General features: G+C 43.7%; 1 protein-coding gene and 1 pseudogene across 1 annotated transcript; both read left to right on the forward strand.

Moving 5' to 3' along the window:
* Positions 1-33,663: 33,663 nt before the first annotated feature.
* On the forward strand, positions 33,664-33,770 carry LOC137836280 (small nucleolar RNA R71; annotated as a pseudogene).
* Positions 33,771-33,961: 191 nt separating this feature from the next.
* LOC150027540 (uncharacterized) lies at positions 33,962-53,236 on the forward strand. Its single transcript, XM_090302905.1, has 5 exons — positions 33,962-33,995; positions 36,833-37,773; positions 52,059-52,165; positions 52,463-52,562; positions 53,216-53,236. Exons 1-5 carry the CDS (start codon positions 33,962-33,964, stop codon positions 53,234-53,236), a joined length of 1,203 nt encoding a protein of 400 aa, XP_090159031.1.
* Positions 53,237-72,089: the final 18,853 nt, after the last annotated feature.

The raw sequence follows: 72,089 nt of genomic DNA on the forward strand, positions 1-72,089 counted from the left end.
AATCACATGGTCTTCACATGTGATCTTTGACTAGTCATAAAAGCTCTTAAATTTTCAAGATTGTGGAATATATTCCTTTGTGATTGTTGTAACTTCCTTTTGAGCGTGATCAACTTTCAACATAGGTTCAATGACCAAGGATTCTTTCTTTTATTTGATCTACAACGGATAAAAATTCAAAAAAGAAATTAAATTGATTTCTTCACAGTGCTGTCAGACTCAAAACAATCGGTTGTTTCGAGGAAACAGTCGGTTGTTTTTCTGCAGCAATTAAAACTGATTTTGAATTTTTAACTATGAGCAGAAAGAGTTCAAAGCAAATGAAATTAAACATTTTAAAGAAGATATTTAATCATGAAAAAGAACTTAAAAACTGGAATTAAGAACAGAGATAGGGAAGGTCTTATCCTTTATGTTGTTCTTTCAATGAGCCATGTGCTTTGTGATCAAGAAGCCTCTTTTAACTGTTGAGGACCTTTGGACAAATGCAGAACATTGATTTAGCTTCAATGTTGGTCTTTTTCTTCCAAGAACTTGATCAGATAACTCAGTCTGATGGGCTTCTTGGAACATGTAGAGATATGTTTCCCTTCCATCCGTAGCCTTGTTCCAATCTTCATAAAATCTCTTGGTCATGGACCTTGTGGTTGGCCCTAGACTTCCGTGTGGTTGACCTTCATTTAGGGTGGTGCTTGACCCTCTTCCATCATCCCCTCCCCCTTGGAAAGGATTTGCCCTCAAATCCAAATCGTCCTCGTCTTCATTGGTACCTACAAATGGACATAAATCAATTACATTAAAAGTATCATGAACTCCATATTCAATAGGTAAATCTAATTTGTAAGCATTATTGTTGACTTTCTTGAGGACTTGGAAGGGTCCATCACCACGGGGACTAAGTTTGGACTTTCTCTTAGTAGGAAATCTATCTTTTCTAAGATGAAGCCAAACTAAGTCTCCCTCCTCAAAAATTATTTCTCTCTTCCCTTTATTGTTGTATTTTGCATACTTTTCATTTTGTTGTTGTATTTGGAGTTTAACCTTCTCATGTAGTTTCTTAACAAAATCGGCTTTGGCAACTCCTTCCTTATGCTCAAATTCTTGTGGATTAGGAAGAGGTAACAAATCCAAGGGTGTAATAGGGTTAAATCCATATACAACTTCAAAAGGATAAGCATTAGTAGTTTTGTGAACTACTCTATTGTAAGCAAATTCAATGTGGGGAAGGTACTCATCCCAAGATTTGTGGTTACCCTTCATGATTGCCCTAAGCATAGTACCAAGAGATGTATTGACTACTTCGGTTTGGCCATACGTTTGAGGATGACAAGATGTTGAAAATTGTAGTCTTGTGCCAAGTTTGCCCCAAAGGGTTTTCCAAAAATGGCTTATGAACTTGGGATCTCTATCGGATACTATACTTCTTGGTAAACCATGAAGTCTTACCACTTCTCTAAAGAAGAGTCTAGAAATATTTTGAGCATCATCTACTCTGTGGCAAGGAATAAAATGGGACATTTTACTAAAACGATCCACTACCACAAAGATAGAGTCATGACCTCTTGCAGTCCTAGGAAGTCCTAAAATGAAATCCATGCTAATATCTTCCCAAGGAGCATTTGCAATCGGTAAAGGGGTATATAGTCCATGAGGAATTATTCTAGATTTTGTTTTTAAACATGAAATGCATCTAGAACAATGTCTTTGGACATCCTTTCTCATGTGTGGCCAATAAAATTTTCCTTTTAAAAGATCAAGAGTCTTGTCAACTCCAAAATGGCCCATGAGACCCCCCTCATGTGATTCTTTTACAATAAACTTTCTATGTGTACCTTGGGGAATACAAAGTTTGCCTTCTTTAAAAAGATATCCCTCGGTCACATAGTAACCTTCTTGTGCTCTATGTGCACATTTAGCATAGATGGATGCAAAGTCTTGATCTTCTTGATAAAGTTCTTTTATGTTGTCAAATCCAAGAATTTGAGCACCAAGTTTTGAAAAGAGCACATGTCTCCTTGATAGAGCATTCGCCACTATGTTTGTGCTTCCTTTCTTGTATTTGATGACATAAGGGAATTGTTCAAGAAATTCCATCCATTTTGCATGTCTTTTATTGAGCTTGTGTTGGCCTTTCAAATATTTTAAAGACTCATGATCACTATGAATGACAAATTCTTTTGAAACAAGATAGTCTTCCCAAGTCTTGAAGGCCCTCACAAGTGCATAAAGCTCTTTGTCATAGGTGGGGTAGTTAAGGGTGGCTCCATGAAGTTTTTCACTAAAATAAGCAATTGGATGCCCACCTTGTAACAAGACCGCACCTATGCCAACCCCCAATGCATCACATTCTATCTCAAAAGTTTTAGCAAAATTTGGGAGAGCTAGAATGGGTGCATTGGTAAGTTGAGCCTTTAGCCTTTGAAAGGCTTGATCATGCTTTTCATTCCAACAAAATGCAATATCTTTCTTTACAAGCTCATTGAGAGGTGTCTATAAAAGGCTTGATCATGAAAAATTTGGCACAAAGCGTCTATAAAAGCTAGTTAAACCATGCAAGCTTCTCACATCACTTACATTTTGCGGAGTTGGCCACTCTTGGATGGCTTTGATTTTCTCGGGGTCAACATGTACCCCCTTTTTGTTAACTATAAAGCCTAGAAAAACTATACTATCCACACAAAAAGTACACTTATCCCTATTGGCGAACAAACTATTATTCCTAAGCACTAGAAGAACTTCCCTAAGGTGAATTAGATGGTTTTCTAGGTTTTTGCTATATACTAAGATATCATCAAAGTAAACTACTACATATTTACCTATACAATCTCTCAAAGCATGATTCATTAGCCTCATGAATGTACTAGGTGCGTTAGTGAGACCAAAAGGCATCACCAACCACTCATATAGTCCAAACTTGGTCTTAAAAGAGGTTTTCCATTCATCACCCTCTTTGATTCGAATTTGGTGATACCCACTTTTAAGATCAATTTTGGAAAATATAATTGACCCATGTACCTCATCAAGCATGTCATCAAGCCTTGGGATTGGATGCCTATACTTGATGGTGATGTTGTTGATTGCTCAACAATCACAACACATTCTCCATTTTCCATCTTTTTTTGGCACCAACAAGACAGGTACATCATAAGGGCTTAGGCTCTTTTGAACCCAACCCTTCTCCAACAAGTCTTGAACTTGAGACTCTATCTCCTTTGTTTCCTCGGGGTTTGTTCTATATGCTGGCCTATTTGGTAGGCTTGCCCCCGGAATCAAGTCAATTTGATGTTCTATACCTCTAATGGGAGGAGGTCCATTTGGTCCCTCATTAGAGAATACATCTTCAAATTCACTTAAAAGATTTTTAACTTGAGGAGGTAGACTCTTGGGTTCAAGATTTGTGGCAGTGCATGTAAGTGTTCCTTTACAAAATATTAGGCTAGGTTTTTCAACAAGAAGCATATTTTCCAAGGTGTTTTCAAAAGGTTTGTCTTGTTGAATAACCTTGTGGGAAGGAACACTCTTCTCCCACGCCTTTCTATCCCTAAGGATTTTCTCTTTTTCTATCTTTTTTTTTTCCTCATCCCTCTTTTGTTTCATTTGTATTTGATCTCTCACCACTTGGGAGTGTGGTAAAGGATTAAGTACAAACTTTTTATGCTTATGGGTGAAGGAAATCTCGTTAGTTAGACCATCATGCAAGGTTTTCTTATGAAATTGTCATGGTCTACCTAATAAGATATGGAAAGCTTCCATAGGTACTACATCACATAAAACTTTGTCTTTGTAGTTACCTATAGAGAACATGATTTCCACTTGCTTATCTACACTTAGTTCCCCATTCTCATTGATCCATTGTAATTTGTAAGGTTTAGGATGAGGAACTACTTGTAGATTGAGCTTCTCAACCATCCCAGCGCTACAACAATTGCAGCTTGATCCACTATCCACAATGAGATAGCATATATTTTCTAAAACATTGCATCTTGTGTGAAAGATGTTTTCTCTTTGTGTTTCTATGGATGCACTAGGTTTATTGTTGAGGGTTCTCCTAATCATTAAAAGCTCCCCCTCTAAAGGATTTACCCTCTCATCATCTCCCCCTTCCTCTTCTTTTTCACTAGGCTCATCCTCACCACTAGTGTACTCATCTACACCCTTTAAGAACAAAGATCTTTGGTTTGGACATTGTGGTTGCACATGTCCTCTTCCAAAGCACTTAAAGCATTTGGTGTCCCTAGATCGGATGGGTGGGGTGGAGGTATCCTTTGCTAAAGGTTTGGTAGTTTCTTTTGGTTTTTCTCTAGATGAACTACCTTCCCTCTTGTTCTGGCCGGTTGACCTGGGTCGTCTTTATGCGTGGCTTGTTCTAACGAGCTAGAGCACCTTTGTTCTACCTTGTATATGAGTACCTGAAAAAGAAGAACAAATGGCTGCCCTCGCGGCCGTTTGAACTCCGACGCTCAAGTCAGCTAGCGAGAAACACCAAAGTGACTAGAAACTGTATAATAATCTCAATAACTGGAACTGTGTGGCCCTAATTGCCTTGTGCTCACAGCTGGGTGTGCCGTCAAGAACAACTAGGGACTACTGATCTGAGTAACTTTATGAGAACTAGGCTAAAACTCGTGTAACTGTGAAAGCGTACCTTACTAGGGCTTCTTCGTGCCCTTTATATAGGTGGAAACTAGGGTTTACCTTTGTACTGCTGCTATTATCTAGGGTTCCTTGGAGAAGGTCCTTGCGCCGCTACTCCTAGGATCTGAGCGTATCTGGCACATGAACTTCCCTTATCTAGAGTGCAACGAATAACCTTGTGGCGCTTGGGTTCTTACTTGAGCGCCGTATCTCTCGAGCCATCATACTACTTAGGTGCCCTAATTAATCACGTGTCATGCATGCAGCCTTCCTTGAAGATCTTTAATGAGCACGTGGGCATTGTCACGTGCCCTTTTGACTTGATCGTTTATTCTGTGCGGAGGGACCCACAGTGCCGCCACCCAACTTAGGGTTATCCCATCGTGTGGGCCCCCCTTTCTGTGAAATGCTTATGTCATGCGGGTTGACTCTTCGGGCGATATCTTACTTAGGCGATGTCCACTTAGGCGATGTCTTACTTAGGCGATGTCTTACTTAGGCGATGTCTGCTTAGGCGATGTCTTTCTCTCGGATAGTGACACGTCTCGGCGAGAACCGATTACGTACATTGCAGAACGCCTTTCTACATGCGGCGACTACGTTGACTTCTTGACCACCTACTCTTCTCTTGTCCACGTCATCATACCTGATGACCCGACCGGTACACAAGCCCCCCAGTCTTGAGCTGATAACTTGTTTTCAGCAAACAGACTAAAGCTTGCCCCCTGCTGCCCTTGCGGCGTTTTGATGACGTGTCATCCTTCGACCGATTGACGTGACATTTCTGCATCGTCGGCGCAACGTACCTTCAAGGACTCTGACGATGTGATATTCTCTTAGTGAGACGAGTGGCACTTTAATTCGTACCTTTACCTCGCGACACGTGGCCCAATCATAAGGCGCTTGCTTTAACGTCCTTTACCGCTTCAATCATGATACTTGAATCTTGAAAACCCCGCATCTCAACTCACTGACCCTACTTCTTTCGCATCTTTCTTACACTATTCATCTTCTTCCCAAGAACTCCTTGTTCCACGTTCTTTCTTTGCGACCTTTCCTTCTATTGCGTTGCTGAACCCTTGACCTCCAGTTTCCTCACTGCCAGCACATACTAAAATGTCCACCAACCCTTCTTCCTCCCGAGTCAGTCACAAAGATCTTTATCCCTGGGCTTCAAGTGAACTCCTTGACGAGTATTCTTGCTTACTTTCTACCAGGGCCCTGAGGGAACACGTGGGGGAAGCGTGTTCCTATGACCATCGTGCCTTCGCAAAGAGGCACGATGATGACATCGTCGTGCTCCCTTGTTCCATGGGGGAGTCGGTGTGCGGGGATGAACGATCCAATGACGGGGTCCCCTTTTTCTATTTTTACCAAGTAGTCTTTAAGTGCGTCGGCATACGCCTTCCCTTTTCCAGGTTCGAGAGGGAGCTGTTAACGGAGATGAACATCGCTCCAGCCCAACTGTACCCTAACAGTTGGGCCTTCGTGAAGGCCTTTGACATTTTGTTTGGCTTCCTTGGATGTGCGCCTTCCGTGGACATTTTTATTCACTTCTTTGAGGTGAAGAGGTAGAGAAACAATCTTTGGGTAACTCTTAGCAATGTCCCTGGTAGGATTCTTTTGACTCCTTTTCAGCAAGCCTTCACAGGGTGGAAAGGCAGGTTCTTTAAGGTATGCTGTTCCAGCTTGGTGCCTTCTGCTCTGGACGGCTTTCCTTTGTATTGGACAAAGGACGCCAGAGCCTTGAAATCTAAACCCCTTAAGAAACTGTCTTCAAGGGATCAGGAAGCTTGCAAGATACTGGCGAGTGTTGGAGGATTTGATGCGGCTGCTTTAATAAGCTTGGAGTATAATGCCGAGCTTCTGGAAAGATATATATGTACATGAGGCTTTTCTCATGACCTTCCCACTTCTTGTTGGATTTCTTGTATGATTTTGCTTAGGAATGCTTTGTTTCACGTAGGTTCGAAGATAAACGATCATCAGAGGACGCTTCTGACTCGGGCTTTGCGGTTCGGAGACGGGGTCTTTTCGTCGTACTGCTCGAGGCCCGGGAGCCACTGATGAGTGATGAGCTCTCACTTTTGTGCAGATATTAGGATGTGTATAGGGCCATGATTCCATTTTGCAAATGTTACAAATTTCGTCTGTAACCCTAATATTGGCTCAAGATGTTCTTCTTTATGTTGAATGCTGTTCAATTTATTCTGCATGCTTGCGTTCTTTGCCCTGCGCTTTACTCTTGATATTGCCTTTATGCTTGGCGCGAATTCCTTAGATAGCCTTTGCTTGTTTCCCATCCCTTAAACGTCCTGCTTCTGATTGTCTCGTTTATGGTTCTGTCCGACCTTCGCCTTTGTGATTTGAATCTTCAGCATTATCGCCCCGAGCTTGTTGGGATGGTTGGCGATGTTGGCGATGTGCTGCTTGCAGCGATGCCAGACCGCCTGGTCTTTCGTTCGGCGACGACCCCGTCGGCGGTCGCGTACTTTGCAGACCGCCCCTTCACACCACCTGATCACGTCATCGCCCTTGATGACTCGAGGAGGATAAATTAAACTTCGGCGATCTACGTGGCTTCGCGCGCTAATGCCCACGCTGGTTACTGATTTGACACTTCACCAACCCCCCGCCCATTAACTGACACGTGGACTCATCGACGGTCATTACTTCGTGTCGTTTGCGCTTCTTGTAACATTCAAAACTCTAAAAATTCTCGCGCTACTCCACTGTTCCATCATCTTTCTTCTTCGAACTTTGATACGCTCTGGTGAACGTTTTGACTCCCCAATCACTGTTCCTCTGCGCACTCCTTCGATCATCAAAAGGTAACTCTTTTGTCATTCACACTAGCGTTTACCGCATTTTAATCGGTTTTCATCATCCATTGACTGCCTGGAGCATACGTTGTGGGCTGTTTGTTCTCTGTTTTGCTTCTTCCTGCGTTTTAGGTTTTCCTTTTCCTCTCTGCGACCTCCTATGTTGTTTTCCTTTTCTGTCTTTCAATCGAGTCATTCTGTTTATCAACCCTCTATTTTTCCCTTTTTCATTTTTTTTTTGTCGTCTTCCCTGCAGTTTCTCGATGGCTCGTACGGGGGCTACACCAAACAACCCTGCCCCCTCTCGAAACCCTCCTCCAAAGTCACGTAAACAACTTTCTTCAGGAAACCCCTCCATGTCTCGCAACCCACCTAGGGATCCCGCTGTCCTTTCAAACCGGGCTCAGAGGCCTGCGCCCTCTCAACCTAACCAACTGCAATCAACCTCCCCACAAATCAATGCCACTGTACGCCCCATTCCTGACTATAAACTGTTGTACCCATGGGCTCCTCCAGCCTTGCTGAATGAGACTTCCTCGATCAATACTGAGGCCGCTATTCACCGTTTGAGAGATAAGACCCATCTTACCTTTCATAAGGAGCATGACGACAAGGTTGCTATTCGTCCTTGTCCTCCTGGGGAACCTGTCTGTACTGACAACGATGGCAACGACGGCCACCCTTTCTGCTTCATCTATGCAACCGTATTCAAGAAGGTTAGGCTCAGGTTCCCTTTCACTCGTTTCGAGAGGGAGCTCCTGACCGAGCTTGATATTGCCCCTGCCCAGCTGCACCCCAACGGCTGGGCGTTCATCAAAGCATACCAAATTGTCTGTGCCCACCTAGGCCATCCAGCCTCCGTAGATGTATTCTTATTTCTGTTCGAGGCTAAAAACCCAGGGGATCGCCTATGGGTAAGCCTCAATGGGATTGCTGGGAGATCCATCCTTTCCATTTTCCAGCAATCTTATAAGGATTGGAAAGGTAAGCTTGTTCGTGTTTGCTGTAATGATCAGGATCCTACGCTTCTCGATGGGTTCCCCTTGTACTGGGTTAACAAGGGAAAGAAGGACCCCAAGGATAACTTTCGGAAAGCTAGGAGTCCGGAGAAGATGGGGGAGCTTGACAGAGACTTGTGCAACTTCTGGAAAGAAGTTGCCTCCACCAATACCACCTTGTCCACCCCCTCAATCATCAAGTTCGAATTCTATGAGGGTCAGCTAGACTTTTACATAGGTCTGCCCTTCTACCCTATTTGGATTTCTCTTCCCGTGTCAAGTCTGCTTTACACTTTATCGAACTTATTTATACTGCCCTGTGTTTATTCTTGGCCGCTTGATTCCTATATTACCCTTTTACCTGAAACTGAACTGATGTGCAAACATTGATCTCCTTGTGCAGATACAATGTTGGGGAAAGATCATATGGCCAGACTGCGTTCTATAGCCAAACGCCACAAACTCGCCGCGGGTTCTCAAACCGTCCCGAATTCTGTAGCGGAAGCCGCCGTTGCTCGAGGCGAGCTTCCTCCCGTGGGCTCATCTTCCCTCGTAGCCCCTCCTGCCCCTGCGAGAAAGAAACTGCCACCAAAGAGGGCCAAGAGGAAGAATCCCACAATGGTGTCGGATGAGGAGGATGACGAGAATACTGAAGATGGACTCATATGTAAAAGGAACAGGGCAACCGTCGAGAGTACAGGCCCAGATTACGCAGAGAATCCCCCCAGTGTCTCCACACCCTTTGAGAGTGCTGGGGACGCTTTGCCATCTTCAGCTGCTGAAGGCGTTCTGGAGCAGGCTGTGGATATTCAGTGGTCTCCCCAGCCTGTAGTGGAGCCAAACGTATCGCCGCCGCACCCTGACGCCTCCCTGGTCGTTCCCACTTGTGAGGGTGGTGGTGAGAACCAACCCTCAATCCCTCTCCTAATCTCTGCTCTTCCAGCCCCTGTCGAGGAGGTCTTGAAAGCCCACGCCGTTCATCTTAACGCTATGACTACTGAATGCGTAGAGAAACGCCTTTACCAGATGATGGGCGAGGCTCTAAGGGACTCCTTGAACCAGTATGAATCCGAAGCCGGTGCTGCGAAGGACCAAGTCCAACAACTTAAGCGCGATCTTACGATGCGGGGATTGGAGTTTTCGCGGTTAGAGAATGCTCTGAAGGACGAGTTGCGGGATGAACGTAAAAACAGCGCTGAGCTAGACAAAAAGTTCAACGTCAAGCTCTTAGAGGTCACTGAACTCGAGGGCAGACTCGTGCATCAGCAGGAGAAGATAGCGGACCTGGAGGAGATCCTTAAGGCTAAAAAGGCCTACGTGGCCGAGCTCGAGGCCAAATCAATTGAGAGGGAGGACCTGCTGGGCAAAAGCGAAACCGCCAAGGATCAAAAACCCAAGGAACTGAGCAAGACTGCAGCAAAGCTTACCCAGGCACTTGAGGAGAACGGAAAACTGAAGAAACAAATTGAAGAACTCGACCTCAGTGCTGCAAATGTTCTGACTTCCGGGTTTGGCGCGGCCTTGGAGAAGTTTGCTTGTGCTTACCTCGACTTGGACCTTTCTTAGTTCTCGATTTGCCATGAAGTGGTAGATGGAAAAATTGTACCTTCAGATTAACATTTCCATTTGCCGCTTTGTTTTGAAACCTTCTGAAAGACCTATATATTTAACCCCTGTTTATGTGCAACGAAACTGTTTGTAATGACTCCCTTTTTATTCAAACCGCTTTAACATATGCACATGGTTTCTCTTTTATCTGATGTGCGATCACTGGATAACTTGGTGGGCTTTCACTTAATCCAATTAACTTAGCATAAACTGATGCTTAATTTTCTGGCAATCAACTTATCTTAAACAAACGGTTAGTCTATAGCAATAACATTTGACACGAAATTACTTACTGAGCAGTAGGCGGGAGTCATTTTTAGTATCTGAAATCTCGCTTGCCTGATCTGCCAAGTGACATGTGTATTTCTAGGTCATCGCCTAAAACTAGGCTGGCCTGATTCTGCACTGAGGACTTTCGAACTTGCCTCAATTTGCTTAAGCAAAGAGGTCTTGTATTCTGTTCTTGCCTGAACTCACTCTGAGGTGAGAAGGACTTTATCTGGCCTGAACTCGCTCGACGGCGAGAAGGACTTTATCTGGCCTGAACTCGCTCGACGGCGAGAAGGACTTTATCTGGCCTGAACTCGCTCAACGACGAGAAGGACTTTATCTGGCCTGAACTCGCTCGACGGCGAGAAGGACTTTATCTGGTGCCTCAACTTGCCCAGGGGCTACCTTTTCCCTGGATGCACTGAGGACTTTTAATCTCATCTTGCCTGAACTCACTCGAGGGTGAGGAGGACTTTCTCTGGTGCCTCAACTTGCACAGGGGCTACCTTTTCCCTGGATGCACTGAGGACTTTTAATCTCATCTTGCCTGAACTCACTCGAGGGTGAGGAGGACTTTCTCTGGTACCGGGGCTAGCTATTCATACTTGAGGAGGGGGCGTCCCGAAGGAATCCCTTAGCCCCTGCTCAAGGACTAGGCGCCCAGATTTTAACTGTTATCTGGTACCGGGGCTAGCTATTCATACTTGTGGAGGGGGCGTCCCGAAGGAATCCCTTAACCCCTGCTTAAGGACTAGGCACCCGAGTTTTAACTGTTATCTGGTACCGGGGCTAGCTATTCATACTTGTGGAGGGGGCGTCCCGAAGGAATCCCTTAACCCCTGCTTAAGGACTAGGCGCCCGAGTTTTAACTGTTATCTGGTACCGGGGCTAGCTATTCATACTTGAGGAGGGGGCGTCCCGAAGGAATCCTTTAACCCCTGCTCAAGGACTAGGCGCCCGGATTTTAACTCATACTGGACATATTTGTCATCTTGCTCTGAACTCTCGCCTATACTCGTTCTTGGCGAGTAGGACTTCTTAATCTGTTCTCGCCTAAACTCGTTCGTGGCGAGTAGGACCTTTAATCTGTTCTCGCCTAAACTCGTTCTTGACGAGCATGACTTAAAACTTGACTTTCACCTCCGATTGCCGGGTGGTGACAAGGATTTAAAAACTTTATACTTGTGCTTCTGATCGCCAGGTGGCGACGAGGACTTTAAAACGTTATACCTGTGCCTCCGATCACCAGGTGGCGATGAGGTCTTAAAATCTTAGACTAGTGCCTCTGATCGCCTCTCGGTGATGAGGACTTAAAGCTTATATTTCACCTCCGATCGCCAACTGGCGATAAGGGTTTACGACTTAACTTGTGCCTCCAATCGCTAAGCAGCGATGAGGACTTAAACCTTATCTTTCACCTCCGATCGCCAACTGGCGATGAGGGTTTACAACTTAACTTGTGCCTCCGATCGCCAGGTGGCGACGAGGAGTTAAAATCTTTATACTAATGCCTCTGATCGCCGGTCGGCGATGAGGACTTAAAGCTTATATTTCACCTCCGATCGCCAACTGGCGATGAGGATTTACAACTTGACTCGTTTGTCCCCGATCGCCAAGTGGCGATGAGGCTTTAATTTTGCGCTAAATTTGGAAAACTTAAAAGGGGTGAGCATGCTTATTTAAACAACTTGGGAAACTTGATAGACTCGAACTTTCTTTATTGGGTGACCTCATTAAAAAACCCTCCTTAGGAAAAAAGAGCGCCACCTTGAAAAACTGTTTTCACTTAACTTGTTTGAGTTAACTGCTACTTACAATGTTTTAACTGTAATAAAACTTGAGATGGGTAGCGTTCCAAGTGTGAGGAATCGCCCCTCCTTCCAGCGTTTCCAAACGGTAGGCGCCGTTCCCGAGTGCTTCAGTTATTCTAAACGGTCCTGTCCATTTGGGTGACAATTTGTTCTACATCTCGTACAGGTGGGCCTTCCTCATCACCAGGTCGCCATCTCTGAATTGCCTTGGCCTCGCCCTAGAATTGTACTTGCGCTCAACTCTTCTCTTTATTGCTTCTGCCTTCAGCCTTGCTTCCTCCCTGACCTCATCCAGCAAATCTAAGTTCATTCTCCTTTCTGCATTCGAGTCTTCCGCCACGAAGTTCTGGAATCTCGGCGAGCTTTCCTGGATTTCAACTGGGATCATCGCATCGCACCCGTACACCAAGCTAAACGGGGTTTCGTGGGTTCCTGATTGCTCAGTGGTATGATATGCCCATATTATACGGGGAACTTCCTCAACCCAAGATCCTTTGGCCTTCTCCAATCTCCTCTTCAAACCTCTCAGTAAAACCCGATTAGCTGACTCCACCTGCCCATTCGTTTGTGGGTGCTCCACAGAAGCGAACACCTGTTGTGTTCCAATATCCTCGCACAGCTTCTTCAACAGGTGACTCGCGAACTGAGTCCCGTTATCTGATACCAAACGCTTGGGCACACCGAAACGACACACAATATTCTTCCATACGAAATTCTAAATCTTGTGCGCGGTGATCTGGGCCACTGGTTCTGCTTCAATCCACTTTGTGAAGTATTCGATTGCCACAACCAAATACTTCATCTGCCTAATCGCCAACGGGAAGGGTCCCAGAATATCGATTCCCCATGTGTGGAAAGGCCAGGGACTGTAGATTGACTTTAGCTCTTCCGGGGGCGCCTTGTGCCAATCGGCGTGCTGCTGGCACTGCTTGCAACGCTGGGCATATCTCTTGCAGTCTTCCCTCATTGTCGGCCAATAATAACCTGCACGGATAGTTCTCGTCGCCAAGGCCCGACCTCCGATGTGACTCCCACAAATCCCTTCATGGAGCTCGGTCATAATTCTCGTGTACTTCTCTCCATGCACACATACTAAAAGGGGGTGTGTGAACCCAAACCTGTACAACTCGCCATCGACGAGGGTGAACTTGTTGGAGTTCTTTTTTACCTTCCTAGCTTCCGTCGGGTCCATTGGGAGTACGCCATCTGCCATGTAGCGCTGGTATGGCGTTATCCATGTGTCTGGCTCGTGGACAGCGCAAACTTGTGTCATCTTTGTCTCTCCCACTGGATGCGCTCTAACCCTTGGTGTCCTCAAGGTCTCCTGAGTTAAAGACTTATGACCCCTTGCCATCCCTTCCATTGACTTGCAAACTTGGAGAACTTGGTGGTCCGTCACGAACGCTCGAGGTGTCTTCAGGGTTTCTTGTATGACAGTCCTCTGCCTGCCCCCCTTGCCCGAACTGGCGAGCTTGGCTAGCAAGTCAGCTCGGGCGTTCTGCTCTCTTGGCACATGCACGACTTCGAACAAAACAAAAGACCTCCTCAACTCCTGCACATAGTCCAGATAAGCTGCCATCTGCGGATCCTTAGCCTGGAACTCGCCAGTTACTTGGCCCGTGATCAACAATGAATCGCTCTTGGCCATCAGCACCCTTGCTCCCATCTCCTTTGCCAACAAGATACCAGCGATCAAAGCCTCATATTCCGCTTGATTATTGCTGGCTTTAAAGGCAAACCTTAGGGGCTGCTCTATCAACACGCCGTTGGGTCCTTCCAAAATAATCCCGGCTCCACTACCCAACTGGTTAGAGGACCCATCCACCGAGAGCACCCAACGAAAACCAACTCCGGCGTTCTGCACTGTTTCAGAAGATAGCTCGACCACGAAGTCAGCGAAGATTTGCCCCTTGATCGGTCCCCGGGGCTCATACTTGATGTCGAACTCTGACAACTCTACCGCCCATTTTACCATTCTCCCGACCACATCTGGTTTCTTCAGAACCTTCTGGATGGGTAAGTCGGTCATCACCAACACTGTAAAGCTCTGGAAGTAATGGCGCAACCTCCTTGCCGAAAACACCACTGCCAGCGCTGCTTTCTCCAAAGCCAGATATCTCACTTCCGGGCCCTGCAACACCTTGCTAACAAAATAAACGGGTTTCTGAACTTGATCTTGATCCTGGACGAGCACCGCACTCAGTGCCTTCTCGGTTACGACGAAGTATAACCTGAGGGGCGCTCCCATTTGAGGTTTGCACAGAACCGGCGGGCTCGCCAAGTACTCCTTGAGCTTCACGAAAGCCTTTTCACACTCCTTCGTCCAGACAAACCTATTATTCCTTTTCAAGCACTGGAAATACGGGTGGCCCCTCTCTCCACTAGCAGACACGAATCGCGACAGGGCGGCCATCCGACCTGTAAGCTGCTGCACCTCCTTAACAGTAGCAGGGCTCCTCATCACCAAGATGGCCGCACACTTGTCAGGATTTGCTTCGATTCCTCTTTCGGTCAAGAGAAAACCTAAGAACTTTCCTGCTTCCACGCCGAAAATGCACTTCTCAGGGTTCAACTTCAGTTTATATTTGGCTATCGTAACGAACAGCTCCTCCAAATCAGCAATATGCTGGTTTTTTTCCAGGGATGTGACGACCATATCATCAACGTAAGCTTGTACGTTCCTCCCAAGCATAGGTGCAAGCACTTTATCCATCAGCCTCTGGTACGTGGCCCCTGCATTCTTCAGCCCAAAAGGCATCACCTTGTAGCAATAACACGACTTCTCCGTCATGAAGGCAGTTTTTTCTTCATCCATGGGTGCATCTTAATTTGGTTGTACCCTGAGAATGCGTGCAAGAAACTTAACAACTTACACCCTGCTGCACTGTCCACCAAGGCGTCTATACTTGGCAAAGGATAGGAATCCTTTGGACAGGTTTTGTTCACATCTCTGAAATCGACACACATTCGCCATTTCCCATTGCTCTTCTTTACCAATACAACATTGGCGAGCCATTCCGGATACTGTATCTCCTTGATGTGGCCTGCCTCGAGGAGTTTTTGCGTTTCATCTCTGATCGCCTGTCTCCTTTCTTCATTGAATTTCCTTCTTCTTTGTCGGACTGGCTTGACTTGAGGGTCCATTGCTAAACGATGACACAAGAAATCGGGGTCAATTCCCGGCATATCCGAGGCAGACCACGCGAATGCGTCCAGATGCCTGCCTATCACCTTGGCGATCTGATCCTGCGTCTCGCCATCTAACGTCTTTCCCAACTTAAAAGTTTTGCCGCTGATCTCCCTTTCGAGCCATTCTCCAACTGGCCGAGGCCTCTTCTCGCTAGCGAGCAATGCTCTCACAATGCTTGACTCCCTGGCGGTTTCCGGGCAGTTTTCCTCCTCCTATACTCGAGCGTCGCTCTCAGACCTTGCCTCGACATCTTCCATGGTCACGTCGCTCTTGGTGGCTGCCTCTAACGCCACATCCATAACTACGTCGCCCTCGGTGGCCCCCTCTGACGCTGCATCCACAACTCGTCGGTTTTTATGCTCAGTCCCCGCACCAAGAGGTGGTGTTGTGGTCACATGGCACACTGATCGCCTGTTCTTGAGGCTATTTTCGTAGCATTTCTTCGCCTCCTCTTGGTCAGATCGGATAGTGACGATCACCCCTTCCATTGAAGGTAATTTGACCTTCATGTGCCTCGTGGAGGGTACAGCTCCTATCCTATTGAGTGTTGGCCTTCCCAATAGGATATTATATGCTGAGGGGGCGTTCACGACAAGGTATTTGATTTTCTCTATGCGCGAAGCAGCCCCATCTGTGAACGTTGTTCTTAACTCTATGTATCCCCTGACTTCGACTTGATCACCCGCAAAACCGTATAAGTAGCCCCCATATGGCCTCAGCTGGTCTGTAGGTAACTGTAGCCTTTCGAAGGTCGGCCAGAACATCACATCTGCCGAGCTTCCTTGATCGACCAAGACCCGATGAACCGTCCTCCCCGCCGTAACAAGCGAGATAACAATGGGATCGTTGTCGTGCGGCACAACATCCCTGAGGTCTTCCTTAGTGAACGTGATGTCCACATCGGGCGAATGGTCCTCAAAAACTTCCACTGACATCACGGACCTCGCATACCTTTTACGTTGTGACGCAGTACACCCGCCACCAGAGAATCCACCAGCTATGGTGTGGATTTCGCCGACAACGGGCGCCTTGTGCTGCTGTCCCTCACTGCCCTCCGGTTGCGAGCCTGACGATCGTCCCGCCTGCTTCTCTATCAAGTAATCCTTCCATGTGCCCGAATGCTTCGTGGAATTCGCACCATGACTCCTTGCGAGGTCCCAGCACCCTGTCAGCTTTAACCGGTGGCCTCAACCTGTCGGCTATGCTGGGCACCGCAATCAGATCTTTGAGTTCCATCACAAAGTTGTGCCTCGGTGGCTTGCTTGCTTCTCTTCCTTCCTCTACTCGACCCTTAGGTTGGGTCCTCCGTGGCTCGTAAGCGCGCTTCCTGTCTAAGTGTTTTCTCTCCGTGACGGCTTGGTGGACCCGAACGGGTTGCGTGCGTATCTGTGCCTTGGGACGTGCTGGCGTAGCGGTCGCGTATTTCTCGTACGTTTCACCTTCCGAGGCAATATGCTCTACTGCCTGTCGCCTTATCTCGGCGAAGGTTTTGGGGCGACTGCGATTAAGCGTTTTACTGAAAGATCCGAGACGCACCCCCTTCCTGAACGCGTACACAATCATGGGTTCCTCCTTGGTGCCTACTTTCACTACCTGTGCCCGAAGCGACTTATGTATTCTTTTAGGGTTTCGCCTTGGAACTGCTTGACGTCGAAAAGATCGTACGAGACTGGGGCGGGAGTTCTGTTGGCCAGATACTGTTCTCTAAATAGTTGTGAAAGTTGGGCGAAGGACGTGATGTGGCCCTCTGGGAGGCTGATAAACCAATCCATAGCCATCCCCGTTAAGGTGCTCATAAAAAGCTTGCAACTAACGGCGTCTGAATCGCCTACCAGCAACATCTGTGTGTGGAATGCCGTGAGGTGTGCTTCAGGATCCTCCACTCCCGTGAAGGTCGCTTTGGGTCCTGTGAACGTATTGGGAATTGCTGTCTCCAAGATTACCTGTGAAAATGGCGTTGTGAATTCCCTGGGTGGGGATGTAGCCTCTGGCTCGTCTCTGCCACACCATCTATGGCGTAACTCCTCGTTGGTGCGGTGGAGTTTGTCGCTTCTTGCTTGAGAGGCTGTCAGGTCCGCCTGCATGCGCTCCTGTTCTACTTTCGAGGCTGCCACTGCGTCTTGCAACCCGTGCACCATGCCCATGAGTTGTTGTAGGGTCATCTCTTCACTCCTAGCGCGTGCTGGTCGGGTGGTCATGGCTCTCTGGGGATCCTCTCGACTTATCTGAGTGTTGGAAACTGGAACTGAAAGCTTGTGTGGTGGAACCGATGTTTATATCGGCCCTACGGTGGGCGCCAGATGTTCCGGCCGGTTGACCTGGGTCGTCTTTATGCGTGACTTGTTCTAACGAGCTAGAGTACCTTTGTTCTACCTTGTATATGAGTACCTGAAAAAGAAGAACAAATGGGCGCCCTCGCGGCCGTTTGCACTCCGACGCTCAAGTCAGCTAGCGAGAAACACCAAAGTGACTAGAAACTGTATAATAATCTCAATAACTGGAACTGTGTGGCTAAACTGTGTGGCCCTAATTGCCTTGTGCTCACAGCTGGGTGCGCTGTCAAGAACAACTAGGGACTACTGATCTGAGTAACTTTATGAGAACTAGGCTAAAACTCGTGTAACTGTGAAAGCGTACCTTACTAGGGCTTCTTCGTGCCCTTTATATAGGTGGAAACTAGGGTTTACCTTTGTACTGCTGCTATTATCTAGGGTTCCTTGGAGAAGGTCCTTGCGCCGCTACTCCTAGGATCTGAGCGTATCTGGCACATGAACTTCCCTTATCTAGAGTGCAACGAATAACCTTGTGGCCGCTTGGGTTCTTACTTGAGTGTCATATCTCTCCTGCCATCATACTACTTAGGTGCCCTAATTAATCACGTGTCATGCATGCAGCCTTCCTTGAAGATCTTTAATGAGCACGTGGGCATTGTCACGTGCCCTTTTGACTTGATCGTTTATTCTGTGCGGAGGGACCCAAAGTGCCGCCACCCAACTTAGGGTTATCCCATCGTGTGGGCCCCCCTTTCTGTGAAATGCTTATGTCATGCAGGTTGACTCTTCGGGCGATATCTTACTTAGGCGATGTCCACTTAGGCGATGTCTTACTTAGGCGATGTCTGCTTAGGCGATGTCTTACTTAGGCGATGTCTACTTAGGCGATGTCTTTCTCTCGGATAGTGACACGTCTCGGCGAGAATCGATTACGTACACTGCAGAACGCCGCTTCTACATGCGGCGACTACGTTGACTCCTTGACCACCTACCCTTCTCTTGTCCACGTCATCATACCTGATGACCCGGTCGGTACACCTCTTAAAATCTCTCTTGGGATAAAAGTTAGAATATGAACCTACCCTTTGACTTGAAGTTTTGCGCAAATTTTGTTGTTCAACTTTAATGCAAAGTTGAACCAAATCATTCAAGTCTTCATAGGGGAGAAGTTCAACCCTATCTCTTATCTCAAGAGTGAGCCCACTTAGGAATCTTGCTATGGTGGTGTCCTCTTCCTCTCTAATAGATGCTCTCATCATGTAAAGCTCCATTTTCTGCCTATACTTTTCTACACTCATATTTTTTTGTTGGAGTCTTTGGAGCTTGTCCATTAACTCCATATGGTAGTAGGAGGTTATGTGGTGACGTCTTAGGGCTCCCCTAAGGTCATTCCAATATTCAATGGGAGGCTCCCTATGAAGACGTCTATCTCTCTCTAAAGAGGTCCACCAATACATGGCATTTTCTTGAAAGCTAAGGGTGGCTAAGGGCACTTTCCTTTCTTCACTCACCCTATGGCAAGCAAAGAGTTGCTCTACCTTCATCTCCCAATCTAGGTATACTTCTACATTTTCTTTACCATGGAAATGAGGTAGGTCTACCCTAACCTCTCTTGGGCTTTCTTGCTCGTTTCATCTACTTCTCCTAGGGGGTGGTTGATAGTAATCATTGATTCTAAGACTTTCTTCCCCTAGAGAATTATGATCTTTGGAGTTAGATGCATGAGTATGTGATTTTTTTGACTTTTGAGAATTCTCATCCTTTGCTTTAGTCAATTCATTAATTTTGGACTCATTCTCCAATTGTCTATATGAAATTAATTGAACGTCCTTTGCAAGTTGTTTCAAAAGAGATTTTAAGGACTTCACATCACTTTCAATAGATTTAGAGGAGTGAGAAGATATGACTAAAACTTTGTGTGTAGAAATGCTTTACTTTAAGAAAGAAGAGGAAAGTTAATGAAGGTAGGTTTCCAGGTAAGAGAGGTGAGTCACAAAGGACTACTTAAATACCAAGTCTTGCCTTAGCCAAAAACTATCCCTCAAGATCTTCACACAATTCTTTCTTTAGGTAAATCACTTAGAACACAATGAGGATGGAGAAATCAAATTTTATGCAAGAAAACAATGTAAGCTATCTAACAACTAAAGCAATTTATCAAAGCTTTAAACAAAGATAAGCATAAGCAAATTAAGCAAGACTAAGCAAATATTGACGTAAGGAAAAACAATTAACAAAAGCTAAACTAGAAAGCTTAAACTAGTCGTTCCTAGGTGAGGCTTCTTAGACACTTTGAGCCTTTGAATACACACTCACCGTCTAATTCGTGATTAAACTACTAATTGACAAGAGTGAATTGCAAAGAAGTTACATTGCACAAATTAAATTGCACTCCCTTGGCTTGTTGTTGCTCTCTTTGTTGTGCCCTTCAAAGTGTATGGTGTATTTTGGTATTTATATTTGTGGCTGCCCCTTGCCTTGATCCTCTTTGATTTAAGCAATTAAATTCTTCAAAACAGTACCTACCAAGTAGAGCTAGACTCTCAAGTCAAATCCCACTCAACAAGCACCAATTGATATTTATCCACCAACAATTTTAGAGGTCAAGAAAAGAAAGCAAGAAGCAATTAAAATTTTAAAAACAGCACCACTGCAATTGGATTTAATAATGTGACACAACTAGAAAGAGTTCAGAATGAAATTGGACAAGCAAATAAAATAGGCACTCAATAAAGGATGGCACACAAAAGGAACCTAAAGATTGACACTAGAATTGATTTGAAAAACCAAAACAGCACTACTGAAAATATTGTGATCCAGAAAGCGTGACTTTAAAGATTTATGCTGAGCTGGCTACTTTGTATTTGCTTCTGAACATTTAAACACAAACAATTCAGTGTCTTAAAAAACTTTTGGCGTTGGTTTCACCTCAAGCACATGCACCAATTAATTGTGATAAGTTTTTCAAAAACAATGCCCAATTACCGCTAGTCCCAGCACCAAAATGCACACTTTTTTTGTGTGATTTATCTTTTTTTTTCTATTTTGTTTTTTCAACTGATTCTTTTTGTCTTCTTTTGCTAACACTTCAAACCACTGAAATCCAGAATCTTATAATTTTCTTTTGACGTATTTAATTTTCAGAAAACAAAACAGCCAGAACAGGATTTGTTAAAAACAGAGGATTCTTAATCTGGAATTAAAAAACAGATTGAGATACTTCAAAAACACAATGGAATGAATGTGATGGAACTTGTATGGATCTAGCATACAAATATGAACTCAAACTAAAAGGAAAAATGCACCAAAGGATCAAATCAAAACAAAATTCAGATTAAGCACTCAAATTAAAATAAGAAACAAATGAATCAAGAAAAGTACAACTAAGATTTGTTGACAATTTTGGAATTACATGACTTGACAAAACTTATAGATCCAGAAAATAAAATGACTCAAACACATCATATGAACCAAATAGAAATTCAAGCAAGACTCAAATATCCTAAAATAAAACCAGCAAAACAATTCACAATAGAATCCTACACAAAATTGCAAAGAAGATGCTCAAGCACAAACTGAACAATTCTACCGATTGAAATGCTTAGAATAGCATCCAAATCAAATTAAAAACGTAAAACAACAAGACAACTTGAACAAAAGATGAACAACATGAATATAAGAAGAAATCAAGCAGAAAAATGAAAAGAGATACTTATCTCTTGAAGACCATAGCTCTAGATACCAAATGATGACATTGAGCTTTTCTCTTTTACGGTTTTTGGGTGGTTTGCGGAAGCTTAATTAGTTGTAGGTGGATCAAGGCCCTCCTAGGAGGTGTGGTAGCCTTGTAGGTGCATGATAGGTAGGGAATTAGGAGAGGTTCGGCCAGCTCCTTTTGGTTGGTGAAAGAGTTGAAGATTAAAGCCCTAATTCTAGAGAGATTTAGGCAATGAGTATGTATGGCACAAATTTGGCAGCATATCAATACTCAAAATAATCTTTGATTTACATGAGATAGGCTCCTCCTTAAATAGCCTAGGAGGACCGTAAATGCATAGGTAAATGAAAGGAAAATGCTATCCAAATTACATGCAAATGTGAGCACATGGAAGCACATGGGAGCTCATGGCACATGGGAGCACATGGGACACCTAGCCTTCTCATGGCCGGCCTAGGTTAGTTTAGTACATTCTAGAAACCTAATAAACTAACTTAGGTAATCCTAGTTTAATCCTAATTACAATTTAAACGAATGCACAATAGTAAATTCTATGTTATTTGGACCACAAATAAAGCTATGCTACGCTTGATGGGCTTCTTGGAACATGTAGAGATATGTTTCCCTTCCATCCGTAGCCTTGTTCCAATCTTCATCAACTCTCTTGGTCATGGACCTTGTGGTTGGCCCTAGACGTCCTTGTGGTTGACCTTCATTTAGGGTGGTGCTTGGCCCTCTTCCATCACAGTCCTTCACACTTCTTTTAGATTTCCTACAAAAGCATGAGTTCAAGCAACAAGATTTGGCCCCTTCACAAATGTGGGTCCAATTGATTTCTTTATCTCATTTGGAACCTCACATCCTTTAGGAATCCATTTCATGAAGCCCCTGGGAAGATAAAACTTTCTTATTTTGCATAATCTAACCGAATGACCCTTTTTCATGCAGTAAAAGCATGTAACAACCGGTTGTTTCGACTTAACAATCGGTTGTTTTACTGGCTTTTTTAATTTTTTTTTAAACTTATCTTGTCTGTTTTGTGGATTAAAGCCTAAACCAGCCTTTCCAAAAACACAACTTTGAGATGGCAAGACATTCTCAAAGTTAGATTTCCCTTTTGAAAGCTTGTCCATAGTATCCACAAGATAATGCACTTTCTTCTCAAGGTTTTCACAATTTTCGCAAATGAGAGTGTCACTTGCAAGAAGAATTTTTGAAATGTGTTTCCAGATTTTTGAAATCATTTTTAGATTTTTCAATCTCATCTTCAAGTGATTTCACTCTCTTTTCCAGCCAGTTGTTAAGTTCTTTCAATCGGTTGTTTGAAAGCACCAATCGATTAGCTTCATCGTGAGTTTCTTGAAAAGCTTCAAGCAGTTCACTATAATTCTATTCATTTAAAGAAGCACAAAAACTTACTTCACTTGAGCTGCAAGATTCATCATCATCTTCAACAATCAAACAGATGTTTGCTTTCTCATCTTCACTTGATGAAGAACTTGATGATGATACCTCATTCTCATCCCAAGCTATGTAGGCTCTCTTTGTCTTGCTCTTCTTTTCCTTGTAACTAGGCTTTTTCTCCTTGCTTTTGTTTGGGCACTCTGCCTTTATGTGACCTTGCTCACCACAACCAAAACAAGTATAGTTATTGGAATTAAAATCATTAGATTTCTTGTTTCCATACCTATCTTTGTTGTTGTCCTTGTTGCAGTTCCTCTTCAAGAATTTGCTAAACTTTCTGGATAGCAAGCTAAGGTTTTCTTCATCACTATCATCGCTGGATTCTTGTTTGCCTTTGTTCTTGGAAGCTTTTAAGGCTATACTCCTTACGTGCTTGTCTTCGCTTTCTTGAACATTGAGTCGATTCATCTCTAACTCATGTTCACTAAGCTTGTCAAACAAAGAAGCCATACTCAAGGATGTTAGATCTTTAGATTCGGATATAGTAGTTACCTTAGGTTGCCATGATCTATCAAGACATTTCAAAATCTTGATGTTTAGCTCTTCCTTTTCAAAGGTCTTGTCAAGGCTCATGAGATGATTCATGATGTGCGTGAATCTTTTCTGCACTTCAACAATTGTTTCACCTTTGAGCATTCTGAACATCTCATACTCTTGGATTAAAGTATGCTTCCTAGCTCTCTTCACCTCATTTGTACCTTCATGATTTATGATAGAGATCACATAGGAGAGGCTTTTATTAATGAAGGAAGAAGTTATTCACCCACACATTTGAAGTTCTTCCTTCTAGTCTTCTCAAAATTTAAAGAAGACATAAAATAAAGAGAGGACCAAGCCTAAAGGCAAAGAAGTCTACAAGCTTTCAAGAATAGACTACAATTAATGTCTCTCTTTATAGCTTCTTTTGTATAAAAAGTAGAATGTTTAAATATATAGTTTTTAGGAAGGTGCTTAGAGGGAAACCTTAGATACCTCTTTTGTAAAGCATCTTTAGGCTTTACTTTAGAATTTTCTAGAAGGTGACTCTTCATGACTCACTAGGCGTTAGCTTAAGGGACTTTTGGTTAGCTTGTGGTGCAAGCTTTGTAAGCTTCATGACCGGCCCTTGCTCCTATAAAAGGAGGGCTTAGGTCCTTCAAAGAATAGAATTGATTTTTGAAGTAATGAAACTCTCCCAAATTGGTGATTGAGTGAGTGAGAACTTGCCTTCTCCTCTTCCTAGTCTCATCTTGAGTGCCTTGGTTCCTCAAGTGGCAGCAATTCACACTTATCTTGGAGCAATCACACTTCAAGTGGCGTGTTCATCAACCAAGAACTACAACCACATAAGTTTTCTTTCTTCTCCTTCTATTTCTTCCATTTCCATGTCCATATGAACTCCTTAAACATGTCTTAGGACTTTTCTTGCAATTCTATTCGGTGTTTTAGCTTCTTTTGGTTGTTTTGTTCGGTTCATCTTCTTCTTTGCTGAATATAATCGGTTCATCTTCCTTTTCTAAGACTTTGTTCGGTTCATTTCATTTCTAAGGCAATTTAATCGGTTCATTTCATTTCTTATACCTTTTAATCGGTTCAATTGACAAGAAATGGGCTTTCATACGAGTTTTGGTGTATTGGTGCAAGTTTTAGTGAGTTCTTGAAACATAGAACATTGATCCATTTCTATAAAAGTGCCTATTCAATCTCCAACTCAAGTTGATTCCATAAAATGTCAAAGAATCATCCATATTTTGCTATTGGAATCATATCAAGTTAACTCCAAGGTGTCCCACATTTTTTTGAAGATTTGCATTGAGAGACCCTGAAAAACTCATCTCAATTCAAAGTAGAGGTTATTATGTTTTTAACAATGCAATCAAATTTGGCCTTCTTGCTTTCAGAATCAGTCCATTGAGACCAAGGCTTTTCAATGGAAGATCCATCTTTTTCAAACTTTGGGACAAAAGGACCATTTTCAATTGCATCCCAAATTCCTTTGTCAAGTGATTCTACAAAGGTTTTCATTCTCACTTTCCAAAATTGGTAGTTCAAACCACAAAACAGAGGTGGTCTTTAGATTGAAGCACCTTCCCCAAAAGGTAGTCTATCAACCATTTAAAAAACAGTTTTAGGATCAACTTTTATAACTTTCAAGAACCAAGCGCTTGATGCCAATTGTTAGAATGGATGGCTTTAAACTAGAGGGGGGGTGAATTGTTTAAAAAGGTTTTCGCAAACTTTTAAGCCAAGAATGAAATTACTTCGAGAAACAAATGATAAGAAATTCAGTTTGCAAAAACACAAAGCAAAAACAACAGCACCAGAAAAACAATCGGTTGTTTCCGGTTTGAAAATATTAAAACTGAATTTAAAGAGATTAAGGATAGAGAGAATGCACACAGATGTTTATACTGGTTCACTCTAAACCCAGAGCTACATCCAGTCTTCTCAGAAACCACTGAGGAATTCCACTAAGCAATCAAACCTATATCACTTACACCACAACCAAAGAAGTGAACTTGATCCCCTCAAGACACACACTCCTCTTGGTCAACACACCAACACTAAGAATGTTGATCTTGATCCCCTCAAGAACACACAACACTTCTCAGCAAACACACAAGATTTCTTTCAACAGATACAAGGATTACACTTGTTACAGAATGAAATCTGAAATCAGTACAAGAGAAAATTTTATCTCACACACTTTGATCAAACTCAATCTCTTAGCAATCTCAACACTTTCAAAATCTGTTCAATCTCAAAATCTATGAAAAACTCAAATCTTTTTTTCTATTTGTAACACAAAGTTGTTGTTTGTTAAAAAATCTTAACAAACTATAAATTGCATTTAAAGATTGGTCAAAGCATTAAAAACTGGAGCGTAAACAGTTAGAAAATCATTTAAAGCTCAGTCAAAGCACAAAACAGTTTTTCTGTTATGGTACCAAAACAAACAATCGGTTCTTTCCACGAATCAATCGGTTGTTTTGGTTTTGACAGCTCAACCATTTGAAAAACAGTTTTCAGCCTTTTCTAAAAACACCTAAGTAAAAAACAATCGGTTGTTTCGACAGAACAACAGGTTATTTTTCACTTAGCTTGAAAAAATACTTTTTCCTTTAAAAGGATTGAGAGTGCTTATGCTTTGGATTTAATCAAGAGTGGATTACATATCAAATCTACCCCATATCCTATCTAGAGGACAACTCAGCAACAGCAAGCACAACCAGCCTTCATCATCCTTCAAAGGATTTGGATTCTTCAAAGCTTGAACACCACTTGGTTCAACAGTGCTTGCTGTTGCTGAGGTGCTTTAGAATAGGATTTGGGGTAGATTATATTTGTAATCCACTATTTGTTGAATCTAAAGCTTAAGTGTTTTCAAATCTTTTAAGATTAAAGTGTTTTTCAAACTAAATGAAAAATCGATTGTTTTATACTTAGTTGTTTTTTGAAAAATTTTGAAAACTGTTTTGGATGGTTGACTTGTTGTCAAACCCAAACAACCGATTCATTCGCTATTTCAACCGATTGTTTGTTTGGAATCCTAATAGAAAATAGTTTTGTTTGTTAAAAGAGCTTTAATTGATTTCATATCTGAATACGCTCCTGCTTTAAATGCTTTGACCAAGATTTGAATACAATAAATAGTTTGTAAATATTTTATAACAAACAACAAGACAGAAAAACATATGAGTTTTTCAAAGAGTTTTGAAGCATTTGAGTGTGAACTTGAGCTTTGGTTATTCAAGAGAGAAGTGGAATAGGATTACTTTGTATTGATTTCAGTTGATTCTGTAAAAGTGTAATTCGTTATGTAATTTGTGAACATTGTGGTGTTGTAAAGCCAAGAAGGGTTGTGTGCTCTTGAGGTTGTCAAGATCAACATTCTTGGTGGTGTATGTGCTGAGCCAAAGGAAGTGTGTGTCTTGAGGGGATCAAGGTCACTTCTTTGGTGGTGTGTATGTAATCTGGATTTGAGTGTGAACTTGAGCTTTGGTTATTCAAGAGAGAAGTGGAATAGGATTACTCTGTATTGATTTCAGTTGATTCTGTAACAGTGTAATTCGTTATGTGATTTGTGAACATTGTGGTGTTGTAAAGCCAAGAAGGGTTGTGTGCTCTTGAGGTTGTCAAGATCAACATTCTTGGTGGTGTATGTGTTGAGCCAAAGGAAGTGTGTGTCTTGAGGGGATCAAGGTCACTTCTTTGGTGGTGTGTATGTAATCTGGATTTGAGTGTGAACTTGAGCTTTGGTTATTCAAGAGAGAAGTGGAATAGGATTACTCTGTATTGATTTCAGTTGATTCTGTAACAGTGTAATTCGTCATGTGATTTGTGAACATTGTGGTGTTGTAAAAGCCAAGAAGGGTTGTGTGCTCTTGAGGTTGTCAAGATCAACATTCTTGGTGGTGTATGTGCTGAGCCAAAGGAAGTGTGTGTCTTGAGGGGATCAAGGTCACTTCTTTGGTGGTGTGTATGTAATCTGGATTTGAGTGTGAACTTGAGCTTTGGTTATTCAAGAGAGAAGTGGAATAGGATTACTCTGTATTGATTTCAGTTGATTCTGTAACAGTGTAATTCGTCATGTGATTTGTGAACATTGTGGTGTTGTAAAGCCAAGAAGGGTTGTGTGCTCTTGAGGTTGTCAAGATCAACATTCTTGGTGGTGTATGTGCTGAGCCAAAGGAAGTGTGTGTCTTGAGGGGATCAAGGTCACTTCTTTGGTGGTGTGTATGTAATCTGGATTTGAGTGTGAACTTGAGCTTTGGTTATTCAAGAGAGAAGTGGAATAGGATTACTCTGTATTGATTTCAGTTGATTCTGTAACAGTGTAATTCGTTATGTGATTTGTGAACATTGTGGTGTTGTAAAGCCAAGAAAGGTTGTGTGCTTTTGAGGTTGTCAAGATGAACATTCTTGGTGGTGTATGTGCTGAGCCAAAGGAAGTGTGTGTCTTGAGGGGATCAAGGTCACTTCTTTGGTGGTGTGTATGTAATATGGATTTGAGTGTGAACTTGAGCTTTGGTTATTCAAGAGAGAAGTGGAATAGGATTACTTTGTATTGATTTCAGTTGATTCTGTAACAGTGTAATTCGTTATGTGATTTGTGAACATTGTGGTGTTGTAAAGCCAAGAAGGGTTGTGTGCTCTTGAGGTTGTCAAGATCAACATTCTTGGTGGTGTATGTGCTGAGCCAAAGGAAGTGTGTGTCTTGAGAGGATCAAGGTCACTTCTTTGGTGGTGTGTATGTAATCTGGATTTGATTACCTAGTGGATTCCCCAGTGGTTTTTGGGAAACTGGATGTAGCTCTTGGGTTAAGAGTGAACCGGTATAAACTGTTTGTGCAATTCTCTCTTCCTTAAACTCTTTAATTTCAGTTGCTGTTATATTATTGGTATAAACAACCGATTGTTTCTGCGAAACAACCGATTGTTTTTCTGTTGTTTTTTTGTTTTGAGCTTTGTTCTTGGCAAACTGAATTCCTAAATCTGGTTTCTTGCAAAGAATTTCATTCTATCTTAAAAAGTTGCGAAAACCCTCTTTAAACCATTCACCCCCTCTAGTTTAAAGTCATTAAAGCCATACATTCTAACAATTGGCATCAAGAGCTTGGTACTTGAAAAATACTCAAGTTTGATCCTAAAATCTTTTTTCAATGGCTGAAAAACTACCTTTTGGAGAGGGTGCATCAATCAACAGACCACCTCTTTTTTTTGGTTTGAATTACCAATTCTGGAAAGTTAGGATGAAAATCTTTGTTGAATCTCTTGATAAGGGAATTTGGGATGCAATTGAAAATGGTCCTTTGATTCCAGAAATTGAAAAAGATGGATCTTCCATTGAAAAACCTTGGTCTCAATGGACTGATTCTGAAAACAAGAAGGCCAAATTTGATTGTATCGCTAAGAACATCATAACATCTGCCTTGAATTTGGATGAATTTTTCAGGATTTCTCAATGCTCTTCGGCCAAGGGGATGTGGGACACTTTGGAGGTGACTCATGAAGGAACCAATGATGTGAAGAGAGCTAGAAAGCATACTCTAATTCAGGAATATGAAATGTTTATAATGCTTAAAGGTGAGTCGTTGAAGTACAAAAAAGGTTCACCCACATCATCAACCACCTTATGAGCCTTGGGAAAACCTTTGATAAGGAAGAGCTAAACATCAAGATCCTCAAGTGTCTTGATAGATCATGGCAACCAAAGGTGACAACAATTTTTGAGTCAAAAGATTTGACATCCTTGACAACGGCTTCTTTATTTGGTAAGCTTAGAGAACATGAGTTAGAAATGAATAGACTCAATGTTCAAGAGAGTGAAGACAAGCATGTGAGAAGCATTGCCTTGAAAGTTGTCAAGCACAAAAGCAAGCAAGAATCAAGTGATGAAAGTGAAGAAGAAAACCTTAGTTTGTTGTCCAAGAAGTTTAGTAGATTTTTGAAGAGAAATCGCAACAAAGAAGCCAAGAGGTATGGCAAGAAGAAAACTAGTGATTTCAATTCTAAGAACTATACTTGTTTTGGTTGTGGTGAACAAGGGCACATTAATGCAGATTTCAAAACAAAGAAAGCAATGAAAAGAAATCAAGCCACAAGGAGAAAAAGGGAAAGTCAAGAAGAGCATACATAACTTGGGATGAGAATGAAGTCTCCTCATCAAGCTCATCATCAAGTGAAGAAGAAAACACAAACATATGCTTGATTGCAGAAGGAGATGATGAGTCATGTAGCTTAATGACTTTTTACGGCAAGTGCACCACGTTTGTCAGAAGTAATAATTGTCCCTAAGGACGGATATCGATCCCACAAGGAACAGTGAATTATCGAGTACAATATTCGCTAAATATATCAATAAAAAGAGTTTGAAGTGATGATGTTGGCACTGATCAATAAGAAAACAAACAAAGAATTAGTTGCTTCAATTGAAAAAATAGGATTAGCTTTCATCTCTTCCACTCTCATGTATTTTGATTAGCATGTTAATATTAAGTTCTTTGATTGAAATTGATGCCCGTAGAAAATTCATTTATATCGATCTCTCGCATATAAAATCCTTAAGAATGTTTCCTAAATATCGATCCCTCGCATATTTATAAAAACAACTTAGAATCACACTCAGACGTTAATGGCAATTAACATTTCAAGTCTATCCCTACCACTCAAATATGCTAAGTATTGATGTTTAGGTCCAAACCCTTAAAATACCTCTTGGTCAGATTTAAGATTCTCAATTTGTCACGGAAAGTTAAAAGTAAAACAACAATACCAATAATCAATCAAGAACTGAATATTAATATATAAGATATCACCTCAATACATAAGAGTTTGAGCAGATTACTCCCAATCCCAAAGGGTAGAATTATCCACGCATACTTCTAGCACCTTCCATTCTCCCAATTGGGTTACAATTCACTCTATGGTGTTTTCCTATCAATCAAGGTTGAGCCTCTAGCCCTCTATTTATCCTAGTTTTCTAGGGTTAGGTTGTTTATTGTGTCGTGCTAATGGGCTAAATGATAAAACATAAAAAAGGTCCAATCTTTCTTTGCATCTTTTTCCATTCTGGGACCTTCTATCTTTATCTTTTTAGCTCAAATCATTCATCTTTAATCCAAATCTCCAATCTTCCTTAGAAATTTGCAATTAACACCAAATTTGGGAATAAAATACTCTTATTCAAATAAAGATCATAAAAAATGTAAAAATGTATAAATTCATAAATTAGGGATTATTTTATATGTAAATTAGCAATAAATCCTCATAAATGCCTATATTTTAATATGAAATATTACTGAAATTAGACACTTATCACTCTCCCCACCTTAGAATCTTGCTTGTCCTCAAGCAAAGTAAATGAATATATTTGAATTTAAATATCAAACAGCTTAATTAACTAAACAACAGATCAAATTAGAAACTTATGATGCTTCCAAATTCAAATATAGAAAATTATAGACACAATCAACTTCCAAGATCAAATCAAAACAAAAAAATGACAATTCATCAAGGAATATCTTCTCATATGCTCACAGGTAAGTGTTTCTCTCTATTTTCACTAAATCATAACAAATCACAGTTGTTTTTCATTTCATCTTCAAATCACAAACATATTAGAAACATGAATCTTGAGGTCTTTTCCAGGGTTGTAATGAGGTTGGGCTTCCAAAAAATATTGGTTTTTCTTAGATAACAAAAGGCACATCTTAAAGAAGAAGAACATACCTACAATTCAATTATAGAGAACATATATGTTATCTAATTACCACTTTCTTTCGATATCACCTTTTTCCTCATTTTCTTTCTTTTCATGATTTTCATGAAATTTTTTCTATCTTTCTTTTCTATTTCTTTTTCTTCTTTTGTTTCTTTTTTTTTCTTTTTTTTTGTTTTCAATAAAAGGAAAAAATTCTTCCTATTTTCAACTTTTTGAACTTTCACAATCAGAACCAACCATTCCCTTTTCTATATGTATTGCATCTATTTTCTCCTTCCTTAGACATGCTAAAGGGTAGGAAATTATATCAATAAAGGTTAAGGTGCAATATTAACAAAAAAATTCTTGGCCCAAAGGGGATATATAAAAAAAAAGGAATTCTAATATAAAGGTTGACTTTTTGGCCCTGGCTCCTTATTAACACAAACAAATGCCTCAATCATCTTCATGCTCTTTTATGATGCAACAAAAATAAAAATTAAGCAACCACAACTATCAATTCATCAGTAAAACTCTCAAAAATTGTTTCAGGTTCACACACTCACTTGGTTTAAATGGTCTCATTCCTTTTTGTCTTGTCATTATCTGTCCTAATCAATCATCTTGTTAAATTTTCATGTATCATAATTTTAACTACATTTGAATAGGGATTCAATCATATTTTCTTTTCTAACTTGTGTCTAATTCATCTCACTATTTAATATTTAAACACAGATTCTTTTTTCCACAATTCAAAATTAATATTCTAGTTCTTTTTTATTTGAAAAAAAAATAAACTAGAAAACAATTGAATTAAAATTGAAATTTAGTCAAGAAAGATAATTCAAGACTTAAAATTACCAAACTAACAAAACAGGAAATTTATTCAAAATAAGCAATAAAAACAAACTAAACAAATAAGCAAATAAATAGAAAACAAAATAATCGAAAAATAAAATAAATAAAATAAGAAAAAATTCAAATAACTGAAAAGAAAAGAGAATTAGAGAGATAAAACCATATTTTTGTTCAATCCTCTCTTCTTAAGAAGTCATCCAGCATTTTGTTAAAATCTTTATCTACAGTCTTGCTTCATTTGCTGGATCTGCCCCCTGAATAATAGAACCGGTCCCCAGGTCAAAAATACATAACCTGCAAAATGATTAGGAGGCATATAGGATTTTTTTTTTTTATATTATTTACTTTTTTATTTTTTTATTTTAAATAAAATCAGCAAAGGTAATAAAACAACATAAAACTAAAATGTGGACTTGGTTGCCTCCTAGTAAACGCTCGTATAACGTCATCTAGCTTGACGCCTGTTTATTTCAAGGTGGAATATCTCTTTGATCCATCCTTCTGTACACATTCTTCCCCTGCATTAAACTTTTGAAGACCATAAAAAAGATTTAAAGTTACCTCCTCATCTTGAGTTCTAACTTGAAGTTCTCCTTTGTCGACATCAACTATGATTCTGGCAGTCTTCATAAAGGGTCTTCCAAGTATCAAGGGAACCTCCTCATCTTCTTTCATGTCCATCACAACAAAATCCACAGGAAATGTGAATTTATCCACCTTGACAAGAACATCTTCAACCACACCATATGGATACTTGGTTACTTGATCAGCTAACTTTAAAGTCATCTTGGTGGATTTAATCTCCAAATCACCTATTTTCTTCAGCATTGCCAAAGGAATTATATTTACGCTTGCTCCCAAATCCAATAAAGCATTGGCTACTAATAAAGCACCTATAGACACGGGAAGGTTAAAACTCCCTGGGTCCTTGAATTTTTTAGGCAAGCCTTTTTGAATAATGACATTGTATCTATCCTCCAGCTCTATATTTCTTTCTTCAATATAGCTCCTATTCTTTCGAAATCTTTCAAATGTTGAATCTTGCTTCAAATTTCCTGCAAAATAATTTTTAGGGAGCAATTTATCAAAGAATTTTCTTTCCTTCTCTTTTTTGGAAGGAGAACGAGGATATGATAAATCTTTTTCAAGAACTCCTCTCTCCTTATTTTCACTTTTCCTCTTTATTTTTTCCTCCTCACTTCTCTCTTTCTCATCTCTTTTCCCCTTTGTCTCATATTTTTCTTCTTTTGCAGCCACTACATTATCGCAATGCTCTTTTGAATTGGTTTCGCTATTGACTGAAAACTAGTCATTTTGTTCCTCTGCAATTTGTGCAATTTGTTTGGTCAGTTGTCCCATCTGGATCTCTATACTCCTAATCATGGCCATGCTATTGTCCTGCGCTCTCACAATATTGTCCTGCGCGCTCACAATCTTTGTCAGGGCGTCTTCAACTTTACTCATTGTTTCAAGCATGGATGGATCATCAGCTTCAGGTGAATTGTGCTGATAAAAACAGTGACCATTAGGATGAACACCTCCACAAAAATCACACCTGATTGACTGACTCTGGCTTTGAGATGAATGAACAACATATAATTGTTGGGGCAATTTAACCATTTGTGTAGTTAGTTGCTCAATTTGTTGTGTCAGAATCTTATTTTTAGCCAAGAGTGCATCTTTTAACAACCCTTTATTATGAAGATCTTGTCCATCATGTTGGGCTTTATAATCAGTTGATGCCAATGCATCAATAATTATTGTCGCTTGTTCTACATCAAGGGCCATCATTGTACCACCAGCTGCAGCATCTAGGAGCATCTTTATGTCAGATCAGGTGTGATTTGGGCATTTTCTCAATATCATCTTAAATCTTTCCCATGTATCACAGAAGACTTCATTTGCTCCTTGTCTGAACATAGAGATTTCAGACTTTGCTTTGATGTAGCGAGAAATTGGAAAAAATCTTTGTAAAAAATTTTCCTCTACATCCTTCCAGCTAGTGAGGCTCTGATTTGGAAGTGATTTGAGTCATTCCTTAGCCTTTCCTGCCAATGAAAAAGAAAACAAGCGCATATAAACATTTTCAAGATCACCTGATTGAAAACCCATTGTTCCTACCAATTCATAAAATGTATCCAAATGTGAATATGGATCCTCATTGCTGTAAATTGATAGGCACTGATGAGAGTGAGAAAATCGGGATTTATTTCCAAGGCCTTGGCAGTAGTAGGTATTGCAATACTAGAAAAATGTTGTTTTGGTCCTAGGTACATGACATAATCTCCAAGTGTCTTCTTAGTAGGTGGTGCTTGTTGTTCTGTCATGTTGCTTTCCTAAAATATTAGTGGAAAAAAAAGAATAGAGTATATATATATATATATATATATATATATATATATATATATTTATAAACAGGAATTTAAATTGCTAACTAAAATAAAATCAATAACTGCCTAAACTACAAATTAAAACTTAAAAATAAAATAAAAGAAACAAAACACTAAAATGACACTAAGAAAATAAAACAAAAATAAAATAAAATAAAATAAAAACTAAAAACAGAATAAAAGAAAACAATAAAAAAAATTAACGTACTTAAAAATAACAAATAAATACTAGAAATAAAAAACAAAATAAAACTAAAACAAATAAACCAGAAAATTATAATCTCGTAAACAACTAACTAACTTATTTTAAAGATACTACGTAAAGTAACGTAAAAATAAAAGCTAAAACTAGTAATAGATAAATAATTAAAACAAATAAATAAAAACTACCTAAACCTAAATAAAACTACCTAAATAAAACTACGTAACTAATCCTAAAAAAAACTAAAATAAAATATAATAAAAAAAACAAAATCAAAACAAAGTAAAATAAAAATAAAAATAAACTAAAATAAATAACGTAAAGAAAAGAAAATAATATAAAATCAACAACTTTCTTTTTTTAAAAGAGCAAATCTATAATAAAATCAAATCAAATCTAATTTTAATAAAATAAACAAAATCAAAACAAATAAAAAAAATTAAAATATTTACAATATTTAGGAATTTATACTCAACAAATCAAATATGTTCCCCAGCAACGGCGTCAAAAACTTGATGACTTTTTACGGCAAGTGCACCACATTTGTCAGAAGTAATAATTTACGGATATCGATCCCACAAGGAACCGTGAATTATCGAGTACAATATTCGCGAAATATAACAATAAAAAGAGTTTGAAGTGATGATGTTGGCACTGATCAATAAGAAAACAAACAAAGAATTAGTTGCTTCAATTGGAAAAATAGAATTAGGTTTCATCTCTTCCACTCTCATGTATTTGTTGAAGATGGTTGCTGCCCTTTCAAGACATGTGTTTGATGAAGACTTCTATGTACAATTCATGTATATTTCCTTTTGCTTTAAGTGTGTCTTAGGTAGTGTTTTGAGGTTGTTTAAGAGTGGGTTTTTGCTGAGTAACTCACCTCCTAACCACTGGCCATGTGATAAGAACAAGCATAAGGTTTCTTAAACTGTTTTTCACATGTTTTACAAAAAACACGTTTACTGCATAAAAATAAAGCTGTTCTTTTCTAAATAAACAGATTCATTTTTTAAACTGATGCCTTGGCTAAGTCTTGTGAGAATTAGATTTTGTGCATCATGTATTTTGACTAAGTCTTCTACCTTTCAAAACGACTGTGTTTCAAATAGTTAAGCTTTTTCTGTTTTCGTTTTGAAAAATAAATCTTTTCATCTGTAAATGAATAGATTCGTTTTTGACTTTGGTGTCATGTCCAGCTTAAACGTTTTTCAGTTTTATCTCTGCACCAGAATGGTTGACTAAGTCTCCTCACTTAACAAATTCTCTAACTGTTTTTTGAAAATAAATCTGTTCATTTTATTTTCAATCTGTTCATTTTTTAACAGCTTTAATTGTTTTTCAAAAATCTGTTATAAACTGGCTTTCTATAAAATGAAAACTTGTCTCTAAGTTTAAGAATCGTACACACATTTGAGAAAACAAGTTTTACAGCAGAGAATTAAGAGTTTACAAAGAATTAGCATTTGTTCTTCAAAGATTTCGAAAATCACAAAGTGCTTGTTCTTGTTTGGTTCCAAAAGCTTGGTGTGAAGTGTTGCTACTGTTCTAGCAATCTGTTCTACTGGTTTAAGGCAGATTTCTGCATCCTCAGTCAGGTGTAGTCGTTTCGCTTTTCATTTCTTGTAAAAGTTTGGTTCTACACTCTTCTTGATAGGGTTTCTTGAATAGTGTGTGTGTGCTGAAATAGGTTTTTTCAGCAAGTGTACCTAAGTTCTTGTAGGTTTCAAGAACAGTGGGATTTGTGTTGTTTGAATTGTGATTTAGTGAATTTCACCTTGGTTTAGGTGAAGACTGGATGTAGCTCAGTGGAGTGAACCAGTATAATTGCCTTGTGTTCATTCTCCCTTAATCTCTGCACTTAAGTTTCTGCATAACTGTTAAAACAGCAAAGAAATAAATATGTTCAATCAATAATAAATCTGGTCTTTCTGGGCTTGGTTCATACTGTTCTTAATTTCTGGAAAAGTTGTTGATTCTGATAAGAACATATAAAATCTGTTAAAAGTCACTGGAACATATTAATTGAAATAGGTTACTCAATTAATTTTCAAGCTATCAATTGAACCTTAATCAGTTGCTTGAAATTGAAGTTTGCTGGTTTTGTGATTCACTGTTTTTCATTCTAATATCAGTGTGTGTATCTGAAAAATCTATCTGCATAATCTTGTGACTAACCTTGTTGTATAAAAGCTTTCAAACACAAACAGTGCCAAAATAAATATGTTTATTTCCAAATAAATCGATTTATTTTCTGTAAACTGTGTTAAATACTGATTCTGCGAGAAACGTTTAAAAATTCAATTCACCCCCCCTCTTGAACTTTGGCACTATTAAACCCAACAATTGGTATCAAGAGCTAGGACTTGTATGTTAATCAAGTTTGTTTGCAATAATGTTTGAGTTTTAAGTGCTTTTTGCTGAGGGATCTGCTGTTAATAGACCACCTATGTTCAATGGAATGAATTATGCGTTTTGGAAAATTAGAATGCAAATTTTCATGGAATCTATTGATGCATTAATCTGGGAAGCTGTTGTCCATGGACCCTATGTGCCAATGCAGGTTGTCAAGGATGAAGAAGTGGTAAAGCCAAGATCTGAATGGAATGAGACCGAAAGGAGGAAGGCTCAACATGATCTTGTGGCCAAGAACATCATAACCTCTGTATTAACAATGGATGAGTTCTTCAGGATATCCCAATGTAAGTCAGTTAAGGAGATGTGGGAAGTCTTACAAGTCACTCATGAGGGTACTGAAGATGTGAAGAGGTCAAGAAAACATGCTCTCATCCAAGAATATGAATTGTTTAAAATGCAACCCGAGGAGAGCATTGCTGATGTGCAGAAAAGGTTCACTCATATTGTGAATCACCTTACTGGTTTGGGAAAAGAATTTGACAGAGAGGAACTCAACATAAAGATATTGAAGTGCCTCGACAGAAGCTGGCAACCAAAGGTGACTGCCATATCTGAAAGCCGTGATCTGTCAAAGCTGAGAACTGCTGCACTCTTTGGAAAGCTAATGGAGGATGAGCTAGAGCTCAAGAGACTCAAAGAGCAGGAAACAACAGAGAGAAAACCCAAAGGTCTTGCACTGAAAGCAACTGAACATAATGAGATCAAGGAGGAAAAAGAAGATGCTGAAGATGATGAAACAACCAGTCTTCTTACAAAAAGATTCAGCAAATTCCTGAAGAAGAAAAGCAGAGATAGGAACCAGCAGAAAAGAAGGTATCCTAAACCTAATGATTCAAATTCCTCTAAATTTACTTGCTTTGGCTGTGGCAAAACAGGACACATCAAAACAGACTGCCCATACAATCAATCAAAGGATAAATCTGCCAGCAAGAGAGTTGAAAGGAGCAAGGGAAGAAGAGCTTACATCTCATGGGAGGAAAATGAAGTATCTTCAACCAGCAGCTCTTCAACTGAAGATGAGGAAAACAATCTGTACCGCCCTGGTGGTCGGGTGTGATGACGTGGCATCCTGCTACAGTGTAGGCGTGTTGACAAGGTGCCAGGTTGGCATAAGGGAAGGAAGTCGGGGGGCACGTGTAGTCGCCAGTTGTTAAGTTGGTGTGTTCCAATTTCCAGTTTACCAGAATGGGCGATCGCCAGGTTGAAGGTGAAGTCGCCCGATGTAGACCCAGGCGACCAAGCAGTCGGAGATCGCCAGAGCAAGCACATCGCCGAAGATGAAGGAGAAGCAGATTATGAAGGCGGCCGGCGAGACCACAGGGAAGGTGTATGAAGGCCCCTAACTCGCCAGTTCCAATAGAGATCGCACTCCTAAGTTAGCTATGCACTGGGCAGTACCATGCATAAGTAACTTAGCCAAAATAAGAGTAGAAGCAGCGCCAAGTCAGGGAGCCTCCAGATGATGGCACGTGTACAGTTGGATGCGAGCCACGTGTCCGAGTCTGTAACTGCCAGGAGAGAGAAAGCTACCAGGTATATAAGAGTTCTTAACAAACTTTCTGAGGTACGCACGTTGAGTTCATACACTTTACGCTTGCGAGTTAGAGCTGACTGTGAGAGAGGATTTGCACGGTTCTAGTTCTCTTAGTTTTTGGTGATACCGTCACTGACTTGAGCGTTGGAGTGCGATCGGCCGCAGCGGCGCCGTGTTGTTTCTTTGCAGGTTCTTGAGATAGATCCCGAAGAGGAACGGAGGTGAGAAGCGGTGCGCACGTCGATCCTTTGACGAGGCAATTTCCAGCGTTCCGGTCAACAGGCTGGATCATCAGGCGCCCACCGTGGGGCCGTGTAAAACTTGCTCCCATCCACAGCATGAGTTCTTGGAAGTTTCCGAAGTTTTCTGCGCGGTTGCGTGCTGGTGCAACCGTCGTTCACGGTCTTTTTGAGTTTCGTTCGGTGAATTTGCGTTTTGCACCATTCGTTTAGCTTTTCGATCGGTGGAGTAAGGTTTTTTGCTGGTTACGCGTAGTCTGTTTGGTAGAAGTTCGAGTTCTTTCGTTTGTTTGGTTGTTCGCGGGGAAGCGGTGGTTTCTGGCGAAGTTGTGGTTTTCTTTGAAGGCTTACGGTGTTCTTGAGTTTTCTTGCACTGTTTCGCACTGTTTCTCCGGTTGATCGCTGATTCAATCGAGGCTGAAGTGTTGTTTGCTGCATTCCTGTGATTCGCTGAAGTTAATGAGAAAAATGAGAAGCAATCGTTCCAGTCCCGTGGCGCCTGTCGCTGCTGAAGGCGACACCGCCATGACCATGGCGCAGATGGCAGAGATGATGCGCTCGTTGCAGGCAACTGTGGAAGCCTCGCGCGTAGAGCAGGCGAGGATACATGAGGACCTGGTCGCCTCTCGCGCCAGGAACGAGGAGCTCAGCAAGGTGACTGAGGAGCTGCGTCGAGCTCTTCAGGAGCAGTAAGGACGTTCTTCTGCTGAAGAGGTGGCGCCGTCGACGCCACCTCGGGTTTTCCCAATGCCTTTTGTTCAGGCGATTACCGACACGCCTATTCCCACGAGCGTGGTTCCGGTTAAGGCTGTCTTTACCGGCGTGGAGGATCCAGAGGCTCATCTGACCACGTTCCACACGCAGATGATGCTGTCGGGAGGGTCAGACGCCGTCTACTGCAAGATGTTCGTGAGTACGCTCCAGGGAACGGCGATGGAGTGGTTTGTGAGCCTGCCTAACGGCCACATAACCAATTTTCAACAGTTCTCGAAAATCTTTGTCGAGCAGTACATTGTGAATAAGGCACCGCCCAGGGTGTCTTATGATCTGTTTGATATAAGGCAGTACCATGGGGAGTCCCTCAGAGACTACCTCAATCGCTTCGGAGCGCAGATGGTCAGATCGCCGGCCAAGGATGAAGAAATGCTGGTTTACGCCTTCAAGAAGGGCGTGCAGCCAGGGCCATTCTGCGAGGCCTTGATCAGGGCTCATCCAGCGACATTTGCTGAAGTCAGGCGGCTTGCGGTGGCTCACATCGCTGACGAGAGTGAAGTCGCCGAGAAGAGAGGCAGCGTGGCTCCCGCCAGGCCACGCGCCCAGACCAGGATCCAGCCGCAGAGGGTGCTGGAAACGGCGGCGGCGGCCAGAAAAGACCAGAGGACTCGCCATCCTTACGACAGGAGAAACAAGGGAAGAAGCCAAGCGCGCCAACAACCAGCACGCCAGCAACCAGCACGCCGGGAATACAATCGCCCGCCTAAGCACAAATTTGTCATGGGACTAGCGGACCTGATCGCTATCCCTAACATATCTGCTAGGTTGAAGGCACCTGAGAAGGTGGGCGACAAGGTGCTGGGGTCAAAGTCGGACGCCTGGTGCGAGTTCCACCAATGTTTTGGCCACACCTTGGACTCGTGTTTGTCTTTGGGATATCAGCTCGACGATCTGGTTAAGAGCGGGTTCCTAAATGACTATCTGCTGGATAGGAGGACGGGGGGAGCGTCGAGTTCCCAGCCAGCAGGTGGAGAAGCCCAGCAACACGAGATGCCTATCCACGGGGAGATCCACACCATTGCAGGGGGTTTCTCAGGTGGTGGATGCACCGCATCGCAGAGGAAAAAGTATGCGCGATCGGTGATGACAGTGGACATGTTTGAAGATCACTCGCCGGAAGTGGACATTACGTTCACCAAGCAGGATCTTCGGGACGTTGTGCCTCATGACAACGATCCCATAGTTATTTCGTTAGTTACAGCGGGAAGGAAGGTCCACAGGGTTCTGGTGGACCAAGGAAGCTCGGCAGACGTGATGTTCTGGCCAACTTTCACACAGCTGGAATTGCCCTTTGACCAGCTAAGGCCCTATGGAGGGTGCTTATATGGGTTCGCTGGTGACCAGGTGGAGGTCAGGGGGTACATTGAGCTGAGGACCACGTTTACAGATGAGGCCGGGTCGAGGACGGAGAAAATCAAGTACCTCATCGTAAACGCCCCTTCAGCATATAACATCCTGTTGGGAAGGCCCACTCTTAACAGGATAGGCGCCATTCCGTCGACTCGGCACATGAAGGTGAAGTTGCCGTCCATGGAAGGGGTGGTGATCACGATCAAGTCTGATCAGAAAGAAGCGAAAAGGTGCTATGAGAATAGCCTGAAAAACAAAAGATCAGTGAGTTATGTAACAACCACCCCACCTCCCGGTGTGAAGCCCAGATCGACGGTAACGGAGGAGGCCGCCGGAAGAGACGTGGAAATGGTGGATGCTGAGCTGGGGGAGAGGAACGCTGGCCTGGAGGAGGAAGAGGCGCGGAATCGCCCCGAAGAAGCAAGGGAACAGGGAATCGCCAGGGCGGTGATCGCCAGAGAATCCAGGCCTAAACCTGTCGAGCAGTGGCTCGAAAAGGAGATCGGAGGAAAAGTCTTCAAGCTGGGAAGATCTCTGGAGGTTGATCTCCAGGACCAGATCGCCAAGGTGATTGAGCGGCATCTGGATGCGTTTGCATGGTCCGCTTCGGACATGCCCGGGATTGATCCCGACTTCTTGTGCCATCATCTGGCGATGGACAACATGGTGAAACCGGTGCGACAAAGGAGAAGAAAATTCAACGAGGAAAGGAGGCAGGCGATCAGGGACGAAACACGGAAACTCCTCGCTGCAGGCCACATCAGGGAAGTCCAGTACCCTGAATGGTTGGCAAATGTCGTACTGGTGAAGAAGAGTAACGGGAAATGGCGCATGTGCGTCGATTTCACCGATCTGAACAAGGCTTGCCCAAAGGACTCGTATCCTTTACCAAGTATTGATGCCCTGGTTGATAGTGCTGCAGGGTGCAAGTTGCTGAGTTTCCTGGATGCCTTCTCGGGCTATAATCAGATCAAGATGCATCCCATGGATGAAGAAAAAACAGCCTTCATGACGGAGAGGTCGTGCTACTGCTATAAGGTGATGCCGTTTGGGCTGAAGAACGCGGGGGCCACGTATCAGAGGCTGATGGATCGAGTACTTGCACCAATGTTGGGAAGGAAGGTGCAAGCCTACGTCGATGACATGGTCGTGACCTCGCAGGAAAAAAGCAAGCACGTGGCAGACTTGGAAGAATTGTTCACGACGATCGCCAAGTTCAAGTTAAAGCTCAACCCGGAGAAATGCATTTTCGGTGTGGAGGCTGGAAAATTTTTGGGTTTTCTCTTGACTGAAAGGGGAATAGAAGCTAACCCAGACAAGTGTGCCGCCATCTTGGCGATGAGAAGCCCGACTACGGTGAAAGAAGTCCAGCAGCTAACAGGTCGGATGGCAGCCCTATCTCGCTTCGTGTCAGCTAGCGGAGAAAAGGGACATCCCTATTTTCAATGTCTGCGGCGCAATAATAAGTTTGCTTGGACGAAAGAGTGCGAGGAAGCTTTCGTCAAACTGAAGGAGTATCTGGCGAGCCCGCCGGTTCTGTGCAAACCGCTGCCGGGAATTCCTCTCAGGTTGTATTTCGCTGTGACTGAGAGGGCGGTGAGTGCGGTGCTCGCCCAGGATCAGGATCAGGCTCAGAAGCCTATTTATTTCGTGAGCAAGGTGTTGCAGGGCCCAGAAACGAGATATCAGGCCCTGGAGAAGGCTGTGCTGGCTGTGGTGTTTTCGGCGAGGAGGTTGCGCCACTACTTCCACAGTTTCACAATACTGGTGATGACTGACCTGCCCATCCAGAAGGTCTTGAAGAAACCCGATGTTGCGGGAAGGATGGTGAAGTGGGCCGTAGAGTTGTCAGAGTTTGATATTAAGTACGAGCCCCGAGGCCCGATCAAGGGGCAAGTCTTTGCAGATTTCGTGGTTGAGCTCTCATCAGAGGCGACGCGGGTTGAAGGAGATGATTTCCGTTGGGTACTTTCGGTGGAGGGATCGTCGAACCAGCAGGGCAGCGGTGCTGGAGTCATATTGGAAGGACCCAACGGCGTGCTGATTGAACAATCTTTGAGGTTTGCCTTCAAAGCCAGCAACAATCAAGCAGAGTATGAGGCGCTGATCGCCGGGATTTTGCTGGCCAAGGAGATGGGGGCTAGGGTGCTGATGGCTAAGAGTGACTCGCTGCTAGTCACAGGGCAAGTAACCGGCGAGTTCCAGGCTAAAGATCCACAAATGGCGGCTTACTTGGCGTATGTACAGGAATTGAAGAGTTCCTTTGCCTCTTTTGAAGTAGTGCATGTGCCCCGAGAGCAGAATGCCCGAGCTGACTTGCTTGCTAAGCTCGCCAGCTCAGGCAAGGGGGGTAGGCAGAGGACGGTGATTCAAGAAACTCTGAAGACGCCAAGGGCATTTGTAGCAGATCACCTGGTCCTTCAAATAAGCAAGTCGACGGAGAGAGCAGCGAGAAGCCATAAGTCCTTGACGCAAGAAACTCTGAGATCGCCGAGAGTTAGAGCATGTCAAGGAGAGAAGGTGGATGTGATGCAGGTCTGCGCCGCCCATGAGCCAGACACTTGGATAACGCAATACAAACGGTGCCTGGCAGATGGCCTCCCCCGCTGGATCCGACAGAAGCTAGGAAGGTAAAGAAAAATTCCAGCAAGTATACGTTGATTGATGGCGATCTGTACAGGTTTGGGTTCACTCACCCGCTCCTGGAATGTATACACGGCGAGAAGTGCACGAGAATCATGGTGGAGCTCCACGAAGGTATATGCGGAAGCCACGTCGGGGGTCGAGCTCTGGCCGCGAGGACTCTCCGTGCAGGATACTACTGGCCATCCATGAGAGAAGATTGCAAGAAATATGCCCAATGTTGTAAACAATGCCAGCAGCACGCCGATTGGCATAAGGCACCTCCCGAGGAGTTGAAGTCGATCTATAGCCTTTGGCCGTTTCATACTTGGGGAATCGACATCCTGGGACCTTTCCCGCTGGCGATCAGGCAAATGAAGTACTTGGTGGTGGCGATTGAGTATTTCACCAAGTGGATTGAAGCAGAACCAGTGGCCCAGATCACCGCACACAAGATCGAAGGTTTTGTATGGAAGAACATCGTGTGCCGGTTTGGAGTGCCTAAGCGCCTGGTGTCAGATAATGGGACACAGTTTGCAAGCCACCTGTTGAAGAAGCTTTGCGAAGGGGTGGGAATTCAACAAGTGTTTGCATCCGTCGAGCACCCTCAGACAAATGGCCAAGTAGAGTCAGCTAATCGGGTGTTGTTGAGAGGTTTGAAGAGAAGGCTTGAGAAAGCCAAGGGAAGTTGGGCTGAGGAGGTGCCCCGTATAGTCTGGGCGTACCACACCACCGAGCAGTCAGGAACCCACGAGACCCCGTTCAGCTTGGTCTATGGGTGTGATGCCATGATTCCCGTGGAGATCCAGGAGAGCTCGTCGAGATTCCAGAACTTCGTAGAGGAAGACTCGAACGAAGAGAGAAGGCTGAACCTGGATCTACTGGATGAGGTCAGGGAAGAGGCGAGGTTGAAGGCTGAAGCCGTGAAGAGAAGGGTCGAACGAAGATACAACTTGAAGGTGATGCCAAGGCAGTTTAGAGAGGGCGACTTGGTGATGAGGAAGGCCCACCAGTACGAGATGGAGAACAAATTGTCACCCAAGTGGACTGGACCGTTCAGAATAACCGAGGCGCTCGGGAACGGGGCCTACCGCTTAGAAACGCTGGAAGGAGGGGCGATCCCTCGCACCTGGAATGCCACACACCTGAAGTTGTACTATAGTTAAGAGCTTTGTAAGTAAAGACAAACACAAGTGTTATATTACAATGTCTCTGTTAAAACAGTTTCAAGGGGGCACTCTTTTTTCCCTAAGGAGGGTTTTTAATGAGGTCACCCAATAAAGAAGAGTTTTTGAGGTATAAGGTGTTTTCAGATTGCATGTTTGCTTTTTTCCAAGAGTTTTTGAAGAAAAACCTTGTCGCTTGTACGTGATTTAAGGCGAGAAAAGATATATCGCATGCTTTCTAAAAAGTTTTAAGTCCTCATCGTTTTTCGGCGATTGGAGGCACCAGTTAAGTTTTAAGTCCTCATCGTCTTTCGGCGATTGGAGGCACCAGTTAAGTTTTAAGTCCTCATCGTCTTTAGGCGATCGGAGGCACCAGATGAAAGACCTCAACGCCCTCGCGCGTCCTGAGGCAAGTAAAAGACCTCCTCGCCGTCGAGCGAGTGCAGGCGAGAAAGAGAAAGGTCCTCAGTGCATCCAGGGGGGAGGAGATGTACACCCTGGGCAAGTTGAGGCACCAGATAAAGTCCTTCTCGCCGTTGTGCGAGCTAAGGCCAGTTAAAGACCTCCTCGCCGTCGAGCGAGTGCAGGCGAGAAAGAGAAAGGTCCTCAGTGCATCCAGGGGGGAGGAGATGTACACCCTGGGCAAGTTGAGGCACCAGATAAAGTCCTTCTCGCCGTTGTGCGAGCTAAGGCCAGATAAAGACCTCCTCGCCGTCGAGCGAGTGCAGGCGAGAGAAAGAAAAGGTCCTCAGTGCATCCAGGGGGGAGGAGATGTACACCCTGGGCAAGTTGAGGCACCAGATAAAGTCCTTCTCGCCGTTGAGCGAGTTCAGGCGAGTTAAGGCCTTCTCGCTTACATGCGAGTTTAGGCAAGATAAAATCCTTCTCGTCTCGAACGAGTTCAGGTATGGCGCAGAGGGTGGAAGAAGTATGGAAGGTGGCTAAGGTAGGTACGAAGAGAACGCCTAGTCAGCCGGTCTTTGTTCTGAAGTCCAGGAGGGTAGAAAGAGATCCCTAAAGGCAGTGCCCCGTGCGAAGAAACACGGTGAGAAGGCTGAAAGACTTGTTTGAGGAAGCAGGTCGTGTGGGACGTTATTTGAGCCAATAATTGAGTTACAGTTCGTTGCTTGAAGGGTATTTTTGTGATAAGGTTAGTTGCTTTAAGAGTACAAGTTGGTTAAAGTTATTATTACTTGAGTTTGAAGTGGTTCGAAGCGGTTAAGTTAAAAGGTCATGTTTGCAAAATCGTTAAGTTAAATCCGACAAAGTTAAACATGCCAGGAAGGTTAAAGCGCTTAAAGAAGTCAAGAGAGTGAATACCCAAGCTTTGTCATTGAGATAAGTATTTGTTGAAGGCATACATACAGGAGTTTTTATAGAATAATACAAGGGAAATCATAAAAGTAGCAGATGAGGTGGAGTTGATTAGTCTTCAGCAGGAACGACCTTTCCATCTACTACTTCGTTGTTCAACGACACCAGGCTGAGATCCAGATCGGGAAATAGGCAAGCGAATTGTTCCCGCGCAGCTTCGAATCCAGCAGCCAGAATCTGAGCAGAATTTAGCTTGAGTGCTTCGATTTGCCCCTGAAGTTCCTCAATCCGCTTCTTGAGGTCTTCGGTTTGCTCTTTCAGCTCTTTGTTCTGCTGTTCCAGCTCTTCAACCTGTTTTTTAAGTTGTTCGTTGGTCTCTTGAGCCTGGAGAAGGTCCTCAGTAACCTTCTTGGATTCCGATTGTGCTTGGGCCAACTCAGCAGCCATCTTTCCCTTCTCTTTATTGGCCTCGACGAGATCAGCCATGGCGTCGTCCCTCGCCTTTTCTACTTGCCCAAGTAGTTTCTCTCGGTCGATCGACCTCTGCTCCAGTTTTTGCACCTTAGCGGCGTCAGCTTGAATGTGAGCCTCCAGGTCGATCGCCTTGGCGCGAAGAGGCACGATTTTGCTTTCCAGCTCGACCTTCTCTTGGGCAAGATCGTGAACTTTGCGGCGAAGGTCAGTAGCCTCCTTGCGCGCCAGCCTGAGCTCGGTGTTCATTGCATCCTCCACCCGGGAGTGTTCGATTTCTGCGAGCGTCAGGCTGAAGGACAACTTCTCCACCTCGATCTTCATAGTGCTGTTTTCGGTTTTGAGGTTGAAGAGGTCGTCTTGGAGCCTCCTGGTTGAGCCTTCCACAGCCCTGGTTATAATCGCTGGGATATCCTCTGCTATGGTTTTCAGTTTGGCAGTCAGAGGTTCCCACATCCTTGTGACCTCAAGGGGAAGGTTTGCAGCTTGGAGAGGCGCCAGGTGGGCTTGTTGTGGGTTCTCGTCGCCACCTTCCTTAGCAGGATCTTCAGTGTTTGCTTCCTGGCGTGGCGACGGGATCGGGGATTCGGTGATTAGAATTGGAGAGGTGTGAGCAACCTCATCCCTGATTGGAACATCTCCTGCAGCGGAGGCATTTGAAGGGGGACCCCCTCCGGCTGACACATATGGTGTAGAGGCGCTCGGGGGGTCCTCCAGGAAATTTGGCTCTTGGGCCTCAGCTGCAGGTGGCGCAGTGGCCAGTGGAACCGCTTGGACTGGTGAAGAAGGAGCCTGTGGTGTTGGCGAGGGTGGAGGAGGAGCAGGCGTTGATGGTGGTGTCGAGCTTGGAAGAGGTGGTGGGGCAGGTGGTGAAGATGGTGCCACCCTTTTCCTCTTCGTAACGAGGCCATCCTCGGTGACCTCGTCGTCCTCTTCTTCCTCCTCATGGACGACTTGAGGGGCTTTCCTTTTAGGTCTCTTAAGGACCAATTTTTTGCGTTGAGCGGGCTCCTTGGGTGGTGATCGCCCTTGGACAATGGCGGCCTCCACCACCGAGTTAGGCACCGTTTGGGAACCAGTTGCCAACCCGTGGTTTCGGGCGAGCGATTTGAGTTCGGCGAGCATGTTCCTGGGCAACATGTTGTCTGCAGGGGACGGAGATGCGTGGGTTAACTCAAGAAAAACAGATAAGTGCATAATGTAATAAACAGCGAAGCAGATGGTATGTGCAGGAAAAGTAAAGCCAAAGTCTTGCGCATAACGCACAAGACGCCCAGAAACAGCTAAACAGAAGCGGTATTGAAGCAATAGTTCAAATGACCTAACCTATTTGAAATTCTAGCTGATCTTCGTAGAATTCAAAGCTGATCAGGGAGGTGGTGAGGAAAGTTATATTGGCGTCCGCCACCTTCTTCCAGAAGAGGCAAAGGTCTCTGTCCAATGCTCCCATGCTATCAGGACTTCTGGGCCTCCTGAAGCAGCTCTTGGACTCTTTTTTCCCCTTGTCCACCCAGTACAAGGGGAAGCCATCAAGAAGGGAGGTGTCCTTGTCGTTTGCACGTACTTGGACGAATTTCCCCTTCCAATCTTTGTACGATTGCTGGAAGATGGTAAAGATGGATCTCCCAGCAATCGCATTCAAGCTGACCCACAGGCGGTCTCCTGGGTGCTTGGCTTCGAAAAGGAACAAAAACACGTCCACCGACGCGGGCAACCCCAGGTGGGCGCACGTTACTTGGAAAGCTCGAACAAACGCCCAGCTGTTGGGGTGGAGCTGGGCGGCCGCGATGTTGAGCTCGGTAAGAAGTTCCCTCTCGAATCGGGTGAGAGGGAACCTGAGCCTGACCTTCTTGAACAGAGTCGTATAGACAAAGCAGAAGGGCCCGTCGGCGCTTACTTTGTCATCAGCACACACGGGCAGGTCGGCGGGGCAAGGCAGCACCATCATCTTTTCGTCGTGCTCCTTGTGAAACGATTGGTAGATCTCGTCCCCCTTAGTCAGCCGCAAGACTGCTCCCGCAGTGTTCACAGAGGACGTTTCTTTCAGAAGGGTTGAGTTAGCCCAGGGGTATAAAGTCTCGAAGTCTGGCGGAGGAACGGGGGCTCCTCCAGCGTTAGATGGAGTCGCCTGGGCCAGGGCAGATTGGGAAGACACAGGCCTCTCAGCCTGCGAAGAGGAAGCGCCACGAACTTGTGTTGAGTCGTGTGCTTGTGAAGGAAGGTTTCGTGCTGATGGAGGGGGGTTCGGGGTAATCTTGGTGCGAGTCATGATGGCAGCTGCAAAGGAAGAAGAAAGGAAAAATGATCAGGGGGGTTACAAAGGCTGACTCGATCATAGAAGGAAGGTGAAAGACGAACGAATGTAGGTTCGTTGCGACGATTGACAAAGCCCTAAGTTACGCAGAAGGAGAAATGGAAAAACAACCCACAGCGTATGCACCAAGCAGTTACAGGATGATGCAAATCGGTGAAAATGCAAGGAAAACCAGCAGATGAAGGAAAGTAGTTACCTTTCGATGATCAGGAAGACGATGGAGGAAGATGGTGATCTCGAGCGTTGAAGAGCGTTGAGAGTTTTCGCAGAAGGAAGTTAGAGCGTTTGCAAGCACGAAGAAAGTGATGGAACAGTGAAGCAAAATGGGTTTAAGGGTTTTTCGAAATGGTTTTAGGGAGCGCAAACGGCAAATGAAGAGAGCCGTTGATGAAGCCACGTGTCGAGCGATGAGTGAGGGGTTTGGTGGGGCGTCAGAGCAGCAGAAGGTACAACCACTTGGAATTCCGCGTCAGGGCCACGTAGATCGGTGTTAACGAAGGCTCTTTCAGTCTTTTCGCTAGACAAGTCTTCGCTTAAGACTGGGGGGCTTGTGTACCGCCCTGGTGGTCGGGTGTGATGACGTGGCATCCTGCTACAGTGTAGGCGTGTTGACAAGGTGCCAGGTTGGCATAAGGGAAGGAAGTCGGGGGGCACGTGTAGTCGCCAGTTGTTAAGTTGGTGTGTTCCGATTTCCAGTTTACCAGAATGGGCGATCGCCAGGTTGAAGGTGAAGTCGCCCGATGTAGACCCAGGCGACCAAGCAGTCGGAGATCGCCAGAGCAAGCACATCGCCGAAGATGAAGGAGAAGCAGATTATGAAGGCGGCCGGCGAGACCACAGGGAAGGTGTATGAAGGCCCCTAACTCGCCAGTTCCAATAGAGATCGCACTCCTAAGTTAGCTATGCACTGGGCAGTACCATGCATAAGTAACTTAGCCAAAATAAGAGTAGAAGCAGCGCCAAGTCAGGGAGCCTCCAGATGATGGCACGTGTACAGTTGGATGCGAGCCACGTGTCCGAGTCTGTAACTGCCAGGAGAGAGAAAGCTACCAGGTATATAAGAGTTCTTAACAAACTTTCTGAGGTACGCACGTTGAGTTCATACACTTTACGCTTGCGAGTTAGAGCTGACTGTGAGAGAGGATTTGCACGGTTCTAGTTCTCTTAGTGTTTGGTGATACCGTCACTGACTTGAGCGTTGGAGTGCAATCGGCCGCAGCGGCGCCGTGTTGTTTCTTTGCAGGTTCTTGAGATAGATCCCGAAGAGGAACGGAGGTGAGAAGCGGTGCGCACGTCGATCCTTTGACGATGCAATTTCCAGCGTTCCGGTCAACAGGCTGGATCACAATCTGTGCTTCATGATTAAGGATGAGGAGTCAATCTCTGATTCAATAAGTGATTTTTCTGTGGATTCGGATAACTATGATCAATTGCTTGCTGCTTTTAAAGAAACACATGATGAAGCAAATAGGCTAGCTGTAATATGCAATAAGGTAAATAATGTGCTTGCACCTAAAGTAAAAACACTTGAGGAAGAATTGCATAAGGCCAAAACAGATTTGGTAAGCCTTAAACTAATATGCTTGCATGCCTCTATTAAAACCTGTGAAAACTGCAAAAAATTGGAAAAACAAGTGGAGTATTTGCTAAAAACCCTTTCCAATTTCACCAAGGGAAGAGAGAACCTTGAGTCTCTTCTTGGCTCACAAAATGCTGTTTTCAATAAGAATGGTCTTGGTTATACCCCTGGAAATGTAACCAATGTCAAAAAGCTTTCAAGTTTTTTTGTTCCAGCAAAATTAGTTTTTTCAGCTTTTAACAGTGGCAAAAAGGCATCTCATGTAACCTGTTTTTACTACATGAAATCTGGTCATACCTCTAGGTCTTGCATTGCTAGAAAGCATCTTGTTCCTAAGAATTTAGCAAAATGGCTACCAAAGAGAAGGTTTTAATTTGTGCTGGACCCTATACTGAAAAGGGTACCATTTGTATCATTTTTATTCTGTTTTGCAGATTGACAGCAAGAAAAATCAGTGGTACTTGGACAGTGGCTGTTCCAAGCATATGACTGGAGATCTTACAAAATTCACTAGCTTGAAGCTCAAAGCAGAAGGACATGTAACCTATGGTGATAATAACCGAGGAAGGATTTTGGGCAGAGGCACTGTTGGAACAGGGAACTCAACAACCATTGAAAATGTGTTTTATGTAGAAGGACTCAAGCATAGTCTTCTCAGCATAAGTCAGCTTTGTGACAAAGGATACAAGGTGAATTTTAAGTCAAATGGCTGCACAATCTCAAGTGATTCATCTGGTAAGGTACTGTTTACTGGTAAGAGAGTGAATAACATATATCTTTTGAATATCATGGATACTAACTCTTCCAATGAGTGTTTGCTGTCTAGAAGTGATGAGTCTTGGCTGTGGCACAGGAGGTCAGCTCACATACACACTAATCACTTAAATAAATTGAAATCTAAAGATTTAGTTTTTGGTTTACCTAACATTAAATTTCAGGATAACAGGCTCTGTGATGCTTGTGTGAAAGGTAAACAAATCAGATCTTCTTTCAATTTAAAAGATATTGTCTCTACAAAAAAGCCTTTGGATGTACTGCATATGGACTTATTTGGACCATCTAGAGTTGCTAGCTTGGCTGGAAATTTGTATGCTTTAGTTGTTGTGGATGATTACTCTAGATTTACATGGACTTTATTTCTTGCACATAAACATGATGCTTACACTGCCTTTAAGAAATTAGCAAAGATTCTGCAAAATGAAAATGGTTGCTGCATTAAATCAATTCGAAGTGATCATGGGGGAGAGTTTCAGAATGCTAGATTTGAGAGGTTCTGTGAGAAGCATGGGATATCACACACCTTTTCAGCCCCTAGGACACCCCAACAAAATGGTGTAGTTGAAAGGAAAAACAGATCATTAGAGGAACTAGCTAGAACTATATTAAATGAATCTAAGCTCCCTAAGTATTTTTGGGCAGATGCAGTCTATACTGCAGCTTATGTATTAAATAGAACCTTAATTAGACCAATTCTTAAGAAAACCCCATATGAATTGTATAAGGGCAGAAAACCTAGTGTGAGCCACCTTAGGGTATTTGGGTGTAAATGCTTTGTATTGAATAATGGCAAAGAAAATTCTGGTTCAACCATGGCTTCTTCTTCAAGACAAAAACAAAAAAACAAGGGCAAGCAAAGCACCTTTCAAGGTGTGTTAGAAGGTTGGTTCGCTGGAAATGAAGAAGCTATCTATGCCTACATCCACGAGACCAGCAGAAAGCAGATTAATATACCCAAGGTGCTGGATTTCAACTGGCTGAAATCAGAAAAATTGGCAGAAACAAGGGCTGTGTTGAAGCACCAAAAACTGAAAAAGCTGCTGGAATTAACGGGTAATGTATATCCTGACTTGGTTAAGGTGTTTTACACTAACCTAACATTGGATGGAAAGAACATTGTCTCTTATGTCAAAGGGATCAAGATGAAGATCACAAGTGAGGTGTGGAATTCTGTGGCTGGAATCAAGTATGCTGGACTGGAAATAGGAAAAGGAAACACCAGTGGAATTCAAGAATTCAACATGCTGCAATATTATAAAAGCTGTATGAGGAATCCTACAGAGAGTATAAGCAGGTTCCATGCAGGCCATTTGAACCTCACTCCACATCTTGTTGCCTACATCATAGCATGGCAACTTATCCCAAGAGGTACAAATCATGCTGTTTTACATGAAGAGGATTTAATCCTTCTATATTGCATCATGAACCAGATTAAGGTAAATTGGGTTTTCATTATCAATGAACACATGCTGAAATCCAAAAGGTTGGCTGATTACCGCTTTCCCTATGCTATACTCGTTTCCAAATTGATTGATTACTTTGGTGTTGATGTTACAAATGAAAGAAACGACCCTATCAAGGCTGTAAGTGAGATTGACAATTCAACTCTCACCAAGATGGGATTTCACAAAGTCGAGGACAATTGGGTGGTTCTTAAAAGCAAGAACCCTCAAGCAGAACATGAAGCATCAAACCTCAACAATGAGGATGAAGATGAAGTTGTTCCCATGGAGGATGACTCACCTGCTCCCCAATCTGTGCATGAGGAAGTTGTTGCAAATGCCATAGTTGCCTATCAAACACCAGAATACCGAGGAGAACCAATGTCCATGTTTGAAAGGCAAGTGTTGTATCGCCTTGATGTAATGACTGCAGAACAAAGGGCATACTTTGAGACTACTCAAGCAAGGTTTCAGCACCTTGATGATCAAATTGAAGGGGTTCAGGCACAACTTGCAGAGTTATACTACAAATATTAGAAGTATCTTCTTGCTTTCTTTATCAGTTTTAAAATTCTGTAATGATGAACAATTTGTCTTTATCTTTTGGACTATTATGGTTATGCTTCTGGTTTTTTTTCCCTATGATTACATGCTGTTTGATGAATCCAAAGGGGGAGAAAAATAGCTCACCATGCTAGGTGAAGCAAGCTGAAACAGGAAGTTAAATTCTGCACCTTAAAACCATTTTACATGTTATACAATGTTCTGTTTTTCTGGTTTAATTTTTGGTGCAGTGCAGGTTCTTAAAGCAATAGAGCTATGGGGATTTGTCTCCATCAAACAGGGGGAGATTGTTGAAGATGGTTGCTGCCCCTTCAAGACATGTGTTTGATGAAGACTTTTATGTACAATTCATGTATATTTCCTTTTGCTTTAAGTGTGTCTTAGGTAGTGTTTTGAGGTTGTTTAAGAGTGGGCTTTTTGCTGAGTAACTCACCTCCTAACCACTGGCCTTGTGATAAGAACAAGCATAAGGTTTCTTAAACTGTTTTTCACATGTTTTACAAAAAAACACGTTTACTGCATAGAAATAAATCTGTTCTTTTCTAAATAAACAGATTCATTTTTTAAACTAATGCCTTGGCTAAGTCTTGTGAAAATTAGATTTTGTGCATCATGTATTTTGACTAAGTCTTCTACCTTTCAAAACGACTGTGTTTCAAATAGTTAAGCTTTTTCTGTTTTCGTTTTAAAAAATAAATCTGTTCATCTGTAAATGAATTAGATTCATTTTTGACTCTAGTGCCATGTCCAGCTTAAACGTTTTTCAGTTTTATCTCTGCACCAGAATGGTTGACTAAGTCTCCTCACTTAACAAATTCTCTAACTGTTTTTTGAAAATAAATTTGTTCATTTTATTTTCAATCTGTTCATTTTATAACAGCTTTAACTGTTTTTCAAAAATCTGTTATAAGCTGGCTTTCTATAAAATGAAAACTTGTCTCTGAGTTTAAGAATCGTACACACATTTGAGAAAACAAGTTTTACAGCAGAGAATTAAGAGTTTATAAAGAATTAGCATTTGTTCTTCAAAGATTTCGAAAATCACAAAGTGCTTGTTCTTGTTTGGTTCCAAAAGCTTGGTGTGAGGTGTTGCTACTGTTCTAGCAATCTGTTCTACTTGTTTAAGGCAGATTTTTGCATCCTCAGTCAGGTGTAGTCGTTTCACTTTTCATTTCTTGTAAAAGTTTGGTTGTACACTCTTTTTGATAGGGTTTCTTGAAGAGTGTGTGTGTGCTGAAATAGGTTTTTTCAGCAAGTGTACCTAAGTTCTTGTAGGTTTCAAGAACAGTGGGATTTGTGTTGTTTGAATTGTGATTTAGTGAATTTCACCTTGGTTTAGGTGAAGACTGGATGTAGCTCAGTGGAGTGAACCAGTATAATTGCCTTGTGTTCATTCTCCCTTAATCTCTGCACTTAAGTTTATGCATAACTGTTAAAACAGTAAAGAAATAAATATGTTCAATCAATAATAAATCTGTTCTTTCTGGGTTTGGTTCATACTGTTCTTAATTTATGGAAAAGTTGTTGATTATGATAAGAACATATAAAATCTATTAAAAGCCACTGGAACATATTGATTGAAATAGGTTACTCAATTAATTTTCAAGCTATCAATTGAACCTTAATCAGTTGCTTGAAATTGAAGTTTGCTGGTTTTGTGATTCACTGTTTTTCATTCTAATATCAGTGTGTGTGTATCTGGAAAATCTATCTGCATAATCTTGTGATTAACCTTGTTGTATAAACGGTTTCAAACACAAACAGTGCCAAAATAAATCTGTTCATTTCCAAATAAATCGATTTATTTTCTGTAAACTGTGTTAAATACTGATTCTGCGAGAAACGTTTAAAAGGTCCATTCATCCCCCCTCTTGAACTTTGGCACTATTAAACCCAACAGTATTTTGATTAGCATGTTAATATTAATTGATGCCCGTAGAAAACTCATTTATATCGATCTTTCGCATATAAAATCCTTAAGAATGTTTCCTAAATATCGATCCCTCACATATTTATAAAAACAACTTAGAATCACACTCAGACGTTAATGGCAATTAACATTTCAAGTCTATCCCTACCACTCAAATATGCTAAGTATTGATGTTTAGGTCCAAACCCTAAAAATACCTCTCGGTCAGATTTAAGATTCTCAATTTGTCACGGAAAGTTAAAAGTAAAACAACAATACCAATAATCAATCAAGAACTGAATATTAATATATAAGATATCACCTCAATACATAAGAGTTTGAGCAGATTACTCCCAATCCCAAAGGGTAGAATTAGCCATGCATTCTCCCAATTGGGTTACAATTCACTCTATGGTGTTTTCCTATCAATCTGGCACACTAAGGTTGAGCTTCTAGCCCTCTATTTATCCTAGTTTTCTAGGGTTAGGTTGTTTATTGTGTCGCTCTAATGGGCTAAATGATAAAACATAAAAAAGGCTCAATCTTTCTTTTCATCTTTTTCCATTCTAGGACCTTCTATCTTTATCTTTTTAGCTCAAATCATTCATCTTTAATCCAAATCTCCAATCTTCCTTAGAAATCTGCAATTAACACCAAATTTGGGAATAAAATACTCTTATTCAAATAAAGATCATAAAAAATGTAAAAAGGTAGAAATTCATAAATTAGGGATTATTTTATATGTAAATTAGCAATAAATCCACATAAGTGCCTATATTTTAATATGAAATATTACTGAAATTAGACACTTATCATAGCTCAAGTGATGTAAGTTCATGTGCTTCCCTAAATGCTGAAAATTATAGTAAATTGCTTGAAGCTTTTTGTACCGCCCTGGCAGTCGGAAGTGATGACGTGGCATCCAGCTACAGTATAGGCGTGTTGACAAGGCGCCAGGTTGGCAGAAGGGGAGGAAGTCGGGGGGCTCGTGAAGTCGCCAGTTATCAAGTTGGCGTGTTCCGATCTCCAGCATACCAGAATCGGCGATCACCGGGTTAAAGATGAAGTCGCCAGATGTAAACCCAGGCGACCAAGTGATTGGAGATCGCTAGAGCAAGCACATCGCCAGAGATGAAGGTGGTGCAGATTATGAAGGCGGCCGGCGAGACCACAGGGAAGGTATACGAAGGCACCCTAACTCGCCAGTTCCAGTAGAGATTGCACTCCCAAGTTAGCTATGCACTGGGCAGTACCATGCATAAGTAACTTAGCCAAAAAGAGAGTCAGAAGCAGCGCCCAAGTCAAGGAGGCTCCAAATGATGGCACGTGTACGACTGGATGCGAGCCACGTGTCCAGGTCTGTAACTGCCAGGAGAGAGAAAGTAACCAGGTATTTAAGGGTTCCCCAACGAACTTCTGAGGTACGCACGTTCAAATTATACTCTTTACGCTTGCGAGTTCTTGAGCATACTGTGAGAGAGAACATTGCACGGTTCCTTGAGAGTTCTAGAGTGTTCTTGCTCTTAGTATTTGGTGGTTCGGTCACTGACTTGGGCGTTGGAGTGCGATCGGCCGCAGCGGCGCCGCTCTGTTCTTTTGCAGGTTCTTGAGGTGGATCTTGAAGAAGGACGGAGGTTTGAAGCGGTGCACACGTCGATCCTTTGACGAGGCAGGTTCCAACGTTCTGGTCAACAGGCAGGATCATCAGGCGCCCACCGTGGGGCCGTGTAAAACCTGTTCCCATCCACAGCGTGAGTTCTTGGAGGTTTTCGTAGTTTTCTGCGTGGTTGTGTGCTGGTGCAACCACTGTTCGCTATTCGTTTGAGATTTGTTCAGTGATTTCGCGTTTTCCACCGTTCGTTCGGATTTTTTTTGGTGAAGTGAGGCTTTCTGCTGTTTACGCGAGATTTGTTCGGTGAAGTTTGAGTTCTCTGGCTCGTTGTGTTATCCGTAGGAGAAGCGGTGGTTTCTGGTGGAGTTGCAGGTTTCTTTGGAGGAGTCGCGGTGTTCTTGAGTTTTTGCGAAGTTTTGCGAGGTTCTGATCGATTGATCGCTGAATCAATCGTAGCTGAAGTAAGTGTTGTTCGCTGCATTCTGTGATTCGCCAAGTTTCATGAGAAAAATGAGAAGCAATCGTTCAAGTCCAGTTGCGCCCGTCGCTGCTGAAGGCGCTGCCACCATGACCATGGCGCAGATGGCAGAGATGATGCGTTCGTTGCAGGCAACTGTGGAAGCCTCGCGCATAGAACAGGCGAGAATGCATGAGGACCTGGTCGCCTCTCGCGCCAGGAATGATGAGCTTAGCAAGGTGACTGAGGAGCTGCGTCAAGCCCTTCAGGAGCAGCAAGGGCGTTCTACTGCTGAAGAGGTTGCGCCGTCGTCGCCACCTCGTGTTTTTCCTATGCCTTTCGCTGAGGCGATTACTGACACGCCTATTCCTGCGAGTGTGGTTCCTGTTAAGGCTGTTTTCACCGGCGTGGAGGATCCTGAGGCTCATCTCACCACGTTCCATACGCAGATGATGTTGTGAGGGGGATCAGACGCCGTGTACTGCAAGATGTTCGTGAGCACACTCCAGGGAACGGCGCTGGAATGGTTTGTGAGCCTGCCTAACGGTCACATTACCAATTTCCAACAGTTCTCGAAGATTTTCGTCGAGCAGTACATTGTGAATAAGGCACCGCCCAGGGTGTCTTATGATTTGTTTGATATAAGGCAATATCAGGGAGAGTCCCTCAGGGACTACCTAAATCGCTTTGGGGTGCAGATGGTCAGATCGCCGGCCAAAGATGAAGAAATGCTGGTCTACGCATTTAAGAAGGGCGTGCTGCCGGGACCATTCTGCGAGGCATTGATCAGGGCTCACCCCGCCACGTTTGCTGAGGTTAGGCGACTTGCGGTGGCCCACATCGCCGACGAGAGCGAAGTCGCCGAGAAGAGAGGAAGCGTGGCTCCCGCTAGGCCACGCGCCCATACCAGGATCCAGCCACAAAGGGTGCTGGAGACAGCGGCGGCCAGAAGGGATCAGAGGACTCGCCATCCCTATGATCCAAGGAAGAACAAGGGTAGGGGCCAAGGACGCCAGCAACCAGCACGCCGGGAATACAATTGCTCGCCTAAGCACAAGTTTGTCATGGGTTTGGCGGACCTGATCGCCATCCCCAATATATCTGCTAGGTTGAAGGCGCCAGAAAAGGTGGGCGACAAGGTGCTAGGGCCAAATCCAGACGCCTGGTGTGAGTTCCACCAGGGCTTTGGCCATACAGTGGACTCGTGCTTAGCATTAGGATACCAGCTCGACGATCTGGTTAAGAGCGGGTTCCTAAACGACTATTTGCTGGATAGAAGGACGGGGGGCGCGTCGAGCTCCCAACCAGCAGGTGCTGAGGCTCAGCAGCACGAGATGCCCACGCATGGAGAGATCCACACCATTGCAGGGGGTTTCTCAGGAGGTGGATGCACCGCATCACAGAGGAAGAGGTACGCGAGGTCTGTGATGACGGTGGATATGTTTGAAGACCACTCGCCGGAAGTGGATATTACCTTCACCAAGCAAGATCTTAGGGATGTTGTGCCTCATGACAACGATCCCATAGTAATTTCGTTGATAACAGCAGGAAGAAAGGTCCACAGGGTGTTGGTGGACCAAGGAAGCTCGGCAGACGTGATGTTTTGGCCGACTTTCACGCAGCTGGAGTTGCCCCTTGACCAGCTGAGGCCCTATGGAGGGTGCTTGTATGGTTTCGCTGGTGACCAGGTGGAGGTCAGGGGGTACATAGAGTTGAGGACAACGTTTACAGATGTGGCGGGTTCAAGAACGGAAAAAATCAAATATCTTGTTGTAAACGCTCCTTCAGCATACAACATCCTGTTGGGAAGACCCACGCTCAACAGGATAGGTGCCATACCGTCAACTCGACACATGAAGGTGAAGTTGCCATCTATGGAGGGGGTGGTGATCACCATCAAATCCGATCAGAAAGAAGCGAAGAAGTGCTATGAGAATAGCTTGAAAAACAAAAGATCGGTGAGTTACGTGACAACCACCCCGCCTCCCGGTATGAAGCCCAGGTCGACGGAAATAGAAGAGACCGCCGGAAGAGACGTGGAGATGGTGGATGCTGAGCTAGGGGAGGGGAACGTTGGTCTGGAGGAGGAAGAGGCCAGGGATCGCCCTGAGGAAGCGAGAGAACTGGGAATCGCCAGGGCGGTGATCGCCAGGGCGGTGATCGCTAGAGAGACCAGACCAAAACCCGTCGAGCAGTGGCTCGAGAGAGAAATCGGGGGAAAGATCTTCAAGCTAGGAAGATCCCTGGAGGATGAGCTCCAGGACCAGATCGCCAAGGTGATAGAACGGCATCTGGATGCGTTTGCATGGTCCGCTTTGGACATGCCCGGGATCGATCCCGACTTCTTGTGCCATCATCTGGCGATGGACAACCTGGTAAGACCAGTGCGACAAAGAAGAAGAAAGTTCAACGAGGAGAGGAGGCAGGCGATTAGGGACGAAACACAGAAACTCCTCGCTGCAGGCCACATCAGGGAAGTCCAGTACCCTGAATGGCTGGCAAATGTCGTGCTGGTGAAGAAGAGTAATGGGAAATGGCGCATGTGCGTCGATTTCACCGATCTGAATAAAGCTTGTCCGAAGGACTCATACCCTTTGCCAAGCATTGATGCCCTGGTGGACAGTGCTGCAGGGTGTAAGTTGTTGAGCTTCCTGGATGCCTTCTCGGGGTATAATCAGATCAAGATGCATCCCATGGATGAAGAGAAGACCGCCTTCATGACCGAGAGATCGTGCTACTGCTATAAGGTGATGCCGTTTGGGCTGAAGAACGCGGGGGCCACATACCAGAGGTTGATGGATCGAGTACTTGCGCCGATGCTGGGAAGGAATGTGCAAGCGTACGTCGATGACATGGTCGTGACCTCGCCAGAGAAAGGCAAGCACGTTGCAGACTTGGAAGAGTTGTTCACGACGATCGCCAAGTTCAAATTGAAGCTGAATCCAGAGAAATGCATTTTCGGCATGGAGGCTGGAAAGTTTTTGGGTTTCCTCTTAACCGAAAGAGGCATAGAGGCCAACCCTGATAAGTGTGCCGCCATCTTGGCGATGAGGAGCCCAGCTACGGTGAAGGAGGTTCAACAGCTAACAGGTCGGATGGCAGCCCTGTCTCGCTTCGTGTCAGCTAGCGGAGAAAAGGGTCATCCCTATTTTCAGTGCCTAAGGAGGAATAACAAGTTTGCTTGGACGAAGGAGTGCGAGGAAGCCTTCGTCAAGCTGAAGGAATATCTGGCGAGCCCGCCGGTCCTGTGTAAACCGCTGGTGGGAACCCCTCTCAGGTTGTATTTTGCTGTAACTGAGAGGGCGGTGAGTGCGGTGCTCGCCCAGGATCAAGATCAGGCTCAGAAGCCTATTTATTTTGTTAGTAAGGTGTTGCAGGGCCCCGAAACGAGATATCAGGCCTTGGAAAAGGTTGCGCTGGCTGTGGTATTTTCGGCGAGGAGGTTGCGCCACTATTTCCACAGCTTCACGATTCTGGTGATGACTGACTTGCCCATCCAGAAGGTGTTGAAGAAGCCTGACGTCGCTGGGAGGATGGTGAAGTGGGCAGTCGAACTGTCAGAGTTTAATATTAAGTATGAGCCCCGAGGCCCGATCAAGGGGCAAATCTTTGCAGATTTCGTGGTTGAGCTCTCATCTGAGGCGACACGAGTTGAAGGGGACGACTTCCGTTGGGTACTCTCGGTGGATGGATCGTCGAACCAGCAGGGTAGCGGTGCTGGAGTCATCTTGGAGGGACCCAACGACGTGTTGATCGAACAATCTTTGAGGTTTGCCTTCAAAGCCAGCAACAATCAAGCAGAATATGAGGCACTGATCGCCGGGATTTTGCTGGCCAAAGAGATGGGAGCCAAGGTGTTGATGGCTAAGAGCGACTCGCTGCTAGTCACAGGACAAGTAACAGGCGAGTTCCAGGCTAAAGATCCACAAATGGCGGCTTACTTGGAGTATGTGCTGGAATTGAAGAGTTCCTTTGCCTCCTTTGAAGTGGTGCATGTGCCCAGAGAGCAGAATGCCCGAGCTGACTTGCTGGCCAACCTCGCCAGTTCAGGCAAGGGGGGTAGGCAGAGGACGGTGATTCAAGAAACTCTGAAGACGCCGAGGGTATTTGTGGCAGATCACCTGGTTCTTCAGATAAGCAGGTCGACGGAAAAAGCGGCAAGAAGTCACAAGCAGTTAATGCAAGAAACGTTGAGATCGCCGAGAATTAGAGCGTGTCGGGGAGAGAGGGTGAACATGGCACAGGTCTGCGCTACCCATGAGCCAGACACCTGGATAACACAGTACAAGCGGTACCTGGCAGATGGCCTTCTCCCGCTGAATCCGGCAGAGGCTAGGAAGGTAAAGAAAAATTCTAGCAAGTACACATTGATTGATGGCGATCTGTACAGGTTCGGGTTCACTCACCCACTCCTGGAATGTATACATGGGGAGCACGAGAATCATGGCAGAGCTCCACGAAGGAATATGCGGAAGCCACGTCGGGGGTCGAGCTCTGACCGCAAGGACTCTGCGCGCAGGTTACTACTGGCCATCGATGAGAGAAGACTGCAAGAAGTATGCCCAATGTTTCAAACAATGCCAACAGCACGCCGATTGGCACAAGGCGCCGCCCGAGGAGTTGAAGTCGATCTACAGCCCTTGGCCGTTTCATACTTGGGGAATCGACATCCTGGGACCATTCCCACTGGCGATCAGGTAGATGAAGTACTTGGTGGTGGCGATTGAGTATTTCACCAAGTGGATCGATGCAGAACCAGTGGCCCAGATCACCACCCACAAGATCGAAGGTTTCGTGTGGAAGAACATTGTGTGCCGATTTGGAGTGCCGAAGCGCCTGGTGTCGGACAATGGGACTCAGTTTGCAAGCCACCTGTTGAAGAAGCTGTGCGAAGGGGTGGGAATTCAACAAGTGTTTGCATCCGTCGAGCACCCTCAGACGAATGGCCAGGTGGAGTCAGCTAATCGGGTGTTGCTGAGAGGTTTGAAGAGAAGGCTAGAGAAAGCCAAAGGAAGCTGGGCTGAGGAGGTACCCCGCATAGTCTGGGCGTACCACACCACCGAGCAGTCAGGAACCCATGAGACCCCGTTCAGCTTGGTCTATGGGAGTGATGCAATGATTCCAGTAGAGATCCAGGAGAGCTCGCCGAGATTCCAGAACTTCGTAGAGGAAGACTCGAATGAAGAGAGAAGGCTGAACCTGGATCTACTGGATGAGGTCAGGGAAGAGGCGAGATTGAAGGCTGAAGCGGTGAAGAGAAGGATTGAACGAAGATACAACTCGAAGGTGATGCCAAGACAGTTTAGAGAAGGTGACCTGGTGATGAGGAAAGCCCACCAGTACGAGATGGAGAATAAACTATCGCCCAAGTGGACGGGGCCGTTCAGAATAACCGAGGCGCTCGGGAATGGCGCCTACCGCTTAGAGACATTGGAAGGAGGGGCGATTCCTCGCACTTGGAACGCCACGCACCTGAAGTTGTATTACAGTTAAGAAGCCTTGTAAGTAAAGACAAACACGAAGTTATATTACGATGTCTCTGTTAAAACAGTTTGAAGGGGGCACTCTTTTTTCCCTAAGGAGGGTTTTTAATGAGGCCACCCAATAAAGAGAAGTTTTCAAAGTACAAGTTGTTTTAGATTGCGTGCCTGTTGTTTTCAGAAAGTTTTGAAGAAAGACCTTGTCACTTGTATGTGGCTTAAGGCAAGTTAAAGATATATTGCATGCTTTCTAAAGAGTTTTAAGTCCTCATCGTCTTTCGGCGATCGGAGGCACCAGTTAAAAGTTTTAAGTCCTCATCGTCTTTCGGCGATCGGAGGCACCAGTTAAAGTTTTAAGTCCTCATCGTCTTTCGGCGATCGGAGGCACAAGTTAAAGTTAAAGTCCTCATCGTCTTTCGGCGATCGGAGGCACCAGCTAAAAGACCTCAACGCCCTCGCGCGTCCTGAGGCGAGTTAAAGACCTCCTCGCCGTCGAGCGAGTGCAGGCGAGGAAGAGCGAAAAGTCCTCAGTGTTTCTGGGGGCGAGGAGATGTGACCCCTGGGGCAATGTAGAGGCACCAGTGAAAAGTCCTCAGTGTTTCTGGGGGCGAGAAGATGTAACCCCCGGGGCAATGTAGAGGCAAGTAAAAGACCTTCTCGCCGATGAGCGAGTTCAGGCAAGGTAAAATCCTTCTCGTCTCGAACGAGTTCAGGTATGGTGTTAAGGGTGGACGAAGTTTGGAAGGTGGTTAAGGTAGGTTCGAAGAGAACGCCTAGCGACCCGGTCTTTTGTTCTGAAGTTCAGGAGGGTAGAGAGGATCCGAAAGGCGCCTCTACCCCAGATGAAGAACAATGGCCAAGGTATGAAGCCAGAAAGAAGCTGATATCGCCAAGAGTCTTTGGCGACCGGAAAAAGTCCAAACAGGGGCGAGAAAGTTAAAAACCTGTTTTGATGAAGCAGATCGGGTAAAGCAATGCTTTAAGCCAATAGTGGAGTTAAAGTTCGTCGCTTGAAGAGTAATTTTGTGCTAAGGTTGATTGCCTTAAGATTACAAGTTGTTAAAGTGATTATTAGTCGAAGTTGAAATGGTTCGAAACAGTTAAGTACAAGATCGTGCCTACGAAATTACTAAGTCATTTCTCTGAAGTAAATTGCGCAAGGGAAGTTAAAGCAGCCAAAGAAGTTACAAGAGGAAATGCAAAGGTAATTTCATTAAGTAAATATCAGTTCGGGGTACATAAACAGAAAAAGAAAAAAAAAGTTCATTACAAAATACAAAGAGAAAGCATAAAGGTGGTGGATGGAGGAAATTGATCAGTCTTCAGCGGGAACCACCTTCCCATCCACCACCTCGTTGTTGAGGGACACCATGCTGAGATCCAGATCAGGGAATAAGCATGCGAACTGTTCCCGTGCAGCTTCGAATCCAGCAGCCAGAATTTGGGCAGAACTCAGATTAAGCTCTTCAATCTGTTTCTTGAGTTCTTCAGTTTGTTCCTTCAGCCCCTTGTTCTGCTGCTCCAGCTCGTCAACTTGCTTCTTGAGTTTCTCGTTGATTTCTTGAGCCTGGAGAAGGTCTTCAACAACCTTCCTGGATTCTGCTTGCACTTGGCCCAGTTCAGCAGCGATCTTTCCCTTCTCTGTATTGGCTTCAGCAAGTTTCGCCATGGTGTCATCCCTTTCTTTTTCCACCTTTCCCAGGAAGATCTCCCGATCAGCTGACCTTTGCTCCAGTTTCTTCACCTTGGCGGTGTCAGTTTTTATGAGAGCCTCCAAGTCAGCCACCTTGACGCGATAAGGCACGATCTTGCTCTCCAGCTCGATTTTTTCTTGAGCCAAGAGTTGTACCTTATGGCGGAGGTCGGTAGCTTCCTTGCGCGCCAACCGGAGCTCAGTGCTCATCGCATCTTCTACTCGGGAGTGTTCAACCTCCGCGAGTGTCAGATTGAAGGACAACTTCTCCACCTCAACACTCATAGTGCTATTCTCAGTTCGGAGGTTGAAGAGGTCGTCCTGGAGCTTCCTGGTGGAGCTCTCCACAGCTCTAGAGATAATGGTGGGGAAGTCTTCTGCCATCATCTTCAGTTTAGCAGAGACAGGCTCCCACATCCTCTTAACCTCGGTGGAGAGACCTGCCTGTGGAGGCGCCGGTTGGGCCTGTTGTTGGCTCTCGCCGCCACCTTCTTTAGTAGGTTGATCAGCAGGTGCTTCTTGGCGAGGTGGCGACGTCGGGGACTCAGTAATTAAGATTGGAGAGTCATGAACAACTTCATCCCCGATTGGAGCAACATCTGCGGCTGAGGCATTTGAAGGAGGACCCCCTCCAACTGTTGCACAAGGTGTGGAGGCGCTCGGGGGGTCCTCCATGAAGTTTGGCTCGGGGGCCTCAACCGCAGGTGGCGCAGATGCCAATGGAATGGCTTGGACTGGTGAAGCAGGTGGAGAAGAAGGTGCCACCATCTTCCTCTTCGTGATCAGTCCATCTTCTGTTACCTCGTCGTCTTCCTCTTCCTCCTCATGGACTACTTGGGGAGCTTTCCTCTTGGGTTTCCTGAGGACAAGCTTCTTTCTTTGGTTGGCGGATTGGGCCTCAGAGGAAGTCGGGCCCCTGGGTGGCGATCTGCCTTGAGCAGCGGCGATCTCCACCACAAAGTTTGGCACGATTTTTGAACCCGATGCCAACCCGTGGGTTCGGGCGAGCGCCCTCAGTTCAGCGAGCTTGCCCTGGCCCAACATATTATCTGCATAGAGCAAAAATGCAAGGGTTAGTTCAGAGGGAAAATGAATGCATAAGGCAATACGCAGCAAAGCAGATAAAGGGTGCTGAAAAATAAAACCAAAGTCTTGCGCACAACGCACAAGACGCCCAGAAACAGTTAACAGGAGTAAGTATTAGAACAAGAATTTAAACGTTCTAACCTATTCGAATTTCGAGTTGGTCCTCGAAGAACTCGAAGCAGATAAGTGTGGTGGTGAGGAAGGTGATGTTGGTGTCTGCCACACTCTTCCAGAAAAAACAGAGATCTCTGTCCAAAGCGCCCATGCTATCAGGACTTCTGGGTCTCCTAAAGCAGCTTTTGGACTCTTTCTTCCCCTTGTTTACCCAGTACAAGGGGAAACCGTCGAGCAAGGAAGAGTCCTTGTCGCTGGGGCGTATCTGGACGAACTTTCCCTTCCAGTCTTTATAGGATTGCTGGAAGATGGAGAGGATCGACCTCCCAGCAATCCCATTCAAGCTTACCCACGGGCGGTCTCCTGGGTGCTTGGCTTCGAAGAGAAATAAGAAGACATCTACAGATGCTGGCAACCCCAGATGGTCGCACTTGACTTGGAACGCCCGCACAAACGCCCAACTGTTGGGATGAAGCTGGGCGGCGGCGATGTTGAGCTCGGTGAGAAGCTCCCTCTCGAAGCGAGTGAAGGGAAACCTGAGTTTCACCTTCTTGAATAAGGTTGTGTAAACGAAGCAGAAGGGTCCACCGCTGTTTGCCTTGTCGTCAGCGCAAACTGGCAGGCCAGGGGGGCTAGGTAGCACTGTCATCTTCTCGTCGTGCTCCTTGTGGAATGATTGGTGAGGTTCATCCCCCTTCGTCAGTCGCAGAACTGCCCCAGCAGTGTTCACAGAAGATGTTTCCCCCAACAGGGTCGAGTTGGCCCAGGGATATAGTTTTTTGAAGTCTGGTGGGGGGACGGAGGCTCCTCCGGTGACAGGCGGAGTAGCCTGGGCCAGGTTGGGGCGGGAAGGTGCAGGCCTCTCAGCCTGAGAAGACGAAGCGCCGCGTGCTCGCGGTGGGTCGTGTGCTCGTGAGGAAGGGTTTCGTGATGAAGGAGGAGGATTTGGGGTGATCTTTGAGCGAGTCATTGTTGAAGCTGCAAAGGAAGAAGAAAAGGAAAAATGATCAGGGTTCACAGAGGCTGACTCGATCATGGAAGAAAGGTGAAAAACGAACGAACGTAGGTTCGTTGTGACGTTGACAGAGCCCTAAGTTACGAAGAAGGAGAAATCGCAAAAACAACCCACAACGTATGCACCAGACAGTTAAAGGATGATGCGAATCGGTTAAAATGCAGGAAAAACCAGTAGAAGAAGGAAAGGAAGTACCTTTTTATAATCAGGAAGGCGATGAAGAATGTTGGTGATTCAGAATGTTGAAGAACGCTGAGAGCTTTTTTGCAGAAGAGAGTTGGAGCGTTTGAGGATACGAAGAAAAGTGATGGAACAGTGGAGCGAAAATGGGTTTAAGGGTTTTTCGAAATGGGTTTGGGAAGCGCAAACGTTAACTGAAGGTAACCGTTGATGAAGCCACGTGTCGAACGATGGGGAATAATTGGTGGAGCGTCAGAGGAGCAGAAAGTGCAACCGCTTGGAATTCTGCGCCAGTGCCACGTAGATGACGTGACTCTTTTAGTCTTTTCGCTAGACAAGTCTTCGCTTAAGACTGGGGGGCTTGTGTACCGCCCTGGCAGTCGGAAGTGATGATGTGGCATCCAGCTACAGTATAGGCGTGTTGACAAGGCGCCAGGTTGGCAGAAGGGGAGGAAGTCGGGGGGCTCGTAAAGTCGCCAGTTATCAAGTTGGCGTGTTCCGATCTCCAGCATACCAGAACCGGCGATCACCGGGTTAAAGATGAAGTCGCCAGATGTAAACCCAGGCGACCAAGTGATTGGAGATCGCCAGAGCAAGCACATCGCCAGAGATGAAGGTGGTGCAGATTATGAAGGCGGCCGGCGAGACCACAGGGAAGGTATACGAAGGCACCCTAACTCGCCAGTTCCAGTAGAGATTGCACTCCCAAGTTAGCTATGCACTGGGCAGTACCATGCATAAGTAACTTAGCCAAAAAGAGAGTCAGAAGCAGCGCCCAAGTCAAGGAGGCTCCAAATGATGGCACGTGTACGACTGGATGCGAGCCACGTGTCCAGGTCTGTAACTGCCAGGAGAGAGAAAGTAACCAGGTATTTAAGGGTTCCCCAACGAACTTCTGAGGTACGCACGTTCAGATTATACTCTTTACGCTTGCGAGTTCTTGAGCATACTGTGAGAGAGAACATTGCACGGTTCCTTGAGAGTTCTAGAGTGTTCTTGCTCTTAGTATTTGGTGGTTCGGTCACTGACTTGGGCGTTGGAGTGCGATCGGCCGCAGCGGCGCCGCTCTGTTCTTTTGCAGGTTCTTGAGGTGGATCTTGAAGAAGGACGGAGGTTTGAAGCGGTGCACACGTCGATCCTTTGACGAGGCAGGTTCCAACGTTCTGGTCAACAGGCAGGATCACTTTTCAAGACACACATGAAGAAACTAACTGATTGGTTCTCTCAAACAACCGTTTGAAATGGCTTAACAACTGGCTTGAAAAGAGAGGTAAGGCACTCGAAGAAAAGCTGGAAAAATCAAAAAATGATTTTGAAAATCTAGAAAATCATTGCAACAACTCTTCTTGCAAGTGTGACACTCTCATTTGTGAAAATTGTGAAAATCTTGAAAAGAAAGTACATTATCTTGTTAGTACTGTGGATAAGCTTTCAAAAGGAAAATCCAACTTTAAGAATGTCTTGGCATCTCAAAATTGTGTTTTTGGAAGAGCTGGATTAGGTTTTAATCCACAGAACAAGTACGATAATTTTTCAAAACTGCCAGTAAAACAACCGATTGTTAAGTCGAAACAACCAGTTGTTACATGTTTTTATTGCATGAAGAGAGGTCATTCTGTCAGATTCTGCAAAATAAGGAAATATTTTATTCCTAGAGGTTTTATGAAATGGATTCCCAAAGGTTGTGAGGTTTCAAATGATAAAAACAAATCAAATGGACCCACATTTGTAAGGGGACCAAACCTTGTTGCTTGAATTCATGTTTATGCAGGGAATCTAGAAGAAAATGAGGCTCTAAGTCATCTGATCAGGTTCTTGGAAGGAAGAGATTAACACTGGAACTGAATCAATGTTATGTACCAGTCCAAGTCTTTTCAAAAGTCAATAGAAGCTTCTTGATCACAAACAAATGACTCATAAAAGGGACCTCATAAAAGGATAAGACCTTCCTTAACTCTGCCTTTAATTTGTTAATTACTATTTCATGCTTAAAAACTCTTTCTCTGAATAATTACATCTATTTTTGAATCCTTCTCAGTCAAATACTTGAAAAACTCTATATGTCTAAAAGCTGCAGAAAAACAACCGATTGTTTCCTCGAAACAACCGATTGTTTCCTCTCTGGCAGCATTGTGAAAGAATGGATTTAATTTCTTTATGACTAGTCAAAGATCACATGCATTCAAGAACCAAACACATTGAAATAAGGCATCATTTTCTAAGGGAACACATATCTAATGGAACATGTGATATTAAGTTCATTGGTACTGATTTACAACTTGTTGATTTGTTCACAAAACCATTAGCCAAAGATAGGTTTAATTTTCTGCTTAATGAATTGGGTATTATAAATGTAAATTGTACCTAGCAGTGCAAAATTAAATCTGTTTATTCGCAATTGAATGTGTTTATTTTCTGCACTGATATGCATTGATGACTAGGAAAGAGAAATTTTGATCTTTGACTGCTTGACTGACTTAGTGGGCATTAACCTCTGTACCTTTGACGGTTTTGGTCATGGTTATGTAACCGATTTGATGGTTTGGGTGCTCAATAAGAATTTGAGTGTATGCATCGTGACCCTAAATATTTGGTGCATATTTTCAAAGATTCTCTGCACAAATTCAGAGCATAATATCTTCATGCATATCCACTCATAACTGCCATATCAATCCATTTATTCTGCTATAAATCTGTGTGAATACTTGCTACCCACATTGGCCATTCTCTTTCTATTCTCACCATTTGAAACCAAGAAAAGAATTCAGGTTCACACATGGCTTCGTCATCAAGACAAAAACATAAAAGCAAGGGAAAGAAAACCACCTCTCAAGGAGTGTTAGAAGGATGGTTCGCTGGAAATGAAGAAGGCATCAATGCCTACATTCATGAAACAAGCAGGAAGCAGATCAACATACCCAAGGTGCTGGATTTCAACTGGCTGAAATCTGAAAAACTGGTAGAAACAAGGGTTGTGTTGAAGCACTGGAATTAACGGGTAATGTTTATCCTGACTTGGTTAAGGTGTTTTATACTAACCTCACATTGGATGGGAAGAATGTTGTCTCTTATGTGAAAGGAATTAAGATGAAGATCACAAGTGAGGTGTGGAACTCTGTGGCTGGAATAAAATATGCTGGACTGAAAGTAGGGAAGGGAAATACCAGTGGAATTTCAAAATTCAACAAGCTGCAATATTATAAGAGTTGCATGAAGAATCCTACAGAGAGTATAAACAGGTTCCCTGCAGGGCATTTGAACCTCACTCCACGTCTAGTTGCATACATCATAGCTTGGCAACTGATTCCTAGAGGGACAAACCATGCTGTCTTACATGAAGAGGATCTCATTCTCCTATATTGCATCATGAACCAGATTAAGGTAAACTGGGTGTTCATTGTCAATGAACACATGCTCAAGTCAAAAAGGTTGGCTGATTACAGATTTCCCTATGCTATTCTTGTTTCCAAATTAATTGATTACTTTGGTGTTGATGTTACAAATGAGAGAAATGACCCTATCAAAGCTGTAAGTGAGATTGATACTTCAACTCTCACCAAAATGGGTTTTCACAAAATTGAAAACAAGTGGGTGGTTCTCAAGGAGAAGGACACTCAAGCAGAACATGAGGATGAGGATGAAGCTGTTCCTATGGATGATGACTCACCTGCTGCCCAATCTGAACACGAGGAAGTTGCTGCAAATGCCATAGTTGCCTATCAAAGTCCAGAATACCGTGGAGAACCAATGTCTATGTTTGAGAGGCAAGTGTTGTACCGTCTTGATGTCATGTCTGCAGAACAAAGGGCACACTTTGAGGCTACTCATGCAAGGTTCCAACACCTTGATAATCAGATTGAAGGAGTTCAGGCACAGCTTGCAGAGCTTTACTACAAGGATCAGTAGTTTTCTGCTTTTAATGCTTTCTTTATCAGTTTTAAAGTTTCTGTAATGTTGAACAATTTGGTTTTCTGTTTCTGAACTATTATGATTGTGGTTTCTGCTCTATATCCCTTTATTCCCTATGCTTATATGTTGTTTGATGAATCCAAAGGGGGAGAAAAATAGCTCACCATGCTAGGTGAAGCTAGCTGAAACAGGGAGTTAATTCTGCACTTTAAAACCATGTCTTATGCTATGCAATACTGCTGTTTTTTTTCTGGTTTAAAATCTGGTGCAATTCTGGTTTAAAATCTGGTGCAAGTACTTAAAGCAACAAAGCTATGAGGTTAGCTATGGGGATTTGTCTCCATCAAACAGGGGGAGATTGTTGAAGATGGTTGCTGCCCCTTCAAGATTGTGTTTGATGAAGACCTATATGTAGTGTTTGATGAAGACTTTTATGTACTTTTCATGTATTTTTGCTTTGCTTTAAGTATGTCTAAGTTAGTGCTTAGAGGTTGTCTAAGAGTAGCTTTTTGCTGAGTAACTCACCTCATAACCACTGGCCATGTGTTAAGAACAAGCATAAGTTTTCTTAAACTGTTTTTCACATGTTTTACACAAAAACACGTTTTACTGCATAAAAATAAATCTGTTCTTTTCTAAATAAACAGATTCATTTTCTTCACTGATGCCTTGGCTAAAGTCTTGTAAAAATTTGATTTTGTGCATCAGGTATTTTGACTAAGTCTTCTTCTTTTCAAAACGACTGAGTTTTAAATAGTTAAACTTTCTCTGTTTTCGTTTTGAAAAATAAATCTGTTCATCTGTAAATGAATAGATTCTTTTTGCCTCTGGTGCCATGTCAAGCTTAAACGTTTTTCAATTTTAGCTCAGCACCAGAATGGTTGACTAAGTCTCCTCACTTAACAAATTCTCTAACTGCCTTTGAAAATAAATCAGTTCATTTTATTTTCAATCTGTTCATTTTATAACAGCTTTAACTGTTTTTCAAAATTCTGTTATAAGCTGGCTTTCTATAAAATGCAAACTTGTTTCTGAGTTTAATAACGATTCAAACAGTTCATACATTTGCAAAAAAAACAAGTTTTGACAGCAGAGAGTTAAGTGATTTCAAAGGATTAGCATTTGTTCTTCAAAGATTTCAAAAATCACAAAGTGCTTGTTCTTGGTTTGGTTCCAAAAGCTTGGTGTGAGGTGCAGCTACTGTTCTAGCAATCTTGCCTACTGGTTTAAGGTAAATCTGTGTATCCTCAATCAGGTGTAGTCGTTTCACATCTCTTTCTTGTAATAGTTTGGTTGAACACTCTTCTTGATAGGTGTTCTTGAAGAGTGGGTGTGTGTATGCTGAAATAGGTTTTTTCAGCAAGAGTACCTAAGTTCTTGTAGGTTTCAAGAACAGTGGGAATTGTACTTGGTGGTACTGTATGTTAGTGATTTCCACCTGTTGTTGGTGAAGATTGGATGTAGCTCAGGTTGAGTGAACCAGTATAATTGCTTGTGTTCATTCTCTCTCACTCTCTGCAATTTCGTTTCTGCATAATTGATAAAACAGCAAAGAAATAAATCTGTTCAATTGAAAATAAATCTGTTCTTTCTGGGCACTGTGCATACTGTTCTTGATTTCTGAAAAAGTTGTTTTAATCTGATAAGAA

The sequence above is a fragment of the Phaseolus vulgaris genome, chromosome 5, assembly GCF_051622355.1.
Source record: "Phaseolus vulgaris cultivar YP4 chromosome 5, ASM5162235v1, whole genome shotgun sequence".
Classification (NCBI taxonomy): Eukaryota; Viridiplantae; Streptophyta; class Magnoliopsida; order Fabales; family Fabaceae; genus Phaseolus; species Phaseolus vulgaris.

What these genes read in the sequence shown, in the direction of transcription:
- LOC150027540 (XM_090302905.1), top strand. Translation starts at nt 33,962, where the DNA reads ATGTATCCAAATGTGAATATGGATCCTCATTGCT. An exon ending in ATAAATCTGCCAGCAAGAGA is followed by an intron (nt 37,774 to 52,058) that starts GTTGAAAGGAGC and finishes GACTTGGTTAAG; the next exon opens with GTGTTTTACACTAACCTAAC. An exon ending in AATTCTGTGGCTGGAATCAA is followed by an intron (nt 52,166 to 52,462) that starts GTATGCTGGACT and finishes GAAATCCAAAAG; the next exon opens with GTTGGCTGATTACCGCTTTC.